This window comes from Miscanthus floridulus, chromosome 15 (genome assembly GCF_019320115.1).
Source record: "Miscanthus floridulus cultivar M001 chromosome 15, ASM1932011v1, whole genome shotgun sequence".
Lineage (NCBI taxonomy): Eukaryota > Viridiplantae > Streptophyta > Magnoliopsida > Poales > Poaceae > Miscanthus > Miscanthus floridulus.
The window spans coordinates 72,281,091-72,352,864 of record NC_089594.1 but is presented as its reverse complement, the minus strand read 5'-3'; the positions used below and the strand labels follow the sequence as shown (position 1 = coordinate 72,352,864).

The 71,774-nt window shown below is 45.6% G+C and overlaps 4 protein-coding genes across 11 annotated transcripts; 2 read left to right on the top strand and 2 right to left on the bottom strand.

Moving 5' to 3' along the window:
- The first annotated feature begins 13,789 nt into the window (after window positions 1-13,789).
- On the top strand, window positions 13,790-17,352 carry LOC136509675 (uncharacterized). Of its 5 annotated transcripts, none has more exons than XM_066504417.1 (5): window positions 13,790-14,070; window positions 14,135-14,195; window positions 14,527-14,560; window positions 14,804-14,875; window positions 17,259-17,352. In XM_066504417.1, the coding sequence occupies exons 1-5, from the start codon at window positions 13,971-13,973 to the stop codon at window positions 17,343-17,345; spliced, it is 354 nt and encodes a 117-aa protein (XP_066360514.1). In that variant the 5' UTR covers window positions 13,790-13,970; the 3' UTR covers window positions 17,346-17,352. The 5 variants fall into 5 exon arrangements, 2 of the variants coding, with proteins under 2 accessions (XP_066360514.1, XP_066360515.1); XM_066504418.1 differs by lacking the exon at window positions 17,259-17,352 and adding an exon at window positions 15,384-15,519; XR_010772426.1 differs by lacking the exon at window positions 14,527-14,560.
- A 4,670-nt stretch (window positions 17,353-22,022) lies between these two features.
- LOC136507644 (uncharacterized mitochondrial protein AtMg00810-like) lies at window positions 22,023-22,609 on the bottom strand. Its single transcript, XM_066502301.1, has 2 exons — window positions 22,451-22,609; window positions 22,023-22,304 (listed from the first exon to the last, which is right to left on the bottom strand). Exons 1-2 carry the CDS (start codon window positions 22,607-22,609, stop codon window positions 22,023-22,025), a joined length of 441 nt encoding a protein of 146 aa, XP_066358398.1.
- A 33,931-nt stretch (window positions 22,610-56,540) lies between these two features.
- On the top strand, window positions 56,541-60,263 carry LOC136509350 (uncharacterized). Of its 4 annotated transcripts, none has more exons than XM_066504170.1 (5): window positions 56,541-56,911; window positions 56,976-57,036; window positions 57,368-57,401; window positions 57,645-57,716; window positions 60,098-60,263. In XM_066504170.1, the coding sequence occupies exons 1-5, from the start codon at window positions 56,812-56,814 to the stop codon at window positions 60,161-60,163; spliced, it is 333 nt and encodes a 110-aa protein (XP_066360267.1). In that variant the 5' UTR covers window positions 56,541-56,811; the 3' UTR covers window positions 60,164-60,263. The 4 variants fall into 4 exon arrangements, 2 of the variants coding, with proteins under 2 accessions (XP_066360267.1, XP_066360268.1); XM_066504171.1 differs by lacking the exon at window positions 60,098-60,263 and adding an exon at window positions 58,225-58,941; XR_010772322.1 differs by lacking the exon at window positions 57,368-57,401.
- An 8,060-nt stretch (window positions 60,264-68,323) lies between these two features.
- Window positions 68,324-69,253, bottom strand: LOC136507643 (uncharacterized). Its single transcript, XM_066502300.1, has one exon. The coding sequence runs from the start codon at window positions 69,251-69,253 to the stop codon at window positions 68,324-68,326; it is 930 nt and encodes a 309-aa protein (XP_066358397.1).
- Between the last annotated feature and the right edge of the window lie 2,521 nt (window positions 69,254-71,774).

Sequence of the window (71,774 nt, the reverse complement as noted above, 5' to 3'; positions counted from 1 at the left end):
GTCCTGAGGGAATCCATGCTCCCACGAGACACTTCCTTTGCCTCTAGTTCGGCCACCATGTTCAATAGTCCCGATGGCGTATGTCAGCTCATCCTTCTCTCTGTTGGGCCTCAACGCACCACTAGCAGTAGCTCTTTGAGCATAAAACAATCTTTCTGCTGCTTCTTGTAGTCTTGCGCCATAAACGCACTTCCCTGTCTCCTAGGTCCTAGTGTTCCCCCATAAGCGAAAAACCAATTCTTTGCACGTTCTCCCCACTCGAGTGATTCTGGTGTGATACCCTTGGCAAGAAGGTCTGCTTCCATTTTGTTCCACTTCTTAATGGCAGTCGGGTAGCCACCTGATCCCAAGTTATGGTGGTATGTCTTCTAGTTGGGCATTACGTTGGTTCTTTATCACCCGACTCACACCCTCTTCCGAAGTCTTGTACTATACAAACTCATCCCAATAGGGCCTCTGCTTTGAGATCGGGCCTGGGACAGTAAAATCTGGTGCTATGTTCTTCTTGACATACGTCGTGTATAGGTGTTTCTTCCAAGTCTGAAACTGGGTGGCCATCTTCTTCATTGCCCAATCCCTAACTCGCTCCTTCAATTCATCACCATCTATTATATCATCATAATCATCTGTTTGGAGCGTGAAATGTACCAAGACATCATTCCAAATTAACGCCTTGTCACGATCGGAGACTAAAACTGATATGAGGAGCATTGGTCTTCTTCTTCCATTCACGGGTACTAATCGGGAGCCAGGTCCCGTACAAGGTAACCACAGTGGTGCACAAATTTCATTTTATTCGGCCCCCCCGGTTCTCCTGTATCCACATTGAACTCCGAGATGATGAAGCGACCCTCCAATGGCTTTTTGGGACCTCGAACATTTTTACTCTTCGTTGTAGTTGTTGATGTCGATCCAGAGGGCTACAAAACATAAACATTATTTTTAATGTCATGAGCACACATAAGACATATGATAATATATATATATAGCTAATAATAAAAAATATATACTTGGCCAATATGTTGTTGCTCATTTTGTTCAAGAGCTAAGTACTGACTCCCGTCATCTACATCCTCTTGCACGTTATTTTTAGCACCATCATCGCCGGCAACTTGAGTGCCAGTGTTGATCAAATTCATCATCAACTCCTCCTCATCCATATTTCTCGGGTCGGCCATCTAGCTTCAAAAAACAAAACCAATATATAGTACGTCAAATCTTTGCTTATTACATGCGTAAAATCTACAAACAATATGCATTATTAAATCTTGCCCCTCGATCACGGACGCAATTCGCCACACTAGGACGAACTACGTCGGTACTAGGGCGAATTAGGGCACGAGAAAGGGCGGTGTGACAAGAGTGGCGGTGCTCCACTCCGCCGTATATATGTCTGTACACATGGGTGAACGAGGGCGGTGGTGCTCCGCCGTATACATAGAAACGCATGGACGAAATGCATATGAATACAAATGACATATATATACGTGTCGGCGCGGTGGCCGGTGTGCTGACGACGATGACGTGAGGCGGGCCGGCGTGCTGACGACGACGACGACAGTGAGGCGGGCCGGGGCGGTGTCGGTGCGTGATGTTGTGATCCTATGTACCATGTGAACCATGTAGTCATTCATCATATGAGAAAATTCTATGTTAATAATGTAAGTATAAGTCATTATGAAATATAAGTATATGTGTCTTATTGCTCATATAACCATTACTATTTCTGAAATGATAAGAATTTATTTTCTTCTTCTACAGGCGATCTCTGATGCTATGATATAAAGTTTGAAGATAGTCTTCCCGGAAAAAAATATGTAATGCTCATATTACTTTAGCAACATTAATATATTATATCTGTATATTCAAAGTTCACAAATGAAGAAACATTGAAGTTTTCCTTCATTTGTCTGTAGCCATGCATGCAAGTCCAACAAAAACTGCTAACATCATCACATGTGATATTTTTGATAAACTAAAAAACGCTTAGTTTACAAACTGGGTATCAAAATTGAGTTCCTATTTGACCATTATATATCCTACAACAAATCCTTCAAAAAAAAGACCCTACATGAATATATTTGGATAAAATTTCGTTAACAAACATTGATCTATGAAGATAGAAAAAATTCTTCTATTGAAACTGCATCTTGAAATAATGGCATATCATATAGTGATGAATATATGGCGGTTGATGGGCTGGATCATTAGCGGATGGTTCGTAGCGTTGTTTCCAAATAATATATAGCGTGTTTATTATACAAGCCATGGATTTACATCGATCTAATTAATTTCTAAAGTAATTTCATTGGTGATCCTTAATTATACTTGTCATTTAGAGTTCCAAATATTCAAAACTTGCCTTAAGATATGTTTTTATTTAAAATCATTTAGAGTTCCAAATATTCATTTTTAGTTTCTAGATTTTGTGATTCAAAATTTGGAATTTTCAATCGACCTCGACCTTTGACATGGCTTACACCAAAGTTGTAGTTTTCGACGTGATCTATAACTCGGCAGTGGAGGGCTCGGACGAATGTACAAAGAGATCGACGAATATATCACCTCGATCAAGCTCGGCAGTGTACGTACTGGAGGGCCTCGGGCCGGCGCGGTGGGGCAACGCGCGGTGGAGGGCCTCGGGCGCGGAGGAGGGCGCGGTGGAGGGCCACGGGCAAGCGCGGAGGAGGGGCACGGGCGCGCGCGGTGGAGGCCGCACGAGGAAGAAGACGGCGGCGCCGGTGTCACGGAAGGCGAACGGACGCGGCGCGAGGAAGAAGAGGGCGGCGGTGTTCGACGAGGAAGAAGACGAGCGGATCGATCTGCCAGGCGCTGGAGGTTATATAGCAGAGGAGAATTACTCCCGGTGCCAGCCACCAACCGGGAGTAAAAACCCTTTACTCCCGGTGCGTATTACCAACCGGGAGTAAAGGTGCCTTTACTCCCGGTGCGTGTTACCAACCGGGAGTAAAGGTATACCTTTACTCCCGGTTGGTAACACGCACCGGGAGTAAAGGCTTTTTTTTGGCGGGCCACGAAACTGCAGCCCACCTTTACTCCCGGGTGGGCTTCCCACCCGGGAGTAAAGGTGGCCTGCAGTTTCGTTTCCCGCCTGTTTTAAGCAATAGTCTTGTTAAATACAATAGAAATGCAATAGTTTTTATTAAATACATAGTAAATTAAATAAAAGGCATAAAATTATTTTGTTAAAAATATGAATTTTATTTTTGTTTATTGCACATAGGAAAAATCGATAACCTAACTTTTTTTATTTTTTGTTAGAATTATAAAACATAATGTAACTAATATTTATTATTTCGTTAATGCAAAAATGTAGTGTTTAATTAAAATTATTAAAATTATTGGTTTTGGACAGGAAATTTGTTTTCACATCATTTTAACGTTAATATTTTAATTTTTCATCACTCAGTATCCTAATTTACCTTTTTGAGAGAGAAATCCCACCAAATCAAACATTGATTTAATTTGAAACATGACATAATAAACATCTGAATTCACAATTATTACATAATATCTCAAACACACACTATATTAAATCACTATATCATCAAGTGGGCACAGCAGTGAACTTCTTCTTTACGTATGTCCCTTGGTTATGATCGCTTCGTAACCATGGAGTGTCCTCATCATTTACCAAGATGCTAGGGTCTTTGTTCACTTTGAAGGGCGGAATTCGGTCATCCTTTTCATATTCTTCTGACATGTCCGACTTGTCCTCAATTCCCACGATGACTCTTTTCCCTGAAAGAACTATGTGGCGCTTTGGCTCTTTGGTTGAGTCATTATCGTTTTTCCCTCTTTTTGGTTTGGTAGACATATCATTGACATAGAACACCTGATTCACATCCTTGGCAAGGACGAATGGTTCGTCTTTGTACCCAATATTACTAAGGTCTACTGTTGTCATTCCATACTCGTTGTCTACTGTTACCCCGCCTCCGGTCACCTTGGCCCATTGGCACTTGAACAATGGGATCTTCAAAGTAGGTGCATATTCTAGTTCCCATATTTCATCTATGCGTCCATAATATGTCTGCTTATTCCCATTCGGGTCTGTGGCATCTATGCGGACACCACTGTTTTGGTTGGTACTCCTTTTATCTTGGGCTACTGTGTAGAATATGTTCCCATTTATCTCGTACCCTTTGTATGTGACGATATGCCATGATGGTTGCATAGCCAATAAATACAGTTGCTCATGGATGCTCTCATCACCTTGACATTTTTTTCGCAACCAACCGCCGAAAGTTTCCATGTGCTTATGCGTAATCCAAGCTTCAGTCTTCCCTGGAAACTCGGATCGTAAGAGATCCTTGTGTGTCTCAATATACGGATCTACCAAAGAGGAGTTCTGTAGAACTGTGTAGTGCGCTTTATTGAAATAATCATCATCCGTACCAATATATGTTTTCCTCCCTAGTGTCCCCTTTCCGCTTAGTCTCCCCTCATGTCTCGATTCAGGAACACCAATCGAGTCAAGGTCGGGAATAAAGTCAACACAGAACTCAATGACCTCTTCTATTCCATAGCCCTTGGCGATGCTTCCTTCTGGGCGAGCACGGTTGTGAACATATTTCTTCAGGACTCCCATGAATCTCTCTAAGGGGAACATGTTGTGTAGGAACACAGGACCGAGAGTGAAAATCTCCTTGACTAGGTGAACTAGGAGGTGTGTCATAATATCAAAGAAGGAAGGAGGGAACACTAACTCAAAGCTGACGAGACATTGAACCACATCATTCTGTAGTTTAGCTAGATCAGTTGGATTCAATTGCCTTCTGAGAAATTGCATTGAGGAATGCACATAGCTTTACGGTGGCTAGACGTACATTTGGAGGTAGAATTCCTCTTAATGCAACTGGAAGTAATTGCGTCATGAGAACGTGACAGTCATGGGACTTTAAGTTACAGAATTTCTTCTCTGGCACATTTATAATACCCTTTATATTCGAGGAGAATCCAGATGGTACCTTGATGTTGTTTAAGCATTCAAACATGATTTCCTTCTCCTCTTTGCTTAGAGTGTAGCTAGCAGGACGTAAGTAATGGCGTCCATCATCTGTCTTCTCTGGATGCAGGTTGTCTCTTTCTCTCAAACAACGCAGGTCCTGTCGTGCTTCAAATGTGTCCTTAGGCTTTCCATACACACCCATAAAGCCTAGCAGGTTCACACAAAGATTCTTCGTCAGGTGCATCACGTCGATCGAGCTACGGACCTCCAGGACTTGCCAATAGGGTAGGTCCCAAAATATGGACTTTTTCTTCCACATGGGTGCAGTGACCGTTAGCGTCTTTCGGAATAGGTTGGCTTCCATGTCCTTTTCCAAAGACGACTTTCACATCATTGACCATATCGAGTACATCCTCACCGGTTCGGTTGCGAGGCTTGGTCAGGTGGTCTGCCTTCCCTTTAAAATGCTTACCTTTCTTTCTTACGGGGTGATTTGCAGGAAGAAATCGACGATGGCCAAGGTACACGACCTTTCGACATTTTTTCAAGAATACACCTCTAATATCACCGAAGCAGTGTGTGCATGCATTATATCCCTTGTTTGACTGTCCTGAAAGATTACTTAGAGCAGGCCAATCATTGATTGTTACGAACAACAATGCTCGCAGATCAAAGTGTTCCTATTTGTACTCATCCCACACACGTACACCTTCTTTATTCCACAAAATGAGAAGTTCGTCAATAAGTGGTCTCAGGTACACATCGATGTCATTGCCAGGTTGCTTCGGGCCTTGGATGAGCACAGGCATCATAATGAACTTCCGCTTCATGCATAACCAAGGAGGAATGTTGTAGATACTTAGAGTAACAGGCCAAGTGCTATGACTACTGTTCTGCTCTCCAAAAGGATTGATACCATCTGTACTTAAAGCAAACCTTAAGTTTCTTGCGTCATTTGCAAACTCCGGGAATTCTCTGTCGATTGCTCTCCACTGGGACCCATCAGCAGGGTGTCTCAACATATTGTCTACCTTACGGTCTTCTTTGTGCCATCGTAACAATTTTGCATGTTCTTTGTTTCTGAACAGACGTTTCAAGCGTGGTATTATAGGAGCATACCACATAACCTTGGCAGGGATTTTCTTACGCGGACGTTCGCCCTCAACATCACCAGGGTCATCTCGCCTGATCTTATACCGCGACGCATGGCATACCGGGCATGCATCCAATTTCTCGTACTCTTTGCCACGGTATAGGATGCAGTCATTAGGACATGCATGTATCTTCTCTATTTCTAGCCCCATAGGACAGTCAACTTGTTTTGCTTCGTAGGTAGTGGCGGGCAATTCATTGTACTTCGGAAGCATCTTCTTTTGGATTTTTAGTAACTCTCCAAATCCCTTGTCAGATACACCATTCTTTGCCTTCCATTGCAGCAATTCTAGTGTGGTTCCCAACTTTTTCTGCCCTGCATCACAAGTTGGGTACAACAATTTCTTGTGATCTTCTAGCATCCGCTCGAACTTGATCTTCTCCTTTTCACTTTCACATTCTCTTTGTGCATCACGAATGACCTGACAAAGATCATCAGCCGGCTCATCTTCTGCGGCTACCTCTTCTTCAGCTTCTCCCATTGCAGTATCATTGAAGCACGCACCATCAGGAATAATATCATTGTCGTCCCATTGTTCTTCTTCATCTTCTTCCATTACAACACCGGTTTCTCCGTGCTTTGTCCAACAAATATAGTTTGGCATGAAACCCGACTTGAACAAGTGTGAATGAAGAGTCCTTGAGCAAGGATATTCCACCGTATTCTTACATATGGCACATGGGCAGCACATGAAACCGTCGCGTTTGTTTGCCTCGGCCGCACGTAACAAAGAATGCACGCCGTCAATGAACTCTTGTGAGCGGCGATCAGCATTATACATCCAATGACGGCTCATCTGCATTACATGACATAAATATCATATTAAAACCTAGATCATAATTAATTATTTATACAACATGCGTGCCACCACAAAAGATACAAATTTATGAAAGCATCGCTACAATGTAGACAATCCCAACTACCACTAAAAGAACTAAAGCTAAAATACATTTCAGGAGCACAAGGATTTCGCGACCAATCTCAACTAAAACAGACAGATCCCCCGATTATGCAACATCTTTAGGCTTCTTCGGCTGGATCACTGCCTCATTAGCCGCCGTATCTGCCTGTTGTGCAAGATATTTTTGCACGAGTTCAACATACTCTTCCTCCCAGTAGAAGCCTGAACATCGTCCACTGCCATCCCACTGAAATTAAAACAAAAAATTAGAACTTTAATCACAACCATCATGAAAATAGGTATAAACTAACCATAATCATTAAATACGATAAAATAACTCACATTGCGATCCGGACACTTGTAGAAGATACGATCCTTGTTGGGACCCTCCTTCTTCACTCGGTACTCCATCACAATCTTCGTCTCATCACGACACTTGCCGCATGGAATGAGAGGAAGGCCCGGCCTAAGTCGCTTTGGAAACCCATGAGAGGCCGAGGACCCGGAAGCAGTTGCCATCTACTCTCTATACTCATTTTTTAATACACTATAAATTTCTTCTTTTATAAACAAATAAAATTAATAAACTATAAAATTATCTAGATCTCTAAACAATGATATTTTTAATGGTCATTGTGTTCTCGTCTTTTACTGCGGCAGGTAAGTAATTCATATGATATTTCCGCAAATTAACAGAAGAATGGGAATGTACACACATAACAGACTACTACGACGATATCGGGACGTGTGAATAAATAACCATCCGTACTAGTTGACCTTGCTTACGTGATCATCTCGGCGAGCATTTCTCCACCGGACAGCACCGTACTTGGTCAAGGAAGAGCTCCGATTCTATGAGGAAGGGAACACGGTCTCCCACGACCGTTGTCGCTCTCCCTCGTAGAATCAAAGCTCCTCCTTGATGTCCGTTACCGCTCGACAGAGAACATGCTTGCCGAGCTGAACACGGTCCGCAAGTTCAACTAGTACGGATTTTCTATAATTTTCTAACTATTTTCTAAGTTTTTATTTATATATACTACGTTTAGGTACGGTGATTGACAGACTACTACGATGATATCGGGACATGTGAATAAATAACCATCCGTACTAGTTGACCTTGCTTACGTGATCAGCTCGGCGAGCATTTCTCCACCGGACGGCACCGTACTTGGTCAAGGAAGAGCTCCGATTCTACGAGGAAGGGAACACGGTCTTCCACGACCGTTATCGCTCTCCCTCGTAGAATCAAAGCTCCTCCTTGACGTCCGTTACCGCTCGGCAGAGAACATCCTCGCCGACCTGAACACGGTCCGCAAGTTCAACTAGTAAGGATTTGCTATAATTTTCTAACTATTTTCTAACTTTATATTTATATATACTTTAACCTTCTTTCATGTAAATATGCAAGCTTAAAGTGATTTTGAGCTCAACTTGCTTACAAATGAAAAAAACCACAATAAAGAACCATAAATATATATAGTGAATAAAATGGCATAAGAAAATGGTAAAAAAATGAGAGTATGAGATTGGTAACCTTTACAACTGAAGAATCGACGGAGGAATCGAAGAAATCGACGGAGGAATCGAAGAATGAATGGAGGAACAATGGAGGGAGGGAGGAAGCAAGAACACTACTGCAGTGAGCTTCAAAATGTGCTGAGCTCGGGCTCGGGGAGGAATAGGAGACGGCCGATTTATAAAGGGAGAACATTTAGTCCCGGTTGATAGATCCAACCGGGACTAAAGGTAACTTTCCAACCCCGGGCGCAGCCACGGCCCGGGAGTAGACCTTTACTCCCGGTTGGAGCCACCAACCGGGAGTAAAAGTATACCTTTAGTCCCGGTTGGTGGCTCCAACCGGGACTAAAGGTCCCTGCCACCTCTGTCTGGCGCAGTAGCCGTTAGGCAGGGACCTTTAGTCCCGGTTGGAGCCACCAACCGGGACTAAAGGTATTTCTAGTCCCGGGGGCAAAAAATTCCGGGACTAGAGCCCATTTTGGCCGAGGATCAAAGGTCTGTTCTCTACTAGTGAGGACCAGATCATTTATAATCGCAACCCTTTCCTTTACTCCTTAATTCTTTTTTTATAGTCACTGGGACGAGCGAATCCCACACCTGAATCTTCAGCCTAATGGAGTTCTTGCAAGCCGAAAACATTACAGGCAATGACAACACAGCAACCTTCTGCAATGGGAAGAGTTGCATCATACATCTATTGTTGCATGGTGGCCATCGAAGACAAGGTCAAATTCAGCAATATGAGTTGGGAACATCCATGTTACATCGGTAATTGACAGAACAAGACGAAGTCTATATGGACTATAAAGCCTAGATGGATATAACTAAAAGGCTATTACATGTTACATATTTCTACAGCTTAACTCACGGCCTAAGAACAAATCCGATTTTTAGGATCTTCACAGGAAAACCCAGCCCAACCACATGATCATCTCCCTAAGACTAACATATTTGCTTCTTTTTATGGACCAAAGATATGACTGTGCTGGCCGATGAGGTTGTTCAAATTATTATATATACTCCATGCAAGTATAGCAACATCTGCAGCTCCACTTCTCACGCTTCACCTACTGATCTAATGAGCTGCGCACATTCTGCTCCATAGAACGTTGGTTTAGATGTACAATTAAATGATCAGTTTGGTGAGACGTTTGAATATCTCAAAAAGTTTACAGCAATTAAATTGTCATCCTGTCATGAAGCACCTTATTAGCAGTTTAAGAAATTTATTTGGATCGTCCTTATTTGCAGTATGCCATACCAAGAACTGGAGGATATAATAATTAGTATTTTTTCCATTAAAAAAAGCTTCCCAGCTTAAAAGCTAAAAGGAAACTGGGCTGATATAGCAAGCGTAAAAGGTTACTCTGTAAGCACGCTAACAAGAAAGTACAATGGACTTCAGCGAAGTCACCAATCTTTCAACTACACTGTGAGTACACACTTTTCCAACGTCGTTCCCTACAGTGGCACATGTCTTATTCAATGATTTTACTTACTGATGCCTCAAACGGTTACATTAGAAGCAGTCCACCAAGCATACAAGGGGTGCACTGCACGTAGTACAACTTTTGGAACTTGGAACATGGTGATGAAATGAAAATGGACATTACCATGTGAACATCCTCCAGCTTGCTAAAAAATTCGTTGGTAGAGGAAGTAAGTAGTACATCAGTGCTTTACCAAATGGCAGGTGCATCAACAATTTGAGTGAACTGGAAACCTGGAGCAGTACAGCTTAACTAGTTCTAGGTACAAATCGTATGAAAAAACTGACGAAGCTCATTAACTTCCTCAATAATTAGTGGGTTCCTATTGTATTTATATTAGATGTTTCTACAAATCCAATATATAGTCCAAAAGAATATGTGACAACATCTCTACTGGTGTCTGGTGCACGAATACATTATGTTAACCGGATGCTTCATTGACATTCCTTTTCTTTATGTGCAGAAGCATGTTTTGATGTAGCAGATCTATTTGTCCCATAACCATATATATTGGGTTTCAGAATAACAGAACCCAACTTGGAGTTTTAACTAACTGCATATAAGCTTGTTATAATTAGCTTTTTTCTTGATAAATCTTGTGTTTTGCCCAGCGTATTGGATCATCAAGTGGGTCAGACACCAGTAAGACCTAGTACTTGCTTCGCTACACAAGGCCACCAATACATATGGCCCACCAAAAACAGCATAAGCTGGACCAATCTACAACCACCATGATTTGCACACACCAGCCTGAATGTCCACAGCTGTCCGTTGGAAGAATGCCAATCTACAGGAGGTCAGGAGCTAGCACTCCAAGGATGATCACGAAAATGTCGTGGACGACCGACGTGAAGGCGATGACTAGTTTAGGCTGGCTTGATTTTAATGGATGAAACTAACGAAGCAGCAAGTTCGTGGCTTCCTACCAGATGGAACACGACGCCATGCCCAAGCGGAGCAATGCTGCTGTGATTGCAGGAGATGTGTCGACATCTTGTTGCTAGAGGTCCCAATGTCTCCTAAGCCTACCGTAGCTAGCAAAACCTGTGCCGTGGACTTCATGAACCACTCCATCTCTCTCGGCCTAACATAATTCTTTTATGGACCAAAGAAGCTAGTGTGGGTGTCCAAGTTTTTATACTCCACGTAACTATAGCAGCATCGGCTGATCAGGAATTCATTGAGTGCACCTATCACTACATGAGCTTGCATGAATGAGCTGCTCGCATTCAGTATACATGGGTTTAAAACTAATAATGTACATACAAATAAGTGCCCAGTGAGGTGAAATGGCCGTACATCTACTCTCCAAGTTAGATCCTAGCTATTTAGATATCCTAGACTAACAACTACTAACTAAAAAAAATAGTCGTATATAGGCCATTCAAACATGCATGTTAGCAGGTAGACAGGAATCGAAATACTTGGGAAGCAAGAAGGTAACTATCACTACCGGATACAGAACATTTGCCGAGTGCCAGGGGCACTCGGCGAAGTCCCAAAAACACTCGGCAAATGGTTTGCCGAGTGTTACACTCGGTAAACGACACTCGGCGAATCTTTACCGGCAAACGCTAATTTGCCGAGTGTTTTCTGTCGGGCACTCGGCAAAGAAGTTGCCGAGTGCAAAAAAAAAAAAACACTCGACAAACTTTTTTTTTCAAAAAAATAAAAAAAGGGATGCCGACACCACTGCCGCACCACCAGCATCGCCACCACCATCCATGCCGCCGCCACCACGCCGAGGAAGAAGGCAGAGCATCCGCGCCGGATCCGCGCCGCCACGCCGCCGGGGAAGGAGAGGGCGCCGGATCCGCGCCGGGGGAGAGGAGGGCCGCGCCACGCCGGGGGAGAGGAGGGCCGCGCCGGATCCGCGCTGCCACGCCGCCGGGGAAGGAGAGGGCGCCGGATCCGCGCCGGGGGAGAGGAGGGCCACGCCGCGCCGCGCCGGGGGAGAGGAGGGCCACGCCGCGCCGGGGGAGAGGAGGGCCGCGCCGGGAGGGGGGAGGGCGCCGCCGTAGATTTGGAGAGAGGAGGCGCGCGCGGATTTCACGAGAGGGCGGGCGGCGGATTTGGAGAGAGGAGGCGCGGGGGGTGCGGCGGATTTATATTAAATTTTGTTTGCCGAGTGTTCTGGATCCAAGCACTTGGCAAACTTTTTTTTGTTCTTTTTTTCTAAAAAAATATATTTTATTCTTTTGCCGAGTGTCCTAGATCTGGACACTCGGCAAAGTTTTTTTCATTTTTTTTCTTCTCCTTCATTCACAGAAAAAGCGATTTTTTTCCTTTGCCGAGTGTCCTAGATTTGGGCACTCAGGCAAAGGTTTTTTTTTAATTTTTTTTCTGCTCCTTCTTTCCTAGGAAAAAAGATTTTATTTCTTTGCCGAGTGTCAAAAAAAACACTCGACAAACCCCCTCTTTGCCGAGTGTTTTTTTTGGACACTCGGCAAACCTATTCTTTACCGAGTGTTTTTTTTGCCGAGTGTTTTTAGGGAAAGCACTCGGCAAATCACTTGTTTGCCGAGTGCCCGATAGAATACACTCGGCAAACATAAAAACACTCGGCAAATTTGACGTTTCCGGTAGTGTATAGCGAGGAATGATTAAAATGTGCGGTAGAGTTTAACGATTACATTTTTCATAAGCCTTCTCCTCCACTCCTCCCTGGTACATATACTACTCTAGGAATGCCACATGGGCCTGAACACCTTGGAGCTAGGCCGAGCTTGCCTCTTGGGCCTCGGAGCTGGAACCGGGCTGATGGAGATGTTGCTTCATGTGTCTTCAGTGCTGGGCGAAGGAGTAGCACCAGGGGACTGCTAACATCCCCCCCCCCCCTCCCGTCTCCTTGAGTGCCGACGTGCCCCCACGCCGGTGATCTGGGAAACTGGCGACGAAGCTCCTCAACGGATTCCTAGGTAGAGAGGGAAGTAGGCATATGGGACCACTTGACGAGCACTTGATGGACCGACCGATCACCAGGTGTCCAACGCCACTGAAGTAGATGTTCAGGAACTTGGAATTCAGAGAGTTCAGAAGGAAGTGATGGACTCACAGCTTGGTGACTTGGGGAACGCTTGAGCAGCGACACATGAAAGACTGGGTGAATGGCAGCCGACGATGGAAGGTCTAGATGATAAGCCACTTTACCGACAGCGCTTCACAATGCGGAAGGGCCCAAAGAACTTGAAAGACAGTTTGTTGTTGGAGCGAGCTGCTACCAATGATTGGACATACGGTTGAAGTTTGTGGAACACCAAGTCACCCACATTGAAAGAGCGCTCCAAGTGCTTCTTGTCAGCTTGCTTCTTCTTATGCAGTTGAGCCCCACTACTGGAAACTAAGATTTCCCTATCGGTTTAACTTGCACCGATAGGAAAATTACTATTTTTTCTGTCGGTTTCTTACGACCGACAGAAAAATACCAGAACCGACAGGGTAAAATAGTATTTCTGTCGGTCTTTACTAGCCCGACAGAAAAAATAGATAATTTCCCTGTGTCGCCTGTCCTCACCGACAGAAAAATTCATTTCGGCAAGGTTAGGACCGAATCGTGCAGCCAAGGGCCTGGGCTACATTAGCCTTTCAACCGGCCCAAAAACGTGTGTTATTCCGCGGACGTATAAAACCAGCGCCCCCAAACCCTAGCCCCACATCCCACACTCTGTCGTTCGCGTTTCCCACACAACGCTACGGCGGCGAATCCTGGATCCCTCGTTCCGCGGCGGCGCTACCTTCAGCGGCGGCGCCCTCCCTCCCTCGGCCCCAAGCGGCGGCGGCGCGCGCTGCTAGGTGGGTGACGGCAGAGGATCCGCCTCTACCGCGACGGTGCGGCCGCAAGCGGCGGCGCGTGCGGCTAGGTTGGCGACGACGGCAGATCCGGCACGCGCGGCTCGTCTCCACCTCGTCCCGGGCCACTCCAACCCTGCTCGAATGCTAGGTGGCGTTCGCACGCGCGGGCAGCTCCTCTCCGGCGCCGGAGGCGTGGTGGCTTACGGCGAGCAGCTCCTCTCCAGCGCTGGCCTCTCATCCTGTAAGTTCTCCATCTCCCTCTCTCGATTTCATCTTTCCTGATCTCATGTGTCTGATTTTTGTAGTTCATACGGTCTCTGTACTGATGACTTCAGCAAGCAGATCTCCGAGCTCATCGTTGCCAAGGTGAAGCCCACTCAATCCTCGTCACTTTTTGTCTCCGTTACCATTTGCTTTATGAGCAGCAACGGAACATGCATCTAGTCCATTATTCACTAGTGAATCAAGTTACTAATTAGCCTGAAAGAATGAACGACTTAGCTGACTACTACATATCGTGGCACTTAAATAAGGCACAACGACAGCAGTACAAGTTGAATACATTCGATGCTAGATTTATTCTTGCAGATCTATAGGCTAGAGTGGTAAATATGAGCAAGAAAGAACAACTATAAGAAAATGATGAGATCAGTACTCTCAGTTTCTGAACAATTCTTAGATTTGGTTGTTGATGCAGTGTAAACAAAGCTTTATTGGAAGGCGCCCTAGAGGTTAGCATGCTCTATTCTACCTGCAAATCCTCATTAGTTTACTATGCACTAATTTCTCAGATAGCTACATATGAAGAGTGCGGTAGTACATTTACCTGTTCTCTATTTATCTAATTTTCTGAACATTTAATTTACAGCTTTCCTGATTTTCATACCACTTTATTATGATATACAGTGCCACAGGGATGGCATTGTATCCAATGAAATTAGTTTTAATCTTACATATTTCTAATTTATTTGTAGTCAACATCTGAAATACTAAAACACGGAGGAAAAGTTAGGCAACTCAAAGCTTCCAAGTTCTTGTGTCGGCTGGTATGAACTGCCTTCTACATATCTCAACACTTCTCAGAAATGAAAATGTTGAAGTTTTGTTATTTCAAGTGACTGATGCTGATGTATACTGCAACCATTATGTATGCATTTTACTGCTAGTTCCTTTATTAATGCACATAGTTCCTTAATATTATTTTGAAAAATGCAATATGCATTGCCTTTGTCATTGGACTTCCTTTATCTTCACGGTTTAACTTTTTTTCTGCCATAGACTCACAAGGTCTGTTGATTAGTGATTATCTTGCATAGAGAAAACTAGAATGAGTGTAGGTGCAGAACTGAGACATTACTTAGTTGTTTTTCCAGAAATCACTTTCAATTGAGCATTTACTTAGTACTTGAGAAGTTGTGAACACAAGGTTGATATATGCACATGTGGTTTGGATTTGTGATGAGTGATTGTCAGCGTGATTCACGTCCTAGGTTGAGTTTGTGAACTAACTGTGGTGTAAGTTGGTTTGTGCAACATGTCTCTTGGCGTGCGTAGGTGTGGAGCTCGGAGGCAGTGGTCGATGGCGAGGTGAAGGTCAAGTAGGGACGTGCCGTACCGATGGACCAGGAGCGGTGAACGACGGATTTGAGGCTTGAACCGAGGGACCAGAAGGCCGGGTGACCAGCTGTGGTGGCTGACATCTGGAAGACATCCATAAGCGCAAGTGTACATGGAGGAGAGATCGTGTTGACCGAGTCAAGACAGCGGACGTGCAAGTCGAGCGAGGCTTCTGGAAGACTTGGTGCCTGGGCGGTCAAGGACGGAGGTGACACGCGTCGAGTGGCGGGGGACACGTATGGAGTACGTTACTCGCGGTGGTTTGGTGGGTTGAGCCTCAAAACCACTGGGTAATGGTTTCGCGAGTTTGGCCTCAAAACCCGGACGAAGGTTCCGAGGAGGAACGGACGACACGTGGCGGCATCGAGGACTTCGCGTCGAGGCAAAGCTATCTCATGAAGGGAACGGTGGCCGTCGGATGAAGAATATCTCGGGATGGACCATAATGCCCTCGGGTTAAGTGGTTCGACTCAAAATATCTAGGGGTAGGTTTGGGATTGTGTAAAATAGCCCTCTTAAATAAGGATGAGGGCACCCCAATCTCCCTCACCTCTTGCCATTCCTCTCTTCCATCTCTCTTTAGGGTTTCTCCTCTCTCTAGGTTCTTCTCAAGAGGTCCATCGATGAACTAGTGTCCCGGTGTAATTGAACCTGTGATTTGGTTGGGAATAGAGGCCCTAACCTCCTTGTGTCCTTTGAGATTCGATTTGTGAGCTGTTTGTGTGAATCGCGTTTGTGTTCTTCGCGTTCTTGTTTTTTTTCGCTTCTCGTTCCTACCTTGTTTCTTCGATTTGAGGTCGTTTTGATTCGTTCCTTTTGCACTGAGATGAACTAGGATGTGAGTTGAGCCTTTGCACCGAAGGATTTCAACTAATTCCTCACGAGTTCATAGATCGGGGTGAATCGGATTTCAACTAATTCCTCACGAGTTCATAGATCGGGGGTGAATCGGATTTCAACTAATTCCTCACGAGTTCATAGATCGGGGTGAATCAAGCTCTAGGGTTGGGAAACCGTGTTCATCCAATTTCCTGTTGATTGGCTTCAAATTGGGTGATGATCTCTTAGTGGTAGTTCACCTATTGCCTTGTGACCATGTGGTTAAAATTTGGTGGCAATTGGTTTTGATTTGGCCGCACATCAAACGGATTTTGGTTGGAGGCGATTATCGGGCAATCTGTTTTTGGGCTGATTCGCAATTCTCGGACAGTCCGGAGCTCAATCCTCGGACAGTCCGCCTTTCGGGGCCAAGCACAGGCGAGTCTTGCACTCCGCTTCAGTCCCGGGTGTAGATAGTCCGCCCTTGGCTATTTCAGCTGCGTCCAAAATCTGTTTTCCAACTTCGGTTCTCGCTGTTTTGAACTGTGGACAGTCCTCCACCGACCCTCAGACTGTTCGGCGTTCATTTTCTACAGCGTACGGAATCACTTCCCAGCTATCCTATTTGCAAACTTTTGAACCGAGAACAGTCTGCAAGAAGACCCCGGACAGTCTGTGGATCCCCTGTCTTCACCAGTTCTTGATGTTTTGTTGTGGCTTATTTTGGTTTGTTCTTGATTGCTTGTTTGTGCCTCTAGGTCATCACCAGAGGTACCTAGCATCCTTGGGCTGGAGTTATCTCGTTCTTGCGTGTGTTTGCTTTTGGGGCTTGATTTTGGGACAACGACCTAATATTTCGAAAGAAATTTGGAGGCTCCCATTCACCCCTCTTTGGTTGCCGTTTCCGGTCCTTCAGAAGTGAAACATCTGTTCCACTGCAAGCTAGTCACATTTTTTTCCAGAAGTCTCTAATGGTGTAATGTTCCACTGCAGGCTTTCCTCAACGAGGATGAAGAACCCCGTCGATGCAAGTCTTCAAAGATGGGTACGGAAGATAGGCTAGATTGTTTGCTAGGCTAGTAGCAGATAACAGTGAAGCACTTGTATTGATGTCAAATATATAAAAAGTACATGTACAAATTCTGTATGTAATGTTGATGTTTGTGCCAACTATCATATATATGATATTCGAACTGATGGTCTCATTTATGCACTTGTGACCAATATGTGTTACATGAATAACACTACTCTATGATTAATTTAAATACACTACTGTATGAATTAATTTAAATTGAAAACCGAAATTGTTTGTAGATCCAATTTTTCTGACGGTGACCACACATTTCCTTGTCGGGTTACTACGACAGGGCTGAAAAATCTAACATGATGTGACGTACATTTCTTGTTAACAATCCTTTGACATTTTCCCGTCGATGTTGTACTGACAAGGAAATTGCTGTAAGCGACAGGAAACGACAGGAAAATTCAACAACCAATAGGCAAATTCTATTTACTGTCGCTTTGTTCCGTCGGTGTTTTCCTTTCGGTATACTGATAGAAAAAAATAATTTACTAATTTCCCTGTCGGTATTCTCTATTTTTTCTGTCGTTTTCACCTATAGGAAAAATTTTAGTTTCCAGCCCGTGCCCTTGCAAGGTTGATGAACCAATCGCTGCATGAGATCCCGATCAGACAGCCACTGATGAAGCTCAGGCACGGCGCAGCTGAGGAGATATTCAGACCCAAGTGCCTTGGTGGAATCCATACAAGACTTCGAAGGGGGAGCGGCCAAGCGCAGATGTGGACTGACGTGTTGTACTAGAATTCAGCGAGGACAACCATTGCGACCACTGATGAGGGCAAGCATATGTAACAACGTCTCTACTGGTGTCTGATACATGAATACTTTTATGTTAATCGGATGCTTCCTTGACACTCTTTTTCTTATGTGCAGAAAGCATGTTCTGATCTAGCATATCCATTTGTCCTCTAACCATATTGGGTTTCAGCCTATCAGAACCCAGCTTGGAGGTTTTAGCCAACTGCGTTAGCTTATTAATTATTAGCTTTGTCTGTTAACCTGAAGGTTTTTGTGTTTTGTGGGTTAAACACGTTAGCCCAACTAGTCTTATTGGGTCATCAAGTGGGTCATGCACCAGTATGACCTACTTGCTTTGCTACACAAGGCCACAAACACAGGCCCGCCATCACTTGCACACACCAGCCCGAATCTCCACAGCTATCTGTTGGAAGAATGCCAATCTACAGGAGGTCGGAGCTAGTACTCCATGGATGATCACAAACGTTGTGGCCGACTGACGTGGAGGCGATGACTTGTTGAGGCTGCCTTGATTTTGAAGGGTGAAACTACCGAAGCTGCGAGCGAGGCAGAGCAGCACATTCGTGGCTTCCTGCCGGACAAAATAAGACGCCATGCCTGAGCAGAGCAAGGCTACATAGTTGTAGGAGATGTGTCGACATGTTATTGTTGAAGGTCCCAATGTCTCCTATGCCTATTGTAGCTAGCAGAACCTAGTGGTGGCGTGGACTTCACGAACCACTCCATCTCTCTTGGCGTAACACATAATTCTTTATGGACCAAGAAGTATGGGAGTCCAGTTATACTCATGTAATAGCTATATATAGCACCATTGGCTGATCAGGAATTCATTGAGTGCACCTACCACTAGATGAGCTTGCATGTAATGAGCTGCTCACATTAAGCTACATGTGTTTAAAACTAATAATGTGCATACAAATAAGTACCAACTGAGGTGAAATGCTTGTACATTAACTCTCCATGTTAGGGCCTATTTAGATAACTAGGGCTAACAACTAGTACTAAAACGTTGTCATATGTCATTCAAACATGCATGCACCTAATGGATGAACCAAGTTTTTATGCAAGGGCTCAATAGTTGACCAATACTAGCTAACAAAGGTTAAAAGTTGAGAAGAGTGACAAATAAACTGTGTCGTCCTATCACATAGCATGATCTTTTTAGCCAACGTGCCTTAGCACGTTTAATAAGTGAAGTCTGATGTAGCACGTTATCGCCACTTAATAATGTATTGGGTCTGCCACAATTGCAGCACGCCGTTACCATAACTAGATGTTAAATTATAGCAGCCTTGTCCTATTATCACAAAACAGATCCACCAATAGCTAGCTATATATGAAAAAATGAAACTGGAGTAAGATATAAGGCGTAAAAAAGTGTGATATGGTTCAGGCATGAAGTTGCACCTCTTTTTCACTATGGCTATGCCATGACCTAGCTATGTTTTCCATCACTGCATACAGCTGGAATCTCAGGACTCAGAGTAGCCCAGCCTAGCTACTCCAGCCTTTCCCAGAGTTCAATGATGGCTAGAGGCATCGCAATGACTGTGCATACTACATATGTAACTTATGGGATAATGCTCAGGGAAATAAACGAGGCATGCAAATGGTTATGTTCCTGCGCGACTAGTGTCCAGCACTTTTCACCGACCGGATCCAACCACAGCGACTGTCCCTTTTGGATGACACTGGAGTACAAGAACTAATCATATCTCCATCACCAGATCTCCCTCAGACCCAAATGAAGCCGCACTGTTGTTGGCAGTTAGCTAGCGTTCATTTTTTCTCTTTAACTAAGGGACCAAAGAACATATAAGTACTGTTAAGATCCGCCGTCATATTGATTGCTTTGTAACAGCACTTTGCTTAACTCTCAGCTAACACTGCTTAGGACCTTCAAACAAATCCGCTTTGAATCCGGTTTCCAGCCCAATCCAAGACAAGAAAAACTGAGTGGTTTAAGGGCTGGGTGCGGATTTATCTGGACAGGTTAAACTGTTGTATCTTGCCTGCAGAATGGCGAAGCAGCTGGTGAGGGGAACACGATACCAATTATTTAATGGAAGCGATCACCCCCTAGGGTCGCTCATATTAATTATATACTCACCAGGATTTAAATACCATGCACTGGGGTTTATAAGTCCAAGACGACCATGCTACGGAGACCATGTTGTCATCACCACTAGAATAATTCTGTATCCGAGATACGAGGTTCATGTAGGAGTCCTAGTAGAATATTAGCCATACTCTGATAGCGGTGCTTCGGCGTAGCAGGACTCCTGTGATTGCCTGCACACGAAGAGATCCTAATGCTAAGGCTCCTGATGTCTCCTATGCCTATTGTATATAGCAAATAAGACCGTTTCCGCGTGCAGACTTCATGCACGACTTGATCATCTCTCTCAACAAAACATACTTGTTTTTATAGACCCTAGAAGCTATCACTGTGTACCATACGTGTGGTGTCCAAAAGCAGCGGCGATGCTGATCCAATTCATTGAGTGCACCTACCAGCTCCGCAATATATGAGTATAACGATGTCTTAGATGGACAAATGAAAGTAACTAGTTATATTATTAGGAGAACGTCTCAACACATCTCGCCAAAAGTTAGGCAGCAGAAAATTAAGGAACTCCCCCCACCATCAATTATTGATGTGGAATAAAACTAACATCCACTCTGTCACGTCGACCTAACTCTTCAACCCACACACAACATGTGATCTTTGGAGACATTCTACAGGACCCGAGTCCAACTCTTCACGTCACATAGAACTCGGGTATCCTTTTGGAGATTTTATGTGCTCCCCCAATACCATATGACCGCGAGATTTTCCAGTTTTTCCAACTATGGGCTCTAACACCACTCTTTATATGTGGGGATCTCCCCCACAGTCCTTTGCGTCAAAAAAACACCACTCTTTAGATTAACCCTCACAACGGCAAGCTACACGCTAATCTCCATGCACGAAAGTATGATCAGATCTCTAAGATGAACCTGTAAGATACAGATGATACAAGAGGCACGATATCTTTAGTGAGCTTCAGCCAAACCATATATCCCTAGGCATGACTACAATGCTCCTTCCTGATATCGCGGCCTAGTTGCTCAGGGATCATGGCAACATGTCGCCTTCCTCTCGCGAGCCTATAACATGTGTACAGTCATGTCAGTTTGAATGGTTTGCAACAATTGTCTCCTGATGCTTCAGAACATCTAAAAAAATTGCAGAGATGGGGAATGCAATATCTATGAATTCTGAAATTTTTTTACTTTCCTTGTTCGGACATGACTTATCAACTTGGGTTGGGTTTCATAGCCTTATTCACATCCAGTTTTCTAGAGGCTTGATGAAAACCCGCCAAAGTCGAAAAAAAAGGTTAGGCGGTTTGGGGTTTGGGCTGCAGGGATCACTGGATTCGAGAGGTGCCCTATATAGTGGCCAGCAAGGCGGCAAGGCAGAGCAAGACTGCTGCGAACATCGTAGTGCGCGAGTCCCAATGTCTCCTATTCCTATTGTATTAGCACGCGAAACTGTTTGCCAGTTGCCACGGACTTCATGAATCACTTGATCATCTCTCTCAGCCTAACATATACCCCTACATGTAGAGACACACCTCACACCCAATATGGGTGACCTTCATATATATAGCCAATATGGCTGGGTATACAAGGAATATAATCAAGTATACATAGTAGGTGCTAATTATAGCTAATCACACATAGACCTGCCTAATACCCGCCCACAGTCTAAGCGGGAGGATCTCGGACGCATAGATTGGACCTGAATTCAGTAAATAGCTATATAGGAAGGCCCTTGGTCATGATGTCTGCGAACTGGTGAGAGGACGGCACATGAAGAACCCGAACTTGTCCCAAGGCGACCTTCTCACGGACGAAGTGAATATCAATCTCAATGTGCTTCATGCGACGATTGAACGGGGTTGGTTGTCATGTAGACAGCGCTAACATTGTCGCAATAGACAACCGTCGCCGAAGCAATAGAGACGTGGAGCTCCTGCAGGAGCTGGGGCAGCCAGCAACACTCTGCCACCACATGAGCAATAGCACAGTACTCTGCTTCTACACTGGAGTGGGAGACCGTGGTCTGACGCTTGGAGGACCAAGAAATCAGATTGTCGCTGAGGTAGACACAATAGCCAGAGGTGGAGCGCCGAGAATCTGGGCAGGCAGCCTAGTCGGCATCAGAGTAGGCGACCAGTGACTGAACAGTGCCGACACCAATGTGGAGGCCAGAGGAGAGAGTGCCCTTCAAGTAGTGTAGAATCCGCTTGATCATCGAGAGTGCGGCTCGCGGGGATCATGCATGAAGATGCACACCTGTTGGACGGCGAATGCCAAGTCAGGACGAGTCAGCGTGTACTGGAGCGCGCCAGCAAGGCTCCGGTACGCGGACGGATCAGCAACAGGGGCACCGGCGGTGGCGGATAGCTTGGCATGAATGTCAACAGGTGTCGTCGTAGAGTGACACTCAGCCATGTCGACGCATTGAAGGAGCTCAACGGCATACTATCGCTGTGATAAGAACAAGCCGTCGGCGGAGCGAGTGACGGAGATGCCGAGGAAGTGATGGAGTGCGCCCAGGTCAGTCATGGCAAACTCAGAGTGGAGGCGCCCAATGATCTGCTGTAGAAATGACGTCGAGGACGCAGTAAGGACGATGTCGTCGACATATAGAAGCAGGTAGGCGATACTGGTCCCGTCTTTGTAGACAAAAGCGGGAGGTGTCGGAAGTCAAGGCGACGAAGCCGAGCTGGCGAATGTATGTCACAAAGCGCTGGTACTAGGCTCGGGGAGCCTGCTTCAGGCCATAGAGGGAGCGCTGCAATAGACACACATGATCAGGAAAAATAGGGTCAACGAAGCATGGGGGCTGCTGGTAGTAGACGGTCTCCTCTAGATGTCCATGGAGAAAAGCATTCTTGACATCGAGTTGATGAATAGGCCAGACGCGTGAGGCAGCAATGCTGAGGACAGCCCGGATGGTTGCTTTTGACCACCGGGCTGAATGTCTCGTTAGTAGTCGATGCCGTGGCGCTGGGAGAAGCCACGAACCACCCAGCGAGCCTTGTGGCGGGCGAGGGTACCGTCAGAGTGGTACTTGTGCTTGAATATCTACTTGCCTGTGACCACGTTGGCACCGGGTGGCTGGGGCACGAGGCGCCATGTCCCGTTGTCGATGAGCGCCTTGTACTCCTCATCCATGGCCGCATGCCAGTTTCGATCAGCCAAACCGCTACGGTAGTTGGCGGGAAGTGGAGACAGAGTGGTTGTCACAGAGAGCCCCACATACCGCATAACCAGTATGGCCCGGACTAGGTCCGCATGATGTGTCGTTCCTGCTGTACAGGAGGTGCTGGTGGAGCTACGGGCAAATATGGCTACTGTACAGGAGCAGTAGCCTGCTGCACAGGAGCAGCCTGCTGTACAGGGCAGGAGGCTGCTGAACAGGTGCAGGAGCCATTCCTATGCTGTAGAGGACCCGTCATGCACCTGGGGACGCCGGCTGTAGAGAAGCCGGATGTCCCGAGCTGGTGGCGCCGTGACAACGGTTGGAGCCAGGGCAGCCGCTGGAGGAGCAGCAGGTGGTGGATCGGCTGCTGGTGGAGTAGCAGGCAGTATAGGGCCATGAAACAAGATCGCGGGGTTTGTTAGTCCTCCTCATGAACCTTGTGTGACTGCCTAGCAGCAGAGGGCAAAGATGCAGGACGCACCGGCACTGTAGTGCCTGCAAGCAAAAATCCAGGTCGTTTGGCGAGGACCTAGAGGGGTAAAGCCCAAAGGGAAAACAAGTTTCATCAAGACCACATGGGGAGAGATGATGATGTGCTTAGTGGCCATGTCGAGGCAGCGGTACCCCTTATGGGAAGAGGGATAGCCAAGAAAAACACAAGCTGTGGAGTGAGGGAGAGTTTTGTGGCGAGCCGTGGTGGTCAATTCGGATAATAGAGACACCCAAAGACACGTAAGTGGGAGTACTCGGAGGTTTGTTGTGAAGGAGAGTATATGGAATGCTGTGGCGAACAGCAGCATGGACGCCTGTTCAGAAGGTATGTGGCTGTGGCGAGCGCCTCAGCCCAGTACTGAGCAGGCATGTGTGCATGTAGGAGCATCGTGCGGCTAATGTTTTTCATGTGCGAACAAGGCGTTCAACCTTGCCATTTTGTGGGGAGGTATATGGACACGAGAGGCGTAAATGAATACCACGGAAAGTAAAGAGAGTATGGAGGGTATTGTTTACACGAACTCAGGGCCGTTGTCGGCTTGGACAGCTTTGATGGCAAGGCTGAATTGAGTGTGGACATAATTGCAAAAATTTGCAATATGTGTGGAGACTTCAGATTTTGAAGTGAGGGAAGGTCCAACAGAAATGAGTGAAATCATCAAGTAAAATGAGATATATTGATACCCGGATACACTGGCAACTGGGGATGTCCATACATCACATTAACAAGTTCAAAGGCATGGAAGTATATGAACTGGAATCTGAAAAAGGCGCACATGTTTGCCAAGCTGACAAGAATGACATAGCAATTGCTCTACTTTATTACAGGTGATGGATGCATTACGACAAAGAATGTCAATGGTGACGGAGCTGGGATGACCAAGACGGTGATGCCAGAGGTTGGTGGAGATGGCAATGCTGGTGTGTGGAGTGGAAGACGCAGTAGGGAAGGTGTAAAGATAACCAGCACTATTGCAGCGAAGCAATCACACGTCGGGTCAGGATATCCTTGATAGAAAAACCAAGAGCGTCAAATTCTATAGAGCAGCTGTTGTCCCTAGTAATTGACGGACAAATGGTAGATGCAAACGAGATGGGACAACTAAGACATTATTTAGATGAAATTGGACTCTGGTGTATGAAGAACAGACTCGCCATGACATGAAATAGGAGAGTTTGACCATTGCCACTGTAATGGAAGAGTGAGGAGGAGGATGGCGAGAAAGGAGTATACCATCTGAGGACTCATGTGGGAGGTGCGCCAAAATCCAGGACCCAGGGATGCTGGCCCTAGAGATGCATCTGATTGAGTGCAGCGACAAGACCATCTTGGTTCCACATGGGAGCCTGTTGAGAGACGTGGAGCGCGAAAATGTCATCGGGGGCTGCAGAGGCGCGAAGGTCGTGTGAGCCTGAGGAGGAGGGCGCCAGCATGCCTGGGCGCCAGCCGCCCTACTGAGCCAAAGGAGGGCCCTGTGGCCCCCATGGATTGTAGCAAATCCAGGGGCCCATGGGTCGGTATTGGCCAATCTAGTCAACGTCGCTACCTGCTGCGCAGAGCCGCTGTTCCAGGCAAGCCGGCCCTTGCCCTTGCCCTTGCTGCCACTACTGTTGCCAGCGCCACTGCCCTTGTTGCTGCCATAGCCGGTCACATGTGGGTTATGTGACATCCAAAGTTGGCTATGGCAGCAAGAGCACGCACCCGCCCGTGGCTGGTGCAGCCAGACCCGGTGGTGGTGAGGAGGGCGTTGCTGGCGACCGTCTTTTTAATCGTTGGCGAACGGAGCTCCTTTAGTGCCAGCATGTCATGGGCTTTGGCAAATGTGGGAAGTACAGCGGAGTTGGTGATGTCATCGGTGGTGTTGGAGAAGCGAGAATTGAGGCCATGCAAAAGGGCGAGGACGAGCTGCGAGTCCTGAACAGGATGGCCAATGTCGCGAAGAGCGGCGGCCTTGATCTTCAGCCGCTGGTATACGCCGATATGGTGCTATCACCTTGCACCATGGAGTGAAATTCGTTGAGGAAGATGGCGCGCGGCTCCCGATTGGTGCGGAAGATCCCTTCAATGGCCCCCACAGATCATGAGCGGTTGGATCAGCACCATCCATGGCAAGGTCAAGGATGGAGTCATCGATGGAGCCAAGATCCAGCCCCAGATGCAGCACTCCGCAGCATCCCACTGAGGATCATCAGGTCGAGGGGGAGTAGAGCCATCGATGTGCGAGCGAAGGCCGACTTGCCGCACAGCAACTTGAGAAGAATGCCCACTTGAGTAGTTGGATTGAAGGTCTAGCATAAATGGGATGTGGGACTTGACATTGACTGTGGCGTAGTTGTGAGCCACGATTGGGGGCAGCAGCCAGCGCTCATGGCAGGCATGGTGGGAGTGTCTGTTGCGGGCAGGGTGCCGGCACTGGTGGCCGAGGAGGAGGGGCCAAGGTGTCCATGGGAGAGGAGAGAGGGAGGACGGGCGAGAGGCACTACTACAAAAGCATTTCTAGGCGGCTGGTAACCCTTTGTAGGGCGGTTTGCCCAGCCGCCCCTACGCAAGGGTCTCTACAAATCATGCACCCCCCTACAAATCGATTTGTAGGGGCGGCTCGTATTACCCAGCCGCCCCTACAATAGATTTGTAGGGCGGCTAGAAACACCAGCCGCCCCTACAAATAGGTATTTATGGGGTGGTTCAATCTATAACCGCCCCTAACAGTACATTTTCCCGCAAAAAAATTTCAAATTTATAATTCAAAATCGCATTGCCGAACGTCCCACGACCAACATTCCAAACCACGTTCGCGTTGCCGAATGCCCCGCGACCAGCGTTCGCATTGCCGAACGCCCCGCGAATGCGACTACAGCACAAGTATATTCTTTAAACTACAATTACAAGTCCATTCACAAGAATATATATAATCCATCTTAATATACAATTCCAGACACCCTTGTTATCAACGTCCTAGAGCTAGCCTTTTAGTCTCACGAGGTGTTGGTACTGAGGATTTGTACCTAACTCAGACTCTCGGTCATGGTAGGCGCCTCTGACGTGTACATCTAGTCCAATATAAGTTGCAAAGGTCGCCAACGAGCTCTAAGAGGTGGTCATCCTTGTATGTGTCTCTTTTCATTCCTTTCTCTTCTCTCCACTACAAGAGAACAGTTTCGGTTTAGTATTTCATACCATTTACGAAGTTTTTATACTGCGGTGAAGAGGTTCAAACTTACCCTTAGGGTGTCTCCTGTAGGCAACCGGTGTATTCATCATAGAACATATATAGTATCCACAATGTATACTCCCAGGCTTCTGCTTGGGGCACTGTGTGTTTTGCATATGAAAATGTTAAGTAATGCTTTTGACATCACCGAGTACTGAAGAAGTAAGTTACACTTGCTGGATCATGCCTTCATGATGATTAGTGAATAGAACCTAATGCCCTGCTCGAATTATTTTAGCAAATACAACTTGTTAGTATCCAAAAGTGAACGTTACAAGTATGTATATAAACATATAAGCTAATGATATTGTCGATATGTATACGTCTTGAGAATCGATGTGAGTCTTTGTAGTCACCGTGTCCTTACTAATGAATCAAAGACCCATGCCATGCTTCTCCCGACATTGACAGTTATCAAATCCAGTGGTTGCGCATGGATTAATCATAGAACTAGATAAGCTCTTTGCATCGAATAAAAATATATCAAACAAAGCTTTAAGTATAGAGTTGAGCTACTCGAAGTTGTATGGTAGCCATATAGTAGAGTGTTGTTGGAGACTTTTGAAAGCCAGGCAATGTATGCCGCACCTTAAGGGCCTCTTCCCTTAGTTTTGCCGTACGGATGTGCTCTTTCGACCGAAGAGTCTTTGCAGCAGCTCGCTCTTTGGCATCTATGTGTTCATACACTGCTCAACTCTCAAAACGAACCATCACAGGAGTCAGAGAGTGCACGTGCGCCCATGATTGCCATCGAGTTTCATCCTGTCAAGGATCTGATCCAGTTACTGTTGTTCAGCATGCGCGAGGAAGCGCTCAGGTGTGGAACCAGACTTGGCACCAGCCAGCAGATGATTACCTTACAGACCAAAATGCGAGGCAGTAGCAAAGCTAGAGCCAAATATAGGGGGGGTGCGAATAGAGTTTAAATTTTTTACAAAATTCTAGTTAGAATTCATAAATTTTGGCAGTTTCATGATTTTTTTAAAAAATATCATTTTTTTTATAAATGTTACAATATCCTTCCTATAACACGAGTTTCTACATATCTTGGTGAAAAGTGTCTAACCATTTTTTGCGAGACCCAGAATAGAAGCGTACCCTCATATACACGAGCGCACACTAATCTCTATAAATGCAGGAACACGCACTGCTGGGGGAGCCCATACGGAGTATGGGCCAACTCCCCCTCGAAGAGGCCTGATGAAGGAATAATGGCGGAGGCTGTGGAGGACTAGTACAAGGATGACGATGAGTTTCTCCCTGGGACGGCGGAGGCTCTCCCCGGGACAGCGGATGCCTAGTGCAGTGATCACGGCGAAGGTGTTCCCTGAGGCGTCGGAGGCCCACCAAGGTGCGGGACGATCAAGTCAGCAAGGCATACATGAGGACAGTTGATGGGCCTCCAGTGGGCGTCGGCTTAGGCCCAAGGTGAAGACATCGCGAGACGGTGTGATGAGAACACCCCTGAGGTTAGATACTAGGGCTAGAATATTCCTGGAATGTACCGTAGCAGTTGAGGGGCACTGTTGTAAACTCTGTAAAGTGGTAGTTGAGCCCTATAAATAGGAAACACTTGTAACTGTACAGGGGGGCTGGTGAATGAATTAATGAACCCCTAGTTCTTGTGAGTCTGTATTTGATCCTCATTCTCTCTTTCAGGCAGTGCCTCTGCCGAAGCTAGAGACCGGAGCCTCGGCCAAGGTCGAAGGCCTCCGCCCCTTTCCTACTCCCACTTTGCCACAGCCTACTGAATCCCTTGTTTAGCGACCTTCTACCCGGAGCCTCTGACGGATGATCTTGTCCGATAGGAGTGCGCCGCGTTCCGGGACCTCCGCCCATCTTAGGCGGAGACCCCAACCTAAGACGAAGACCTCCGCCCACTTCTCACTCGTGTTAGAAACCGATGTTTCAACAGTGGCGCCCACCATGCTGGGCACGAAATTTGTTAGAAACCGATGAAGTTGGAGCCTTCGTCGGCAGACCATGTCCTGTGAGAATCCCCGAGAAAAGGTAAAATCCTCAAGGCAAAGGTACGATCTAAACCATAGCAGATAGCGAAGGTTATAGCTTCGTATAAAACTTTTTCGTAAATCTTCATGGCTAGATGACAGAGATGACAACTGCCATAAAACCTCATCAACTTTTTGAAACAGGTCAAATAAGCCTTCGGTGATATTAACTTTTTCAAAAAAAAAAGAGGAGGGGTCAAAAAAGCCTTCGGCAATAGTACTAAAAAAACAAAGGACAAACAAGCCTTCGCCAATGTCACATGTTTTTAAGAAAGATAAGAAAAAAAACTGAGTTAGGTTGTATAATCTTTGTCAAGAAATGCACCAAAGCTTCCAGTGCCTCCGTCTGTTAAAAAAAATGTATAAAAAATGTGTGTCATCTTCACATGCCCTCGACACCGATATATATACACACAACTTTTACTTAATTTTGCTATTGCAAATCTGTATCATCTAACCATGAGCAGCTGAACGTCCATGCAAAGCCTTCACCAACTAAACCCTGGTGGAAAGCCTTCGACGTCTTCATCAAAGACAAGCCTTTGGTCTCTAATGGTCCAGCGCCACAGCTTTATCTCCGCCCAGGCGCCTCAAGCCTGCGCCTGTTTGCAGAGGCCTGCAACGGAACCGAGCCAGACCAGCACCTTCGCCAGACTCGACGACCAGCTCACGTCTCTGTCAGCCACCAACGGCTGAGGACCTCCGCTCGGCCTCCACTAAGTCCACGACGCACGGCCGCACCCTCAACGTGTGCGCAGGGCCATGGACGCCACCACGGCTGGCACGGGACAACACGGCCACCACGTTTTCGTGCAGAAGTTCATCGGCCTCGCCTACTCGATAAAGATAAGCATAAAAAATCACCTACTCAAATACTATTCTAACAATACAACATGCTGCGTACTTTTCCATGTTTCAAACAGGCTATAGCAGACCTCCGGGCCTACGGCACACACTCGATATGAGTTCGATGGTGCGGAGCTTGGACCTTCGTCTATTTTGTGTTTTCCGGACGAAACGAGCACCTCAGACAAAAATACACGATGAGTATCCCATCCTCTCTCCTTTCTATTGAGATATATGCATATAAAAAGCCTCGCAGGATGCGAACCTGCACCCTTCGGGCATTCATGACTAGCTAAACTGCTGCAACACCAAAAAATTATGATAAACATTACCTAGGCTCTCTCAAGCTTTCGACTCCCTTTAAAAATAATAATAAAAAAACACAACAACCTTTTGCTTTTGTTGGCACAGCCACCGCTGAACAAAATATACTTAGGATTTTCCTTCGGAAGGCTAACTGGCAAGCCAAGCTAGTGTTTGCGCTTCTTTTGTGCAGGTCGTCATTTACTTGATAAGTCCGGGGCCTTCGATCACATTTATCTGGAAGATAGAAATACGTGAGGTCACACCGGAAGTTGAAACTCAATTCCCTTTGGGGCTTTCACAAAAACCACGGACCTTTGGGATTTTCTGGTTTTTTCGATTTCTCAAGACACAAGAATAAAGCCCATCCAAGCCTCCGGCAATGCTCCAAATGAAAACAGCATCCTTCGTCCATGAAGTCAGGAATTCAATTATTTCTTTTCAAATTAGTAGCCTTCGCCAACAACCTCCGCTAAGAATCCGGCCTTCGTCAGCAGAGTAAAGATACTCATCTCAATATGTGAAGACTAGCCAAGAGCACATTCGAAGGTCAGTGAAGCGTTCGGTGCTACCGTGCTAGTAGCTGATGTATATGCCGCGTCTTCGATATATCTCCAGCTAGAACTCATGAACCGTACTGGGATAATCTCCGGCTAGTATTTGGTTTTGGCCAACATCTTCGGCTGGCTCCACTTATGCGAGCCAACACTCAGCGCTACCACATACCAGATAAGTACACAGTTGAACCTGCTACCTTCATGCATATTTGAGTTATAAACACATCGAAGTACATTAATCTCTACTGAGACAAAGCACTTTGTTATAATATTTGGACTTGATGATCCTTACCTTCGCTTTTGGGTTACCAACATTATTGTTTCAATTATGTATACTTACATACATTACTAACTTTTATTGATGTTGAAAGCACCTCCCCGCAGGAACCAAATCAAAATGTGAGAATTTCTTACTAATTTATAAATTCTCACCATCTCACAATGCCTTATAACTTGTCCTCTTATGATTTACTTCATCATAATTATGATCTAACCTTCGTCTCACTTAGGCAAATCTCCAAATCTAACCTTCGCTTACAACTTGTCACCAATGTGACTAAAAAAGTTGTTGTAGCCTTCGTCACATCAAAAGCATGGCCTGAGTGGCTATACATGCTTGGCCCAGGCCCGGCTAAAATTAAAATAATTTTTAACTTTTGTCGAATCTCTTTTTTACTAACATGCAGGTCACCAGCACTGTAAGTATCTCTTACCATCCCAACCTAACCCCTCACATAGAGCACATTTGTCTTATTGTATGAACGTTTCCACCATCTCATAATACATTAGGGTACATTAGTTAGTAGTCCCCATAAAACTCAGCCTTTGATCAGTGCAGCCTCCATCATCAGTCAGTGGGCAGCCTTCGATCAGTCAGCAGCCTCCGTCATCAGTCAGTGGGCAGCCTTCGATCTGTCAACAGCCTCCGTCATCAGTCAGTGGGCAGCCTTCGATCAGTCAACAGCCTCCATCATCAGTCAGTGGGCAGCCTTCGTCAAATCAACAGCCTCCGTCATCAGTCAGTGGCTTTCATCAATCAAGGTTCTCTACAACTTTCAGCAGGGCATGTGTCAGTAAGAACCTTCGCCGATTATTCATCTGTCAACGGTCTTCGCCAGTCAGTGCCTTTGACACGTATTGGCCTTCACCAGTCAATAACCTTTGTCAGTCTTTGGCCTTCGTCTTTTTGAGCCTTCATCAGTCATGGTCTTCGTTCATCAATCAGTGGACTTCATCTATCATTGGTTTTCAGCAGCCTTCGTCACTTATTGGTCTTCGTCACTCATTGAACTTCATCAGTTGGTAGCCTTCGTCACTCTACAGCCTTCGTCTGTTAACAGCCTTCTAGTCGGAGACCTCCATCAAAAATTGACTTTCGACATCCAACCAACCTTCGAACCCACAAACACTAACATGTTTTCCTCTTTTTTGCAGGCTATACTGACTAAATTCTTTGAAGATCTTCGTAATATCTATATCAATCAAATATTTGAGCTAACCTTCATAGGGAACTAATCCTTACTATAGTCACTGCTATGAATCTTATCTGTGCTCATGCAGGCTATCAAGTGGCAGCCTTCGCTAGCCATCTAAAACTATAACCCTCTCATATAATGCAGAGCTTATCTTTTATTCAAACTTTACCATCATTTTTGTAGGATGCATAATAACTTTACACCTTTTAAATATTTTTGCGCAAATGCTATCATTCTCATCATCACATACATATATTGCGTAAGTACATTGCAATGCATGGCCCGGGCCAACCAGAAGAAGTCCTGAGAATACACATGCACCATGACTCTATGCATCAAAATCCTGGAAGAAGTCCCGAAACAACACGGGCACTAGGTCACGAAGCTAAGGCTGTCGTGCCGAGAATACACGGGCGCCATGACTCTATGCTTCAAAATCCTGGAAGAAGTCCCAAAACAACACGGGCACCAGGTCACGAAGCTAAGGCTATCGTGCCGAGAATGCACGGGGGCCGTGACTCTATGCATCAAATCCTGGAAGAAGTCCTGAACCAACACAGGCACCAAGTCACGAAGCTAAGGCTCTCGTGCTACCTTCACATATCATATAAATGACTAACCATCTTTTGCAGCTAGTGGGAAAGCCAGTGCCTTTCCGGGTGTCAAAAGACTTGCAAAGCAAGCCGATATTCGACGAAGCTATAATGCCCAACCTAAGTCCCTAAAAATGCAGGAGATCAACTCAGTTGCATTTTTATGACTTCTCCGGCCTTCGACACGCAGCGTCGACGTCTATGTCGGCAGCGCCTTCACCAAGCTCTTCGGCATGAGGGGCTCTGCTACCATCTTTGGTAACTTCACCAACATTGCCTCCGCCAAGACACCTTTTTCTTAGGAGGGCCTTCGCCAAGCAGCTTTGCAGGAGGACCTTCAGCAAAACCATGATAACTAGCCTCCGCCAACGCGACGGCATGAGGGGCTTCATCGACACCTTCATCGTGTACAACAACATCGCCTCTGTCAAACAACTTTTGCAATATGGCTCAAGAACCTCCGTCGACACCTTCGACACCAAGTTCTACAACACCTTCATCGACGTCTACATCGGCAAACTTGCTTCTGAACACCTAATTCCACTACTACAACTGCGTCGCCTACACCAAGCGTCACTAAGGACCTGGTCACGAGCACTAGCCAAGAGGGGCTAGGGAAGCACGCAGAGGACCAGCTTCTCCGGGGCATCAAGTCTTTTTGCCTGGTGCTCGTGAGCAACGGTTTGAAGGTCTCACAACAACCTTCTACCTTGACTACTACGACTACGTCGACTACACTAATCGTGGCTAAAAACTCGGCCACAAATGCCAGCCAAGAGGGGCTAGGGGAGTGCACCAGAGGACCAACCACTCAGGAGCGTGAGGTCTTTTGTCTGGCGCTCGTGAGTGAAGATTTATTTGAAGTCCTCCACCCAAAGAAGGATCAGAGACGAAGACCTCCGCCTGAAGAAAAGACGAAGACCTCCACCCAAAGAAAGATCGAAGATGAAGACCTCCGCCTAAAGAAAAGACGAAGACCTCCACCCAAAGAAGGATCGGAGATGAAGACCTCCGCCTGAAGAAAAGATGAAGACCTCCACCCAAAGAAGGATCAGAGATGAAGACCTCTGCCCGAAGAAAAGACAAAGACCTCCGCCCAAAGAAGGACCAGAGATGAAGACCTCCGCCTGAAGAAAAGTCGAAGGCCTACGGAGGCCAGCACGCCAAGACGATACCAGACTCGGAGGTGAAGACCTCGGAGATGAACACCTGCGAAGGCCTTGGAAGCAAAGACCTGCACATCATGAAGGCACTAGAGGCGAAGACCCTAGAGATGAAGACCTGGGAAGGCCTCGGAGGCGGAGACCCACACGTCGAGGTGACACCAGAGGCGGAAGACCCAAAGGCGATTGAAGATCCCTGCACCAAGAAGACATGGAGACGAAGGCCCATACATCAGGCCTTGGAGACACACCTGCGCGCCAAAAAGACATCAGAAGCAAAGGCCTCAAGGATACAGACCTACGCATTGTGAAGGTCTCAGAAATGAAGACCAGAGCACTGAGCGAAACCGATGAACCATGCTATAGAAGCAGCAGAAGGAGCCGAAGGCCATATATGAAGAAATCTGGAATTAGTGCATGTATAGGTTAGAGTCATGCGCGTGCTCTTTTCTCCATGCCCTTTTTTCCCACAGGGTTTTTGGGATGGAGTTTTTAGCGAGGCGTGCATGAATGGGTTGCGGAGGGCAATCCTCGCAACCAAGATCTAGGTTGTATAGTGCCTCTTCTTGTATGAACATCTACTAGGACTTGTAGTACCGTCCATAACCTAGTAGCTGAGGGGCTACTGTTGGGGGAGCCCATATGGAGTATGGGCCAACTCCCCCTCGAAGAGGACTGATGAAGGAATAATGGCGGAGGCTGTCCCTAAAACGGCGGAGGCCTAGCGCAAGGATAATGGCGGAGGTTCTCCCCGAGATGGCAGAGGCTCTCCCCAAGACGGCGGAGGCTCTATCCAAAACGGCGGAGGCTCTCCCCAAGACGGTGGAGGCCTAGCGCAAGGATAATGGCGGAGGTTCTCCCCGAGATGGTACAGGCTCTCCCCAAGACGGCGGAGGCTCTATCCAAAATGGCGGAGGCTCTCCCCAAGACGGCGGAGACCTAGCGCAAGGATAATGGCGGAGGTTCTCCCCGAGATGGCAGAGGCTCTCCCCAAGATGGCGGAGGACTAGTACAAGGATGACGATGAGTTTCTCCCTAGGACGGTGGAGGCTCTCCCCGGGACAGCGGATGCCTAGTGCAGTGATCATGGCGAAGGTGTTCCCTGAGGCGTCGGAGGCCCACCAAGGTGCGGGACGATCAAGTCAGCAAGGCATACGTGAGGATAGTTCACGGGCCTCCAGTGGGCGTCGGCTTAGGCCCAAGGTGAAGACATCGCGAGACGGTGTGATGAGAACACCCCTGAGGTTAGATACTAGGGCTGGAATATTCCTGGAATGTACCGTAGCAGTTGAGGGGCACTGCTGTAAACTCTGTAAAGTGGTAGTTGAGCCCTATAAATAGGAAACACTTGTAACTGTACAGGGGGGCTGGTGAATGAATTAATGAAACCCTAGTTCTTGTGAGTCTGTATTTGATCCTCATTCTCTCTTTCAGGCAGTGCCTCTGCCGAAGCTAGAGACCGGAGCCTCGGCCAAGGTCGAAGGCCTCCGCCCCTTTCCTACTCCCACTTTGCCACAGCCTACTGAATCCCTTGTTTAGCGACCTTCTACCCGGAGCCTCTGATGGATGATCTTGTCCGACAGGAGTGCGCCGCGTTCCGGGACCTCCGCCCGTCTTAGGCGGAGGCCGGCCTCTGCCCATCTTAGGCGGAGACCCCAACCTAAGACGAAGACCTCCGCCCACTTCTCACTCGTGTTAGAAACCGATGTTTCAACACGCACCTTATCCCCATGAGCACCGAAGAAATTCTGAGTTAGACCGGCAAATCACGAAGTCACCACAGACGTCTCGCTATCGACGGGCACATCTTTTACCACTAAAGAAGTGGGGAGGGCATGTCCACATGCCTCATTTATCATGGCTCCAACTCCTTGCTATAGTGCACAAAGGCGCCAGAACCGGTGAAACAAAAAATAGTAGTTCTACTGGCTGCCCTAGATCATTTTAATAAGATAGATAGAAATGGCTTTCTACTATATATAGTACACTGAGGAACTAGAGCCTGAGTTTGCACCAGTTAAACCTCTACCAAACAGGGACTTAGACAAAAATAGAGACGGGGTGCACAACTTTATTTCGGTATATGATTTTGCACTAAAGCTAAAGTACAAAGATGTGAGAAAAGCTAAAGTACAAACATCTACTTCAATTAGGACTTTGGCTTGTTTAATCAACCGAGCTAGGGATATACTAGATAATTTGCTTGCTAGCTGGCATGGGATTAAAACTCTTCTTTTGCCGCTCAACCTTAGTTTGCTGGATCTGTGTGGGTGTATTATTTTTTGGCGAGGAAGTGCAGATGCGGTAAAAAATGATAGTTAGCACTAAGTTTTAATTTTGGCGTGGGTGCATCTGCACCCACTGTCACGTACACAGCTTCGCCCCTGTTCGAAGGCAGGTTATAATAAGAAAAGCAACTACTCATCTCCCCTATAAATATGATGGCATTCTAATCGATTTTACATCTGAGAATGAAACCAACCCTATTGTCAGTTTTTTTTTTTTGCGGAACCCCTATTGTCAGGTTTTAACAATATGTCAAACCGAACTAATGAAACCGACCACTTACACATGCATACTACGAAAGTACCCAGCCAGGGAACCTCATTGCTCTTTGTTCTTTGTTCAAACATAGTCATGTCTTATATATCATAAACTGAATGTCAATTGTTCTTTGTTCAAATACATTAATCTTTGGCCTTGTTGGTAAAGCTACAAATAGCTCTGGTAATCTGACAATATTGAACAACGCTCACAACTAACTCTCAATTCATTTGTAGAAAATAGTGGAAAAGAGACCTTATAAATAGTGCCATGAACAATGCTGCTGAGGGAGAGCAGGGGCTGCTTGAAGGCTTGCCAAAGGGTATCTTATTATACAAAGCTACAGTATTTTGGTACAAAAGAGATCATGTCGAATTACCTGTAAGGACAATAATAAAAGCTCTTTGTCATGATTGATTCAGCAGCCAGGGTAGAGTTGCATTTCTGCAGTAACACATGGTATGAGGATATGAATTACCTATAGAAGGATAATTGTAAAATCTGCAATAAGTACAGTGCCAGACCTCTTGGTCATGATTGATTCAGCAAGGAGGGTAGAGTTTCATTTCCACAGTAACACATGGTTTTGAGCACACTACAATGCTGATGTTGTTTAGGCTTACTTGCAATATGAACGACTAAACACATAGCACACATTTCCGTGATTAATTCAATTGACTGGCCAGTGATGCTCTGCAGAGGCTTCTGAAAATAGAAGGCAAAACAAGTGCTTATAATTTTTTATGTTTTGCAGCATGCATCTCATGCTTGTTACTGATCATGACATGGAGTTGTTGAAATAGAGTGGGGCACTGCACAACGCATACTCTGTTTCTCCTTAACTTGTCTGTAACCATTGCATATGTAATTTTGTTATACATTGTATGGATCTGAGTCCACCAAGATCCGTAACTCATATGCTTGGGGATTGGTTAGATGGTATAGGGAAGAATGAAAGACAATTGATTTTGTGTGGGTCACAACTTCTTTAGTCGTTTGGTGTACCCGAAATGATATTATTTTCAAAATATACCTCGCTTTTGCAAGCTACTTTTAGGCAAACAAACTAGGGCCTTATTTAGTTGGCGAAATTTTTTGGGAAATGGTATTGTAGCACTTTCGTTGTTATTTGGCAATTAGTGTCCAATCATAGTCTAATTAGGCTTAAAAGATTCGTCTCGTGAATTTCGTCTAAACTGTGTAATTAGTTTTATTTTTTATTTATATTTAATGCTTCATGCATGCGTCCAAAGATTCGATGTGACGGGGAATCTTGAAAAATTTTGCAAAATTTTGGGAACTAAACAGGCACTGGTTGTTGTTCTGGATATTGCATTGGAAATCCCTGCCTTGGGCAATTTCTCAAAGATATAATCATTTTTGAGAATTGGTCTTGTCCTTACCCATTTTCTTTGAACAACTGATTTGCTTAAAACCTTGTAAGAACCTGGTTGTGAGCAGTTGCGAAGGCCTATATACACAATTTGTTTGTTTAAAAAGTATGCACGTGTATGTGTCATAAGGCGTGCGGTAATAACCTTGGTACTTAGGTTAAAATGTTTGACTTGATATAATTTCATCTTGTCCTGGTTCACAAAGAGCGTAGATACCTTAATGTTTGTGATTATTTCCTAGACCAAATTATAATAACCATCTTGACCTGAATATCTAGAATGATTTTCAGAGTAATCTTCTTGGTTTATTATGGTTTTCCATGGCTCTCAGTAATTAAGAAAGCCACAGAAAAAGCAGCTAGACTCATTACATTGCATTCATCATTCGTCCCCCACACATCCATGGACATGGACCATAGAGGTAGGTGCACAATTTAGCAGCATACATCGTCAGCCTGTCAGCCATCACTGTCACATCTTCCATTCAGTCCATAAAAAGAGAAGGTGCAAGGAAAGGATCCTTGTTCCGCAAGTTGTATGTTGGAGTTAGATATGGATAGACTAACACTCTACCGCATCATCATAGTTGTAAGCATGTTAGGCACCGGGAAGTCTTGTATTACCACAATGTCCTGAGGTATATAGTAGCTATTGTCCCAGTCATGTTGCCTTTTGAGAGTTTGATAAAATTAGAGATCAAATTAAACTTGATGGATGTGCAACCATAACTACTGTGCCTTGTTGCAGGGACATATGAGAACTGGGCTTGATGCTGGACATGGACTCCATGGACAAGGTGTCCAAAGCATGAGATAGCTAAAGGGAGGTCACCTTTGGTCCTGATTGAATTTTGTGGCTGCGTCAGCTTCTCTATAAACAGTGGTGTCATCCATGAGATGAGGATGCCTTGGATCAACATTATAATTGGACATCGCTAACTTGAAGGCCAGTACATTACATCTATCATAGGATGAACGCGATTCACTGAGGTCAAGGTGCACCAGATCATGTGCCAGTTCATCTATGACATAGAGTGACCCATCTTTTTTCTACTAGTACAAGATTAATATGCTTGACTAAATATATATGGCACAGGCATAATAAACAACTTACGCGATCATTAGTATATTTCATCCTGATCAGTTGAAGATATACTAATAAGCTTGATTATTTTGTTTGTGTTTGCTTATAGTTGATCCAATTAAGGTAAAAACAATTAGGTTTCTTTTGTGTTCATAGAAAAATAATAAATGAATAATTCATAAAGGAAAAAAGGGATGCCATACGGCTTTCTGGACCAAAGATAAACGAAAACACCAACCACATTAGTTTTCGTAATGCACAAATCCTAATCATTCAGCGCGAAACCTGCACAAACAACGTACAGTGGCCGTACTTCAAATGTGCTGTCACCATATATATGGATAGGGAGCAAAGTATGCCATTGAAGCATTAAATCTTAATAGCATCATTGTTGCACGGGAACAAGAAAATCCGTTTCTTTGTATTACAAGGTTAATATTCTTTCTTGTCCAGGTTAATCGTAGGCACTGGTAGAGAATCGAGCTTTACTCCCGGTGGGGAACCCCCTCTAGTCCCGGTTCCCCACCCGGGAGCAAGCATCCGGGACTAAAGGGGGGGTCCTTTAGTCCCGGGTCAGGAACCGGGACTAAAGGAGGACCTTTAGTCCCGGTGGGTAACACCAACCGGGACTAAAGGTGCCTCCTGACATGCCACGATGGCCGGCACCTTTAGTCCCGGTTGATAATACGAACCGGGACTAAAGGATTTTTTCTTTTTTCTATTCTTTTCATTTTTTTGTTTTCTTTTCAAAATAGGTTTTCGAAGTCGTATTGTACGATGCTAATTATACATTTATACGCGCATATAGTATGTTTCGGTTCAAGCACAATGAACATATTAAATCACACAATTCAAGCATAGAAATATTTATATATATATATATGCATGCATGCATCATATATATATTTACATGCATGCATGCATATGTGTATTTTACATTATAATATTTCATATGAATATAATACAAAAGATTGCATTATAGTTGTTGTGACAAAACAAGTTTCCTCTCATCCTCTAGCTTGGCTTCAATGGCAGTGTTGGGTCGAAGTAGAACTCGCCCTTGGAATCGATGACCTGCTCATTAAAAAATCTGGCTATAGACTCTTGAATTGCTTTGATTTGGTCTTGCCGTATGACCTTTTCCTCCAACCATCGAGTCTACAGGTTTGAATTAAAGGAAAATAAATTAATATATGTACATATATATATAAAGACATAGTAACACAATCAATAATAATAATTAAATGAATATATAGTGTATTTTTAACGTACTTTGAGTCTCTCTGTAGGAGTTTTTTGGGAGAGCACCTTGATAAACTTGTAAACATAGTAACCACAGTAGTTGTTCCCCTGTTCCTGCCTCAGACACCACTTTACGAAAAAAAGATTTGTCATCCAATCTGGTGATCCGGTGAAAGCTATATGTTTAATTAATAAAGATGATGCGATTCAGGGGACTTACTTTCAAAGGGATTACATTCAGTGGCGCTTTGCATTTTTCCATGTGTTGCTTCTCAATAAAGGTTTTCCAAACACTGCCCAATAAAAAATTTGCCACGTCATCAGATATAGTTAATCATCATGTTTGTGTGTATATATAGTTGCCAGAGATCCCGAAATTACCTCTGGATAATATCTATCATATCTTGGTAGTCTTGTTGTGGTTTTCTCATCGAGTCATAGATTATCAAGTGACTTTTCACCAGATCGATGTCCATCAATATCCAGTGATTGCTGCATGTGTTTATAGGATATAACGCATAACACTCATTAATTAACTACATTCAACATATGAACCATTAAGGCTATGATCGACATGATTAACACTCACTTGAAGTTATAGGGAAAGAGTATATCCTTCTTGTGGCGTTGGTTCACTAAGAAGTTCATGATGTTACTCTCTGACTCAGACTTCCAATTAGTCATTGGAGTAATTGGGTCTTTGAATACTATATGGGGATCAACAAAACCAATTTCATTGTAGCCTTCCTTTCTGAGCTCTGTCATTGTAAATCTGCATATATATAGTACTTGTTAGGATAATTTATATGCATATACACACATATGATGAGTTTAATAATAGATCGAAAGAATTATTACTTACAGGCAATAGCAGCTAATGATAACTTTGTCCAGAGAGGTCAGGTGGCATAGTTGATGAAATTCTGCAAAGTCAACATACATAACATCATCGCCACGGAACCAATGTTCGTCTCTAATTCTGACACCAACGCAGAAGTCTCCACTGGTAGACGCCTGCATATACCACTTGTTTAGCAGGTACATTTGCGTCCCCAGATCAGATAAGGCTTGAGGGTTGTATAGACTCTAGCCTAGTACAAATTTTTTCTTCCAAATATCAACCTCCGCCGCACTCTCAATGTTTCCATCACCAAACATCTGGTAAAGGTCGAGACCAGTCTCATCAAGAAATTCACCAAGGTGATCCAAATCGACATCCGGAGGTATGTTTGCCTGATGCATTAATCCTAAATTCGAACCATATTCATTACCAACAACTAGCGGGGGGATTGATTGGTGCGCTTGTTGTCCGAGTTGGGCAACTCCTTTCCCTGCCCGCTTCTTTTTCTGTGCCGCCTCAATTGACTTGGTGAGAGTGCGGTCATAGTCTGATAACGTTGATTTGGACGGCTTACGAGATTCCCGCTGTTGTTGCTGGTAAGAAGTCACCTTTTTTCTTAAAATATCCGGAGCTACGAAGAAGTACGGTTTCTCTGGGTTTCTCCTTGCTTCTTGATTCATTTTAAGTTTGTCATAGAATCTAGACATGTCTTTTTTATATGCATCAGTTCCTTCTTCCTTCTCTTCAGATATTATTTTGGGAATAGCCCTTGGTTTCACGGTGGCTTTCTTTGCAGGCGGGGACTGGTTCTTCGTTTGAGAGGCTGGCCTCTTGCTAGGCTTCTTGGTAGGCGGGGGCGAGGGAGGCGTTGGAGACCTCCTTGGAGGTGTTGGCAGCGGCGTTGGAGACCTCCTTGGAGGTGGCGGCTGCGGCGTTGGAGACCTCCTTGGAGAGGGTGTGGATGCAGCCTCGTCTTCCAACACAATGTCATCGTACAGAGCACTATGATGATCTGGCGATTGAACAATTGGATTTAGGTTGGGGGAGGATCTGCTACAAAAAAAGGAATGACATATTATTATGAGCAGATTGTTAATTATTTAAGCCAATACAAATTAATGATGTTGTGTTTTCATCCGCACGTACCTATGGTGAGGTAGTTCAGGAGGAGGTGGAGCCGACATCCCTGGAATGATGATGTAGCGCTTGCGCCATAGAATGAATGTCTTCTCCACTTCTCCTAGAGTCTTCTCGCCATCACCTCCAGGAATGTCAAAAGACAAATCACTAAAACCTTTTTCAGCTTTATCTACCGAGATGGTAGCATATCCTTCTTGGATTATATTCCCATGAATCCTTGGTGTCTTGGTTCGGTCGATAGGATTAACAAGACCGATAGCCACCTTGATTGTGGAATTCTCCTTCGGAATGTGTAGCTCACACGTTGTACAAGGTTCAGTGACGTCATCCACAGGGAAGCGCAGTCCTGTGTCCCCTTGATTTGATATCTCCGTGGAAGCGCAGCTGCTTTTCAACTGAACAGATTGGCTAATGTTGATTCCTGGCTCTGATGCCTGCTTGCTTGCACTCACTGCTATTTGCACTTGCCTTTTGATTTCCTCCTGCATTCTCGCTTCAAGGTTTTTTTCCCGCTCCTGTGCTTCACGCACCGCTTCCTCCAACCTCTGGAGCCGGTGTGCCTCTTCTTCCTTCTTTCTCTGGCGACTTCTGTAGGAAGGTCTGTCCTGAGGGAATCCATGCTCCCACGAGACACTTCCTTTGCCTCTAGTTCGGCCACCATGTTCAATAGTCCCGATGGCGTATGTCAGCTCATCCTTCTCTCTGTTGGGCCTCAAGCACCACTAGCAGTAGCTCTTTGAGCATAAAACAATCTTTCTGCTGCTTCTTGTAGTCTTGCGCCATAAACGCACTTCCCTGTCTCCTAGTCCAGTGTTCCCCCATAAGCGAAAAACCAATTCTTTGCACGTTCTCCCCACTCGAGTGATTCTGGTGTGATACCCTTGGCAAGAAGGTCTGCTTCCATTTTGTTCCACTTCTTAATGGCAGTCGGGTAGCCACCTGATCCCAAGTTATGGTGGTATGTCTTCTATTGGGCATTACGTTGGTTCTTTATCACCCGACTCGCACCCTCTTCCGAAGTCTTGTACTATACAAACTCATCCCAATAGGGCCTCTGCTTTGAGATCGGGCCTGGGACAGTAAAATCTGGTGCTATGTTCTTCTTGACATACGTCGTGTATAGGTGTTTCTTCCAAGTCTGAAACTAGGTGGCCATCTTCTTCATTGCCCAATCCCTAACTCGCTCCTTCAATTCATCACCATCTATTATATCATCATAATCATCTGTTTGGAGCGTGAAATGTACCAAGACATCATTCCAAATTAACGCCTTGTCACGATCAGAGATAAAACTGATATGAGGAGCATTGGTCTTCTTCTTCCATTCACGGGTACTAATCGGGAGCCAGTCCCGTACAAGGTAACCACAGTGGTGCACAAATTTCATTTTATTCGGCCCCCCGGTTCTCCTGTATCCACATTGAACTCCGAGATGATGAAGCGACCCTCCAATGGCTTTTTGGGACCTCGAACATTTTTACTCTTCGTTGTAGTTGTTGATGTCGATCCAGAGGGCTACAAAACATAAACATTATTTTTAATGTCATGAGCACACATAAGACATGATAATATATATATATAGCTAATAATAAAAAATATATACTTGGCCAATATGTTGTTGCTCATTTTGTTCAAGAGCTAAGTACTGACTCCCGTCATCTACATCCTCTTGCACGTTATTTTTAGCACCATCATCGCCGGCAACTTGAGTGCCGGTGTTGATCAAATTCATCATCAACTCCTCCTCATCCATATTTCTCGGGTCGGCCATCTAGCTTCAAAAAACAAAACCAATATATAGTACGTCAAATCTTTGCTTATTACATGCGTAAAATCTACAAACAATATGCATTATTAAATCTTGCCCCTCGATCACGGACGCAATTCGCCACACTAGGACGAACTACGTCGGTACTAGGGCGAATTAGGGCACGAGAAAGGGCGGTGTGACAAGAGTGGCGGTGCTCCACTCCGCCGTATATATGTCTGTACACATGGGTGAACGAGGGCGGTGGTGCTCCGCCGTATACATAGAAACGCATGGACGAAATGCATATGAATACAAATGACATATATATACGTGTCGGCGCGGTGGCCGGTGTGCTGACAACGATGACGTGAGGCGGGCCGGCGTGCTGACGACGACGACGACATGAGGCGGGCCGGGGCGGTGTCGGTGCGTGATGTTGTGATCCTATGTACCATGTGAACCATGTAGTCATTCATCATATGAGAAAATTCTATGTTAATAATGTAAGTATAAGTCATTATGAAATATAAGTATATGTGTCTTATTGCTCATATAACCATTACTATTTCTGAAATGATAAGAATTTATTTTCTTCTTCTACAGGCGATCTCTGATGCTATGATATAAAGTTTGAAGATAGTCTTCCCGAAAAAAAATATGTAATGCTCATATTACTTTAGCAACATTAATATATTATATCTGTATATTCAAAGTTCACAAATGAAGAAACATTGAAGTTTTCCTTCATTTGTCTGTAGCCATGCATGCAAGTCCAACAAAAACTGCTAACATCATCACATGTGATATTTTTGATAAACTAAACAACGCTTAGTTTACAAACTGGGTATCAAAATTGAGTTCCTATTTGACCATTATATATCCTACAACAAATCCTTCAAAAAAAAGACCCTACATGAATATATTTGGATAAAATTTCGTTAACAAGCATTGATCTATGAAGATAGAAAAAATTCTTCTATTGAAACTGCATCTTGAAATAATGGCATATCATATAGTGATGAATATATGGCGGTTGATGGGCTGGATCATTAGCGGATGGTTCGTAGCGTTGTTTCCAAATAATATATAGCGTGTTTATTATACAAGCCATGGATTTACATCGATCTAATTAATTTCTAAAGTAATTTCATTGGTGATCCTTAATTATACTTGTCATTTAGAGTTCCAAATATTCAAAACTTGCCTTAAGATATGTTTTTATTTAAAATCATTTAGAGTTCCAAATATTCATTTTTAGTTTCTAGATTTTGTGATTCAAAATTTGGAATTTTCAATCGACCTCGACCTTTGACATGGCTTACACCAAAGTTGTAGTTTTCGACGTGATCTATAACTCGGCAGTGGAGGGCTCGGACGAATGTACAGAGAGATCGACGAATATATCACCTCGATCAAGCTCGGCAGTGTACGTACTGGAGGGCCTCGGGCCGGCGCGGTGGGGCAACGCGCGGTGGAGGGCCTCGGGCGCGGAGGAGGGCGCGGTGGAGGGCCACGGGCAAGCGCGGAGGAGGGGCACGGGCGCGCGCGGTGGAGGCCGCACGAGGAAGAAGACGGCGGCACCGGTGTCACGGAAGGCGAACGGACGCGGCGCGAGGAAGAAGAGGGCGGCGGTGTTCGACGAGGAAGAAGACGAGCGGATCGATCTGCCAGGCGCTGGAGGTTATATAGCAGAGGAGAATTACTCCCGGTGCCAGCCACCAACCGGGAGTAAAAACCCTTTACTCCCGGTGCGTATTACCAACCGGGAGTAAAGGTGCCTTTACTCCCGGTGCGTGTTACCAACCGGGAGTAAAGGTATACCTTTACTCCCGGTTGGTAACACGCACCGGGAGTAAAGGATTTTTTTTGGCGGGCCACGAAACTGCAGCCCACCTTTACTCCCGGGTGGGCTTCCCACCCGGGAGTAAAGGTGGCCTGCAGTTTCGTTTCCCGCCTGTTTTAAGCAATAGTCTTGTTAAATACAATAGAAATGCAATAGTTTTTATTAAATACATAGTAAATTAAATAAAAGGCATAAAATTATTTTGTTAAAAATATGAATTTTATTTTTGTTTATTGCACATAGGAAAAATCGATAACCTAACTTTTTTTATTTTTTGTTAGAATTATAAAACATAATGTAACTAATATTTATTATTTCGTTAATGCAAAAATGTAGTGTTTAATTAAAATTATTAAAATTATTGGTTTTGGACAGGAAATTTGTTTTCACATCATTTTAACGTTAATATTTTAATTTTTCATCACTCAGTATCCTAATTTACCTTTTTGAGAGAGAAATCCCACCAAATCAAACATTGATTTAATTTGAAACATGACATAATAAACATCTGAATTCACAATTATTACATAATATCTCAAACACACACTAGATTAAATCACTATATCATCAAGTGGGCACAGCAGTGAACTTCTTCTTTACGTATGTCCCTTGGTTATGATCGCTTCGTAACCATGGAGTGTCCTCATCATTTACCAAGATGCTAGGGTCTTTGTTCACTTTGAAGGGCGGAATTCGGTCATCCTTTTCATATTCTTCTGACATGTCCGACTTGTCCTCAATTCCCACGATGACTCTTTTCCCTGAAAGAACTATGTGGCGCTTTGGCTCTTTGGTTGAGTCATTATCGTTTTTCCCTCTTTTTGGTTTGGTAGACATATCATTGACATAGAACACCTGATTCACATCCTTGGCAAGGACGAATGGTTCGTCTTTGTACCCAATATTACTAAGGTCTACTGTTGTCATTCCATACTCGTTGTCTACTGTTACCCCGCCTCCGGTCACCTTGGCCCATTGGCACTTGAATAATGGGATCTTCAAAGTAGGTGCATATTCTAGTTCCCATATTTCATCTATGCGTCCATAATATGTCTGCTTATTCCCATTCGGGTCTGTGGCATCTATGCGGACACCACTGTTTTGGTTGGTACTCCTTTTATCTTGGGCTACTGTGTAGAATATGTTCCCATTTATCTCGTACCCTTTGTATGTGACGATATGCCATGATGGTTGCATAGCCAATAAATACAGTTGCTCATGGATGCTCTCATCACCTTGACATTTTTTTCGCAACCAACCGCCGAAAGTTTCCATGTGCTTATGCGTAATCCAAGCTTCAGTCTTCCCTGGAAACTCGGATCGTAAGAGATCCTTGTGTGTCTCAATATACGGATCTACCAAAGAGGAGTTCTGTAGAACTGTGTAGTGCGCTTTATTGAAATAATCATCATCCGTACCAATATATGTTTTCCTCCCTAGTGTCCCCTTTCCGCTTAGTCTCCCCTCATGTCTCGATTCAGGAACACCAATCGAGTCAAGGTCGGGAATAAAGTCAACATAGAACTCAATGACCTCTTCTATTCCATAGCCCTTGGCGATGCTTCCTTCTGGGCGAGCACGGTTGTGAACATATTTCTTCAGGACTCCCATGAATCTCTCTAAGGGGAACATGTTGTGTAGGAACACAGGACCGAGAGTGAAAATCTCCTTGACTAGGTGAACTAGGAGGTGTGTCATAATATCAAAGAAGGAAGGAGGGAACACTAACTCAAAGCTGACGAGACATTGAACCACATCATTCTGTAGTTTAGCTAGATCAGTTGGATTAATTGCCTTCTGAGAAATTGCATTGAGGAATGCACATAGCTTTACGGTGGCTAGACGTACATTTGGAGGTAGAATTCCTCTTAATGCAACTGGAAGTAATTGCGTCATGAGAACGTGACAGTCATGGGACTTTAAGTTACAGAATTTCTTCTCTGGCACATTTATAATACCCTTTATATTCGAGGAGAATCCAGATGGTACCTTGATGTTGTTTAAGCATTCAAACATGATTTCCTTCTCCTCTTTGCTTAGAGTGTAGCTAGCAGGACGTAAGTAATGGCGTCCATCATCTGTCTTCTCTGGATGCAGGTTGTCTCTTTCTCTCAAACAACGCAGGTCCTGTCGTGCTTCAAATGTGTCCTTAGGCTTTCCATACACACCCATAAAGCCTAGCAGGTTCACACAAAGATTCTTCGTCAGGTGCATCACGTCGATCGAGCTACGGACCTCCAGGACTTGCCAATAGGGTAGGTCCCAAAATATGGACTTTTTCTTCCACATGGGTGCATGACCGTTAGCGTCTTTCGGAATAGGTTGGCTTCCATGTCCTTTTCCAAAGACGACTTTCACATCATTGACCATATCGAGTACATCCTCACCGGTTCGGTTGCGAGGCTTGGTCAGGTGGTCTGCCTTCCCTTTAAAATGCTTACCTTTCTTTCTTACGGGGTGATTTGCAGGAAGAAATCGACGATGGCCAAGGTACACGACCTTTCGACATTTTTTCAAGAATACACCTCTAATATCACCGAAGCAGTGTGTGCATGCATTATATCCCTTGTTTGACTGTCCTGAAAGATTACTTAGAGCAGGCCAATCATTGATTGTTACGAACAACAATGCTCGCAGATCAAAGTGTTCCTATTTGTACTCATCCCACACACGTACACCTTCTTTATTCCACAAAATGAGAAGTTCGTCAATAAGTGGTCTCAGGTACACATCGATGTCATTGCCAGGTTGCTTCGGGCCTTGGATGAGCACAGACATCATAATGAACTTCCGCTTCATGCATAACCAAGGAGGAATGTTGTAGATACTTAGAGTAACAGGCCAAGTGCTATGACTACTGTTCTGCTCTCCAAAAGGATTGATACCATCTGTACTTAAAGCAAACCTTAAGTTTCTTGCATCATTTGCAAACTCCGGGAATTCTCTGTCGATTGCTCTCCACTGGGACCCATCAGCAGGGTGTCTCAACATATTGTCTACCTTACGGTCTTCTTTGTGCCATCGTAACAATTTTGCATGTTCTTTGTTTCTGAACAGACGTTTCAAGCGTGGTATTATAGGAGCATACCACATAACCTTGGCAGGGATTTTCTTACGCGGACGTTCGCCCTCAACATCACCAGGGTCATCTCGTCTGATCTTATACCGCGACGCATGGCATACCGGGCATGCATCCAATTTCTCGTACTCTTTGCCACGGTATAGGATGCAGTCATTAGGACATGCATGTATCTTCTCTATTTCTAGCCCCATAGGACAGTCAACTTGTTTTGCTTCGTAGGTAGTGGCGGGCAATTCATTGTACTTCGGAAGCATCTTCTTTTGGATTTTTAGTAACTCTCCAAATCCCTTGTCAGATACACCATTCTTTGCCTTCCATTGCAGCAATTCTAGTGTGGTTCCCAACTTTTTCTGCCCTGCATCACAAGTTGGGTACAACAATTTCTTGTGATCTTCTAGCATCCGCTCGAACTTGATCTTCTCCTTTTCACTTTCACATTCTCTTTGTGCATCACGAATGACCTGACAAAGATCATCAGCCGGCTCATCTTCTGCGGCTACCTCTTCTTCAACTTCTCCCATTGCAGTATCATTGAAGCACGCACCATCAGGAATAATATCATTGTCGTCCCATTGTTCTTCTTCATCTTCTTCCATTACAACACCGGTTTCTCCGTGCTTTGTCCAACAAATATAGTTTGGCATGAAACCCGACTTGAACAAGTGTGAATGAAGAGTCCTTGAGCAAGGATATTCCACCGTATTCTTACATATGGCACATGGGCAGCACATGAAACCGTCGCGTTTGTTTGCCTCGGCCGCACGTAACAAAGAATGCACGCCGTCAATGAACTCTTGTGAGCGGCGATCAGCATTATACATCCAATGACGGCTCATCTGCATTACATGACATAAATATCATATTAAAACCTAGATCATAATTAATTATTTATACAACATGCGTGCCACCACAAAAGATACAAATTTATGAAAGCATCGCTACAATGTAGACAATCCCAACTACCACTAAAAGAACTAAAGCTAAAATACATTTCAGGAGCACAAGGATTTCGCGACCAATCTCAACTAAAACAGACAGATCCCCCGATTATGCAACATCTTTAGGCTTCTTCGGCTGGATCACTGCCTCATTAGCCGCCGTATCTGCCTGTTGTGCAAGATATTTTTGCACGAGTTCAACATACTCTTCCTCCCAGTAGAAGCCTGAACATCGTCCACTGCCATCCCACTGAAATTAAAACAAAAAATTAGAACTTTAATCACAACCATCATGAAAATAGGTATAAACTAACCATAATCATTAAATACGATAAAATAACTCACATTGCGATCCGGACACTTGTAGAAGATACGATCCTTGTTGGGACCCTCCTTCTTCACTCGGTACTCCATCACAATCTTCGTCTCATCACGACACTTGCCGCATGGAATGAGAGGAAGGCCCGGCCTAAGTCGCTTTGGAAACCCATGAGAGGCCGAGGACCCGGAAGCAGTTGCCATCTACTCTCTATACTCATTTTTTAATACACTATAAATTTCTTCTTTTATAAACAAATAAAATTAATAAACTATAAAATTATCTAGATCTCTAAACAATGATATTTTTAATGGTCATTGTGTTCTCGTCTTTTACTGCGGCAGGTAAGTAATTCATATGATATTTCCGCAAATTAACAGAAGAATGGGAATGTACACACATAACAGACTACTACGACGATATCGGGACGTGTGAATAAATAACCATCCGTACTAGTTGACCTTGCTTACGTGATCATCTCGGCGAGCATTTCTCCACCGGACAGCACCGTACTTGGTCAAGGAAGAGCTCCGATTCTATGAGGAAGGGAACACGGTCTCCCACGACCGTTGTCGCTCTCCCTCGTAGAATCAAAGCTCCTCCTTGATGTCCGTTACCGCTCGACAGAGAACATGCTTGCCGAGCTGAACACGGTCCGCAAGTTCAACTAGTACGGATTTTCTATAATTTTCTAACTATTTTCTAAGTTTTTATTTATATATACTACGTTTAGGTACGGTGATTGACAGACTACTACGATGATATCGGGACATGTGAATAAATAACCATCCGTACTAGTTGACCTTGCTTACGTGATCAGCTCGGCGAGCATTTCTCCACCGGACGGCACCGTACTTGGTCAAGGAAGAGCTCCGATTCTACGAGGAAGGGAACACGGTCTTCCACGACCGTTATCGCTCTCCCTCGTAGAATCAAAGCTCCTCCTTGACGTCCGTTACCGCTCGGCAGAGAACATCCTCGCCGACCTGAACACGGTCCGCAAGTTCAACTAGTAAGGATTTGCTATAATTTTCTAACTATTTTCTAACTTTATATTTATATATACTTTAACCTTCTTTCATGTAAATATGCAAGCTTAAAGTGATTTTGAGCTCAACTTGCTTACAAATGAAAAAAACCACAATAAAGAACCATAAATATATATAGTGAATAAAATGGCATAAGAAAATGGTAAAAAATGAGAGTATGAGATTGGTAACCTTTACAACTGAAGAATCGACGGAGGAATCGAAGAAATCGACGGAGGAATCGAAGAATGAATGGAGGAACAATGGAGGGAGGGAGGAAGCAAGAACACTACTGCAGTGAGCTTCAAAATGTGCTGAGCTCGGGCTCGGGGAGGAATAGGAGACGGCCGATTTATAAAGGGAGAACATTTAGTCCCGGTTGATAGATCCAACCGGGACTAAAGGTAACTTTCCAACCCCGGGCGCAGCCACGGCCCGGGAGTAGACCTTTACTCCCGGTTGGAGCCACCAACCGGGAGTAAAAGTATACCTTTAGTCCCGGTTGGTGGCTCCAACCGGGACTAAAGGTCCCTGCCACCTCTGTCTGGCGCAGTAGCCGTTAGGCAGGGACCTTTAGTCCCGGTTGGAGCCACCAACCGGGACTAAAGGTATTTCTAGTCCCGGGGGCAAAAAATTCCGGGACTAGAGCCCATTTTGGCCGAGGATCAAAGGTCTGTTCTCTACTAGTGAGGACCAGATCATTTATAATCGCAACCCTTTCCTTTACTCCTTAATTCTTTTTTTATAGTCACTGGGACGAGCGAATCCCACACCTGAATCTTCAGCCTAATGGAGTTCTTGCAAGCCGAAAACATTACAGGCAATGACAACACAGCAACCTTCTGCAATGGGAAGAGTTGCATCATACATCTATTGTTGCATGGTGGCCATCGAAGACAAGGTCAAATTCAGCAATATGAGTTGGGAACATCCATGTTACATCGGTAATTGACAGAACAAGACGAAGTCTATATGGACTATAAAGCCTAGATGGATATAACTAAAAGGCTATTACATGTTACATATTTCTACAGCTTAACTCACGGCCTAAGAACAAATCCGATTTTTAGGATCTTCACAGGAAAACCCAGCCCAACCACATGATCATCTCCCTAAGACTAACATATTTGCTTCTTTTTATGGACCAAAGATATGACTGTGCTGGCCGATGAGGTTGTTCAAATTATTATATATACTCCATGCAAGTATAGCAACATCTGCAGCTCCACTTCTCACGCTTCACCTACTGATCTAATGAGCTGCGCACATTCTGCTCCATAGAACGTTGGTTTAGATGTACAATTAAATGATCAGTTTGGTGAGACGTTTGAATATCTCAAAAAGTTTACAGCAATTAAATTGTCATCCTGTCATGAAGCACCTTATTAGCAGTTTAAGAAATTTATTTGGATCGTCCTTATTTGCAGTATGCCATACCAAGAACTGGAGGATATAATAATTAGTATTTTTTCCATTAAAAAAAGCTTCCCAGCTTAAAAGCTAAAAGGAAACTGGGCTGATATAGCAAGCGTAAAAGGTTACTCTGTAAGCACGCTAACAAGAAAGTACAATGGACTTCAGCGAAGTCACCAATCTTTCAACTACACTGTGAGTACACACTTTTCCAACGTCGTTCCCTACAGTGGCACATGTCTTATTCAATGATTTTACTTACTGATGCCTCAAACGGTTACATTAGAAGCAGTCCACCAAGCATACAAGGGGTGCACTGCACGTAGTACAACTTTTGGAACTTGGAACATGGTGATGAAATGAAAATGGACATTACCATGTGAACATCCTCCAGCTTGCTAAAAAATTCGTTGGTAGAGGAAGTAAGTAGTACATCAGTGCTTTACCAAATGGCAGGTGCATCAACAATTTGAGTGAACTGGAAACCTGGAGCAGTACAGCTTAACTAGTTCTAGGTACAAATCGTATGAAAAACTGACGAAGCTCATTAACTTCCTCAATAATTAGTGGGTTCCTATTGTATTTATATTAGATGTTTCTACAAATCCAATATATAGTCCAAAAGAATATGTGACAACATCTCTACTGGTGTCTGGTGCACGAATACATTATGTTAACCGGATGCTTCATTGACATTCCTTTTCTTTATGTGCAGAAGCATGTTTTGATGTAGCAGATCTATTTGTCCCATAACCATATATATTGGGTTTCAGAATAACAGAACCCAACTTGGAGTTTTAACTAACTGCATATAAGCTTGTTATAATTAGCTTTTTCTTGATAAATCTTGTGTTTTGCCCAGCGTATTGGATCATCAAGTGGGTCAGACACCAGTAAGACCTAGTACTTGCTTCGCTACACAAGGCCACCAATACATATGGCCCACCAAAAACAGCATAAGCTGGACCAATCTACAACCACCATGATTTGCACACACCAGCCTGAATGTCCACAGCTGTCCGTTGGAAGAATGCCAATCTACAGGAGGTCAGGAGCTAGCACTCCAAGGATGATCACGAAAATGTCGTGGACGACCGACGTGAAGGCGATGACTAGTTTAGGCTGGCTTGATTTTAATGGATGAAACTAACGAAGCAGCAAGTTCGTGGCTTCCTACCAGATGGAACACGACGCCATGCCCAAGCGGAGCAATGCTGCTGTGATTGCAGGAGATGTGTCGACATCTTGTTGCTAGAGGTCCCAATGTCTCCTAAGCCTACCGTAGCTAGCAAAACCTGTGCCGTGGACTTCATGAACCACTCCATCTCTCTCGGCCTAACATAATTCTTTTATGGACCAAAGAAGCTAGTGTGGGTGTCCAAGTTTTTATACTCCACGTAACTATAGCAGCATCGGCTGATCAGGAATTCATTGAGTGCACCTATCACTACATGAGCTTGCATGAATGAGCTGCTCGCATTCAGTATACATGGGTTTAAAACTAATAATGTACATACAAATAAGTGCCCAGTGAGGTGAAATGGCCGTACATCTACTCTCCAAGTTAGATCCTAGCTATTTAGATATCCTAGACTAACAACTACTAACTAAAAAAAAATAGTCGTATATAGGCCATTCAAACATGCATGTTAGCAGGTAGACAGGAATCGAAATACTTGGGAAGCAAGAAGGTAACTATCACTACCGGATACAGAACATTTGCCGAGTGCCAGGGGCACTCGGCGAAGTCCCAAAAACACTCGGCAAATGGTTTGCCGAGTGTTACACTCGGTAAACGACACTCGGCGAATCTTTACCGGCAAACGCTAATTTGCCGAGTGTTTTCTGTCGGGCACTCGGCAAAGAAGTTGCCGAGTGCAAAAAAAAAAAAACACTCGACAAACTTTTTTTTTCAAAAAAATAAAAAAAGGGATGCCGACACCACTGCCGCACCACCAGCATCGCCACCACCATCCATGCCGCCGCCACCACGCCGAGGAAGAAGGCAGAGCATCCGCGCCGGATCCGCGCCGCCACGCCGCCGGGGAAGGAGAGGGCGCCGGATCCGCGCCGGGGGAGAGGAGGGCCGCGCCACGCCGGGGGAGAGGAGGGCCGCGCCGGATCCGCGCTGCCACGCCGCCGGGGAAGGAGAGGGCGCCGGATCCGCGCCGGGGGAGAGGAGGGCCACGCCGCGCCGCGCCGGGGGAGAGGAGGGCCACGCCGCGCCGGGGGAGAGGAGGGCCGCGCCGGGAGGGGGGAGGGCGCCGCCGTAGATTTGGAGAGAGGAGGCGCGCGCGGATTTCACGAGAGGGCGGGCGGCGGATTTGGAGAGAGGAGGCGCGGGGGGTGCGGCGGATTTATATTAAATTTTGTTTGCCGAGTGTTCTGGATCCAAGCACTTGGCAAACTTTTTTTTGTTCTTTTTTTCTAAAAAAATATATTTTATTCTTTTGCCGAGTGTCCTAGATCTGGACACTCGGCAAAGTTTTTTTCATTTTTTTTCTTCTCCTTCATTCACAGAAAAAGCGATTTTTTTTCCTTTGCCGAGTGTCCTAGATTTGGTCACTCGGCAAAGGTTTTTTTTTAATTTTTTTCTGCTCCTTCTTTCCTAGGAAAAAGATTTTATTTCTTTGCCGAGTGTCAAAAAAAACACTCGACAAACCGCCTCTTTGCCGAGTGTTTTTTTTTGACACTCGGCAAACCTATTCTTTACCGAGTGTTTTTTTTGCCGAGTGTTTTTAGGGAAACACTCGGCAAATCACTTGTTTGCCGAGTGCCCGATAGAATACACTCGGCAAACATAAAAACACTCGGCAAATTTGACGTTTCCGGTAGTGTATAGCGAGGAATGATTAAAATGTGCGGTAGAGTTTAACGATTACATTTTTCATAAGCCTTCTCCTCCACTCCTCCCTTGTACATATACTACTCTAGGAATGCCACATGGGCCTGAACACCTTGCAGCTGGGCCGAGCTTGCCTCTTGGGCCTCGGAGCTGGAACCGGGCTGATGGAGATGTTGCTTCATGTGTCTTCAGTGCTGGGCGAAGGAGTAGCACCAGGGGAGCTGCTAACATCCCCCCCCCCTCCCGTCTCCTTGAGTGCCGACGTGCCCCCACGCCGGTGATCTGGGAAACTGGCGACGAAGCTCCTCAACGGATTCCTAGGTAGAGAGGGAAGTAGGCATATGGGACCACTTGACGAGCACTTGATGGACCGACCGATCACCAGGTGTCCAACGCCACTGAAGTAGATGTTCAGGAACTTGGAATTCAGAGAGTTCAGAAGGAAGTGATGGACTCACAGCTTGGTGACTTGGGGAACGCTTGAGCAGCGACACATGAAAGACTGGGTGAATGGCAGCCGACGATGGAAGGTCTAGATGATAAGCCACTTTACCGACGCGCTTCACAATGCGGAAGGGCCCAAAGAACTTGAAAGACAGTTTGTTGTTGGAGCGAGCTGCTACCAATGATTGGACATACGGTTGAAGTTTGTGGAACACCAAGTCACCCACATTGAAAGAGCGCTCCAAGTGCTTCTTGTCAGCTTGCTTCTTCTTATGCAGTTGAGCCCCACTACTGGAAACTAAGATTTCCCTATCGGTTTAACTTGCACCGATAGGAAAATTACTATTTTTTCTGTCGGTTTCTTACGACCGACAGAAAAATACCAGAACCGACAGGGTAAAATAGTATTTCTGTCGGTCTTTACTAGCCCGACAGAAAAAAAAAGATAATTTCCCTGTGTCGCCTGTCCTCACCGACAGAAAAATTCATTTCGGCAAGGTTAGGACCGAATCGTGCAGCCAAGGGCCTGGGCTACATTAGCCTTTCAACCGGCCCAAAAACGTGTGTTATTCCGCGGACGTATAAAACCAGCGCCCCCAAACCCTAGCCCCACATCCCACACTCTGTCGTTCGCGTTTCCCACACAACGCTACGGCGGCGAATCCGGATCCCTCGTTCCGCGGCGGCGCTACCTTCAAGCGGCGGCGCCCTCCCTCCCTCGGCCCCAAGCGGCGGCGGCGCGCGCTGCTAGGTGGGTGACGGCAGAGGATCCGCCTCTACCGCGACGGTGCGGCCGCAAGCGGCGGCGCGTGCGGCTAGGTTGGCGACGACGGCAGATCCGGCACGCGCGGCTCGTCTCCACCTCGTCCCGGGCCACTCCAACCCTGCTCGAATGCTAGGTGGCGTTCGCACGCGCGGGCAGCTCCTCTCCGGCGCCGGAGGCGTGGTGGCTTACGGCGAGCAGCTCCTCTCCAGCGCTGGCCTCTCATCCTGTAAGTTCTCCATCTCCCTCTCTCGATTTCATCTTTCCTGATCTCATGTGTCTGATTTTTGTAGTTCATACGGTCTCTGTACTGATGACTTCAGCAAGCAGATCTCCGAGCTCATCGTTGCCAAGGTGAAGCCCACTCAATCCTCGTCACTTTTTGTCTCCGTTACCATTTGCTTTATGAGCAGCAACGGAACATGCATCTAGTCCATTATTCACTAGTGAATCAAGTTACTAATTAGCCTGAAAGAATGAACGACTTAGCTGACTACTACATATCGTGGCACTTAAATAAGGCACAACGACAGCAGTACAAGTTGAATACATTCGATGCTAGATTTATTCTTGCAGATCTATAGGCTAGAGTGGTAAATATGAGCAAGAAAGAACAACTATAAGAAAATGATGAGATCAGTACTCTCAGTTTCTGAACAATTCTTAGATTTGGTTGTTGATGCAGTGTAAACAAAGCTTTATTGGAAGGCGCCCTAGAGGTTAGCATGCTCTATTCTACCTGCAAATCCTCATTAGTTTACTATGCACTAATTTCTCAGATAGCTACATATGAAGAGTGCGGTAGTACATTTACCTGTTCTCTATTTATCTAATTTTCTGAACATTTAATTTACAGCTTTCCTGATTTTCATACCACTTTATTATGATATACAGTGCCACAGGGATGGCATTGTATCCAATGAAATTAGTTTTAATCTTACATATTTCTAATTTATTTGTAGTCAACATCTGAAATACTAAAACACGGAGGAAAAGTTAGGCAACTCAAAGCTTCCAAGTTCTTGTGTCGGCTGGTATGAACTGCCTTCTACATATCTCAACACTTCTCAGAAATGAAAATGTTGAAGTTTTGTTATTTCAAGTGACTGATGCTGATGTATACTGCAACCATTATGTATGCATTTTACTGCTAGTTCCTTTATTAATGCACATAGTTCCTTAATATTATTTTGAAAAATGCAATATGCATTGCCTTTGTCATTGGACTTCCTTTATCTTCACGGTTTAACTTTTTTTCTGCCATAGACTCACAAGGTCTGTTGATTAGTGATTATCTTGCATAGAGAAAACTAGAATGAGTGTAGGTGCAGAACTGAGACATTACTTAGTTGTTTTTCCAGAAATCACTTTCAATTGAGCATTTACTTAGTACTTGAGAAGTTGTGAACACAAGGTTGATATATGCACATGTGGTTTGGATTTGTGATGAGTGATTGTCAGCGTGATTCACGTCCTAGGTTGAGTTTGTGAACTAACTGTGGTGTAAGTTGGTTTGTGCAACATGTCTCTTGGCGTGCGTAGGTGTGGAGCTCGGAGGCAGTGGTCGATGGCGAGGTGAAGGTCAAGTAGGGACGTGCCGTACCGATGGACCAGGAGCGGTGAACGACGGATTTGAGGCTTGAACCGAGGGACCAGAAGGCCGGGTGACCAGCTGTGGTGGCTGACATCTGGAGACATCCATAAGCGCAAGTGTACATGGAGGAGAGATCGTGTTGACCGAGTCAAGACAGCGGACGTGCAAGTCGAGCGAGGCTCTGGAAGACTTGGTGCCTGGGCGGTCAAGGACGGAGGTGACACGCGTCGAGTGGCGGGGGACACGTATGGAGTACGTTACTCGCGGTGGTTTGGTGGGTTGAGCCTCAAAACCACTGGGTAATGGTTTCGCGAGTTTGGCCTCAAAACCCGGACGAAGGTTCCGAGGAGGAACGGACGACACGTGGCGGCATCGAGGACTTCGCGTCGAGGCAAAGCTATCTCATGAAGGGAACGGTGGCCGTCGGATGAAGAATATCTCGGGATGGACCATAATGCCCTCGGGTTAAGTGGTTCGACTCAAAATATCTAGGGGTAGGTTTGGGATTGTGTAAAATAGCCCTCTTAAATAAGGATGAGGGCACCCCAATCTCCCTCACCTCTTGCCATTCCTCTCTTCCATCTCTCTTTAGGGTTTCTCCTCTCTCTAGGTTCTTCTCAAGAGGTCCATCGATGAACTAGTGTCCCGGTGTAATTGAACCTGTGATTTTGGTTGGGAATAGAGGCCCTAACCTCCTTGTGTCCTTTGAGATTCGATTTGTGAGCTGTTTGTGTGAATCGCGTTTGTGTTCTTCGCGTTCTTGTTTTTTTTCGCTTCTCGTTCCTACCTTGTTTCTTCGATTTGAGGTCGTTTTGATTCGTTCCTTTTGCACTGAGATGAACTAGGATGTGAGTTGAGCCTTTGCACCGAAGGATTTCAACTAATTCCTCACGAGTTCATAGATCGGGGTGAATCGGATTTCAACTAATTCCTCACGAGTTCATAGATCGGGGTGAATCGGATTTCAACTAATTCCTCACGAGTTCATAGATCGGGGTGAATCAAGCTCTAGGGTTGGGAAACCGTGTTCATCCAATTTCCTGTTGATTGGCTTCAAATTGGGTGATGATCTCTTAGTGGTAGTTCACCTATTGCCTTGTGACCATGTGGTTAAAATTTGGTGGCAATTGGTTTTGATTTGGCCGCACATCAAACGGATTTTGGTTGGAGGCGATTATCGGGCAATCTGTTTTTGGGCTGATTCGCAATTCTCGGACAGTCCGGAGCTCATCCTCGGACAGTCCGCCTTTCGGGGCCAAGCACAGGCGAGTCTTGCACTCCGCTTCAGTCCCGGGTGTAGATAGTCCGCCCTTGGCTATTTCAGCTGCGTCCAAAATCTGTTTTCCAACTTCGGTTCTCGCTGTTTTGAACTGTGGACAGTCCTCCACCGACCCTCAGACTGTTCGGCGTTCATTTTTCTACAGCGTACGGAATCACTTCCCAGCTATCCTATTTGCAACTTTTGAACCGAGAACAGTCTGCAAGAAGACCCCGGACAGTCTGTGGATCCCCTGTCTTCACCAGTTCTTGATGTTTTGTTGTGGGCTTATTTTGGTTTGTTCTTGATTGCTTGTTTGTGCCTCTAGGTCATCACCAGAGGTACCTAGCCATCCTTGGGCTGGAGTTATCTCGTTCTTGCGTGTGTTTGCTTTTGGGGCTTGATTTTGGGACAACGACCTAATATTTCGAAAGAAATTTGAGGCTCCCATTCACCCCTCTTTGGTTGCCGTTTCCGGTCCTTCAGAAGTGAAACATCTGTTCCACTGCAAGCTAGTCACATTTTTTTCCAGAAGTCTCTAATGGTGTAATGTTCCACTGCAGGCTTTCCTCAACGAGGATGAAGAACCCCGTCGATGCAAGTCTTCAAAGATGGGTACCGGAAGATAGGCTAGATTGTTTGCTAGGCTAGTAGCAGATAACAGTGAAGCACTTGTATTGATGTCAAATATATAAAAAGTACATGTACAAATTCTGTATGTAATGTTGATGTTTGTGCCAACTATCATATATATGATATTCGAACTGATGGTCTCATTTATGCACTTGTGACCAATAATGTGTTACATGAATAACACTACTCTATGATTAATTTAAATAACACTACTGTATGATTAATTTAAATTGAAACCGAAATTGTTTGTAGATCCAATTTTTCTGACGGTGACCACACATTTCCTTGTCGGGTTACTACGACAGGGCTGAAAATCTAACATGATGTGACTACATTTTCTTGTTAACATCCTTTGAATTTTCCCGTCGATGTTGTACTGACAAGGAAATTGCTGTAACGACAGGAAACGACAGGAAAATTCAACAACCAATAGGCAAATTCTATTTTACTGTCGCTTTTGTTCCGTCGGTGTTTTCCTTTCGGTATACTGATAGAAAAAAATAATTTACTAATTTCCCTGTCGGTATTCTCTATTTTTCTGTCGTTTTCACCTATAGGAAAATTTTAGTTTCCAGCCGTGCCTCTTGCAAGTGTTGATGAACCAATCGCTGCATGAGATCCCGATCAGACAGCCACTGATGAAGCTCAGGCACCGGCGCAGCTGAGGAGATATTCAGACCCAAGTGCCTTGGTGGAAATCCATACAAGACTTCGAAGGGGGAGCGGCCAAGCGCAGAGTGGACTGACGTGTTGTACTAGAATTCAGCGAGGGACAACCATTGCGACCACTGATGAGGGCAAGCATATGTAACAACGTCTCTACTGGTGTCTGATACATGAATACTTTTATGTTAATCGGATGCTTCCTTGACACTCTTTTTCTTTATGTGCAGAAGCATGTTCTGATCTAGCATATCCATTTGTCCTCTAACCATATTGGGTTTCAGCCTATCAGAACCCAGCTTGGAGGTTTTAGCCAACTGCGTTAGCTTATTAATTATTAGCTTTGTCTGTTAACCTGAAGGTTTTTGTGTTTTTGTGGGTTAAACACGTTAGCCCAACTAGTCTTATTGGGTCATCAAGTGGGTCATGCACCAGTATGACCTACTTGCTTTGCTACACAAGGCCACAAACACAGGCCCGCCATCACTTGCACACACCAGCCCGAATCTCCACAGCTATCTGTTGGAAGAATGCCAATCTACAGGAGGTCGGAGCTAGTACTCCATGGATGATCACAAAACGTTGTGGCCGACTGACGTGGAGGCGATGACTTGTTGAGGCTGCCTTGATTTTGAAGGGTGAAACTACCGAAGCTGCGAGCGAGGCAGAGCAGCACATTCGTGGCTTCCTGCCGGACAAAATAAGACGCCATGCCTGAGCAGAGCAAGGCTACTATAGTTGTAGGAGATGTGTCGACATGTTATTGTTGAAGGTCCCAATGTCTCCTATGCCTATTGTAGCTAGCAGAACCAGTGGTGGCGTGGACTTCACGAACCACTCCATCTCTCTTGGCGTAACACATAATTCTTTTATGGACCAAAGAAGTATGGGAGTCCAAGTTATACTCCATGTAATAGCTATATATAGCACCATTGGCTGATCAGGAATTCATTGAGTGCACCTACCACTAGATGAGCTTGCATGTAATGAGCTGCTCACATTAAGCTACATGTGTTTAAAACTAATAATGTGCATACAAATAAGTACCAACTGAGGTGAAATGCTTGTACATTAACTCTCCATGTTAGGGCCTATTTAGATAACTAGGGCTAACAACTAGTACTAAAACGTTGTCATATGTCATTCAAACATGCATGCCACCTAATGGATGAACCAATTTTTATGCAAGGGCTCAATAGTTGACCAATACTAGCTAACAAAGGTTAAAAGTTGAGAAGAGTGACAAATAAAATGTGTCGTCCTATCACATAGCATGATCTTTTTAGCCAACGTGCCTTAGCACGTTTAATAAGTGGAAGTCTGATGTAGCACGTTATCGCCACTTAATAAATGTATTAGGGTCTGCCACAATTGCAGCACGCCGTATACCAATAACTAGATGTTAAAATTATAGCAGCCTTGTCCTATTATCAACAAAACAGATCCACCAATAGCTAGCTATATATGAAAAAATGAAACTGGAGTAAGATATAAGGCGTAAAAAAGTGTGATATGGTTCAGGCATGAAGTTGCACCTCTTTTTCACTATGGCTATGCCATGACCTAGCTATGTTTTCCATCACTGCATACAGCTGGAAATCTCAGAGACTCAGAGTAGCCCAGCCTAGCTACTCCAGGCCTTTCCCAGAGTTCAATGATGGCTAGAGGCATTCGCAATGGACTGTGCATACTACATATGTAACTTATGGGATAATGCTCAAGGGAAAGAAACGAGGCATGCAAATGGTTATGTTCCTGCGCGACTAGTGTCCAGCACTTTTCACCGACCGGATCCAACCACAGCGACTGTCCCTTTTGGATGACACATGGAGTACAAGAACTAATCATATCTCCATCAACCAGATCTCCCTCAGCCCGCAGAATGAAGCCGCACTGTTGTTGGCAGTTAGCTAGCGTTCATTTTTTCTCTTTAACTAAGGGACCAAAGAACATATAAGTACTGTTAAGATCCGCCGTCATATTGATTGCTTTGTAACAGCACTTTGCTTAACTCTCAGCTAACACTGCTTAGGACCTTCAAACAAATCCGCTTTGAATCCGGTTTCCAGCCCAATCCAATGACAAGAAAAAACTGAGTGGTTTAAGGGTCTGGGTGCGGATTTATCTGGACAGGTTAAACTGTTGTATCTTGCCTGCAGAATGGCGAAGCAGCTGGTGAGGGGAACACGATACCAATTATTTAATGGAAGCGATCACCCTCCTAGGGTCGCTCATATTAATTATATACTCACACAGGATTTAAAATACCATGCACTGGAGGTTTATAAGTCCAAGACGACCATGCTACGGAGACCATGTTGGTCATCACCACTAGAATAATTCTGTATCCGAGATACGAGGTTCATGTAGGAGTCCTAGTAGAATATTAGCCATACTCTGATAGCGGTGCTTCGGCGTAGCAGGACTCCTGTGATTGCCTGCACACGAAGAGATCCTAATGCTAAGGCTCCTGATGTCTCCTATGCCTATTGTATATAGCAATAAGAACCGTTGCCGCGTGCAGACTTCATGCACGACTTGATCATCTCTCTCAACAAAAACATACTTGTTTTTATAGACCCTAGAAGCTATCACTGTGTACCATACGTGTGGGTGTCCAAAAGCAGCGGCGATGCTGATCCAATTCATTGAGTGCACCTACCAGCTACCGCAATATATGAGTATAACGATGTCTTAGATGGACAAATGAAAGTAACTAGTTATATTATTAGGAGAACGTCTCAACACATCTCGCCAAAAGTTAGGCAGCAGAAAATTAAGGAACTCCCCCACCATCAATTATTGATGTGGAATAAAACTAACAATCCACTCTGTCACGTCGGACCTAACTCTTCAACACCACACACACAACATGTGATCTTTGGAGACATTCTACAGGACCCGAGTCCAACTCTTCACGTCACATAGAACTCGGGTATCCTTTTGGAGATGTTAATGTGCTCCCCCAATAACCATATGACCGCGAGATTTTCCAGGTTTTCCAACTATGGGCTCTAACACCACTCTTTATATGTGGGGATCTCCCCCACAGTCCTTTGCGTCAAAAAAACACCACTCTTTATAGATTAACCCTCACAACGGCAAGCTACACGCTAATCTCCATGCACGAAAGTATTGATCAGATCTACTAAGATGAACCTGTAAGATTACAGATGATACAAGAGGCACGATATTCTTTAGTGAGCTTCAGCCAAACCATATATCCCCTAGGCATGACTACAAATGCTCCTTCCTGATATCGCGGCCCTAGTTGCTCAGGGATCATGGCAACATGTCGCCTTCCTCTCGCGAGCCTATAACATGTGTACGAGTCATGTCAGTTTGAATGGTTTGCAACAATTGTCTCCTGATGCTTCAGAACATCTAAAAAAATTGCAGAGATGGGGAATGCAATATGCTAGAATTCTGAAATTTTTTACTTCCTTGTTAACAGGACATGACTTACAACTTGGGTTGGGTTTTCATAGCCTTATTCACATCCAGTTTCTAGAGGCTTGATGAAAACCCAGCCAAAGTCGAAGAAAAAAAGGTTGAGGCGGTTTGGGGTTTGGGCCTGCAGGATCACATGGATTTCGAGAGGTGCCATATATAGGTGGCCAGCAAGGCGGCAAGGCAGAGCAAGACTGCTGCGAACATCGTAGTGCTCGAGGTCCCAATGTCTCCTATTCCTATTGTATGTAGCAAGCGAAACTGTTGCCAGTTGCCACGGACTTCATGAATCACTTGATCATCTCTCTCAGCCTAACATATACCCCTACATGTAGAGACACACCTCACACCCAATATGGGTGACCTTCATATATATAGCCAATATGGCTGGGTATACAAGGAATATAATCAAGTATACATAGTAGGTGCTAATTATAGCTAATCACACATAGACCTGCCTAATACCCGCCCACAGTCTAAGCGGGAGGATCTCGGACGCATAGATTGGACCTGAATTCAGTAAATAGCTATATAGGAAGGCCCTTGGTCATGATGTCTGCGAACTGGTGAGAGGACGGCACATGAAGAACCCGAACTTGTCCCAAGGCGACCTTCTCACGGACGAAGTGAATATCAATCTCAATGTGCTTCATGCGACGATGATGAACGGGGTTGGTTGTCATGTAGACAGCGCTAACATTGTCGCAATAGACAACCGTCGCCGAAGCAATAGAGACGTGGAGCTCCTGCAGGAGCTGGGGCAGCCAGCAACACTCTGCCACCACATGAGCAATAGCACAGTACTCTGCTTCTACACTGGAGTGGGAGACCGTGGTCTGACGCTTGGAGGACCAAGAAATCAGATTGTCGCTGAGGTAGACACAATAGCCAGAGGTGGAGCGCCGAGAATCTGGGCAGGCAGCCTAGTCGGCATCAGAGTAGGCGACCAGTGACTGAACAGTGCCGACACCAATGTGGAGGCCAGAGGAGAGAGTGCCCTTCAAGTAGTGTAGAATCCGCTTGATCATCGAGAGGTGCGGCTCGCGGGGATCATGCATGAAGATGCACACCTGTTGGACGGCGAATGCCAAGTCAGGACGAGTCAGCGTGAGGTACTGGAGCGCGCCAGCAAGGCTCCGGTACGCGGACGGATCAGCAACAGGGGCACCGGCGGTGGCGGATAGCTTGGCATGAATGTCAACAGGTGTCGTCGTAGAGTGACACTCAGCCATGTCGACGCATTGAAGGAGCTCAACGGCATACTATCGCTGTGATAAGAACAAGCCGTCGGCGGAGCGAGTGACGGAGATGCCGAGGAAGTGATGGAGTGCGCCCAGGTCAGTCATGGCAAACTCAGAGTGGAGGCGCCCAATGATCTGCTGTAGAAATGACGTCGAGGACGCAGTAAGGACGATGTCGTCGACATATAGAAGCAGGTAGGCGATACTGGTCCCGTCTTTGTAGACAAAAGCGGGAGGTGTCGGAAGTCAAGGCGACGAAGCCGAGCTGGCGAATGTATGTCACAAAGCGCTGGTACTAGGCTCGGGGAGCCTGCTTCAGGCCATAGAGGGAGCGCTGCAATAGACACACATGATCAGGAAAAATAGGGTCAACGAAGCATGGGGGCTGCTGGTAGTAGACGGTCTCCTCTAGATGTCCATGGAGAAAAGCATTCTTGACATCGAGTTGATGAATAGGCCAGACGCGTGAGGCAGCAATGCTGAGGACAGCCCGGATGGTTGCTGGTTTGACCACCGGGCTGAATGTCTCGTTAGTAGTCGATGCCGTGGCGCTGGGAGAAGCCACGAACCACCCAGCGAGCCTTGTGGCGGGCGAGGGTACCGTCAGAGTGGTACTTGTGCTTGAATATCTACTTGCCTGTGACCACGTTGGCACCGGGTGGCTGGGGCACGAGGCGCCATGTCCCGTTGTCGATGAGCGCCTTGTACTCCTCATCCATGGCCGCATGCCAGTTTCGATCAGCCAAACCGCTACGGTAGTTGGCGGGAAGTGGAGACAGAGTGGTTGTCACAGAGAGCCCCACATACCGCATAACCAGTATGGCCCGGACTAGGTCCGCATGATGTGTCGTTCCTGCTGTACAGGAGGTGCTGGTGGAGCTACGGGCAAATATGGCTACTGTACAGGAGCAGTAGCCTGCTGCACAGGAGCAGTAGCCTGCTGTACAGGGGCAGGAGGCTGCTGAACAGGTGCAGGAGCCATTCCTAGTGCTGTAGAGGACCCGTCATGCACCTGGGGACGCCGGCTGTAGAGAAGCCGGATGTCCCGAGCTGGTGGAGCGCCGTGAACAACGGTTGGAGCCAGGGCAGCCGCTGGAGGAGCAGCAGGTGGTGGATCGGCTGCTGGTGGAGTAGCAGGCAGTATAGGGCCATGAAACAAGATCGCGGGGTTGTTAGTCAGCTCCTCAATGAAACCTTGGTGTGACTGCCTAGCAGCAGAGGGCAAAGATGCAGGACGCACCGGCACTGTAGTGCCTGCAAGCAAAAAATCCAGGTCGTTTGGCGAGGACCTAGAGGGGTAAAGCCCAAAGGGAAAACAAGTTTCATCAAAGACCACATGGGGAGAGATGATGATGTGCTTAGTGGCCATGTCGAGGCAGCGGTACCCCTTATGGGAAGAGGGATAGCCAAGAAAAACACAAGCTGTGGAGTGAGGGGAGAGTTTGTGGCGAGCCGTGGTGGTCAAGTTCGGATAATAGAGACACCCAAAGACACGTAAGTGGGAGTACTCAGGAGGTTTGTTGTGAAGGAGAGTATATGGAATGCTGTGGCGAACAGCAGAGCATGGACGCCTGTTCAGAAGGTATGTGGCTGTGGCGAGCGCCTCAGCCCAGTACTGAGCAGGCATGTGTGCATGTAGGAGCATCGTGCGGCTAATGTTTTTCAATGTGCGAACAAGGCGTTCAACCTTGCCATTTTGTGGGGAGGTATATGGACACGAGAGGCGTAAATGAATACCACGGAAAGTAAAGAGAGTATGGAGGGTATTGTTTACGAACTCAGGGCCGTTGTCGGCTTGGACAGCTTTGATGGCAAGGCTGAATTGAGTGTGGACATAATTGCAAAAATTTGCAATATGTGTGGAGACTTCAGATTTTGAAGTGAGGGGAAAGGTCCAACAGAAATGAGTGAAATCATCAAGTAAAATGAGATAATATTGATACCCGGATACACTGGCAACTGGGGATGTCCATACATCACAGTTAACAAGTTCAAAAGGCATGGAAGTATATGAACTGGAATCTGAAAAAGGCGCACATGTTTGCCAAGCTGACAAGAATGACATAGCAATTGCTCTACTTTATTACAGGTGATGGATGCATTACGACAAAGAATGTCAATGGTGACGGAGCTGGGATGACCAAGACGGTGATGCCAGAGGTTGGTGGAGATGGCAATGCTGGTGTGTGGAGTGGAAGACGCAGTAGGGAAGGTGTAAAGATAACCAGCACTATTGCAGCGAAGCATCACACGTCGGGTCAGGATATCCTTGATAGAAAAACCAAGAGCGTCAAATTCTATAGAGCAGCTGTTGTCCCTAGTAAATTGACGGACAAATGGTAGATTGCAAACTAGAGATGGGACAACTAAGACATTATTTAGATGAAAATTGGACTCTGGTGTATGAAGAACAGACTCGCCATGACATGAAATAGGAAGAGTTTGACCATTGCCAACTGTAATGGAAGAGTGAGGAGGAGGATGGCGAGAAAGGAGTATACCATCTGAGGAGCTCATGTGGGAGGTGGCGCCAAAATCCAGGACCCAGGGATGCTGGCCCTAGAGATGCATCTGATTGAGTGCAGCGACAAGACCATCTTGGTTCCACATGGGAGCCTGTTGAGAGACGTGGAGCGGCGAAAATGTCATCGGGGGCTGCAGAGGCGCGAAGGTCGTGTGAGCCTGAGGAGGAGGGGCGCCAAGCATGCCTGGGCGCCAGCCGCCCTACTGAGCCAAAGGAGGGCCCTGTGGCCCCCATGGATTGTAGCAAATCCAGGGGCCCATGGGTCGGTATTGGCCAATCTAGTCAACGTCGCTACACTGCTGCGCAGAGCCGCTGTTCCAGGCAAGCCGGCCCTTGCCCTTGCCCTTGCTGCCACTACTGTTGCCAGCGCCACTGCCCTTGTTGCTGCCATAGCCGGTCACATGTGGGTTATGTGGACATCCAAAGTTGGCTATGGCAGCAAGAGCACGGCACCCGCCCGGGCTGGTGCAGCCAGACCCGGTGGTGGTGAGGAGGGCGGTGCTGGCGACCGTCTTTTTATCGTTGGCGAGACGGAGCTCCTTTAGTGCCAGCATGTCATGGGCTTTGGCAAATGTGGGAAGTACAGCGGAGTTGGTGATGTCATCGGTGGTGTTGGAGAAGCGAGAATTGAGGCCATGCAAAAGGGCGAGGACGAGCTGCGAGTCCTGAACAGGATGGCCAATGTCGCGAAGAGCGGCGGCCTTGATCTTCAGCCGCTGGTAGTACGCCGATATGGTGCTATCACCTTGCACCATGGAGTGAAATTCGTTGAGGAGGAAGATGGCGCGCGGCTCCCGATTGGTGCGGAAGATCCCTTCAATGGCCACCCACAGATCATGAGCGGTTGGATCAGCACCATCCATGGCAAGGTCAAGGATGGAGTCATCGATGGAGCCAGAGATCCAGCCCCAGATGCAGCACTCCGCAGCATCCCACTGAGGATCATCAGGTCGAGGGGGAGTAGAGCCATCGATGTGCGAGCGAAGGCCGAACTTGCCGCACAGCAACTTGAAGAAGAATGCCCACTTGGAGTAGTTGGATTGAAGGTCTAGCATAAATGGGATGTGGGACTTGACATTGACTGTGGCGTAGTTGTGAGCCACGATTGGGGCAGCAGTGCCAGCGCTCATGGCAGGCATGGTGGGAGTGTCTGTTGCGGGCAGGGTGCCGGCACTGGTGGCCGAGGAGGAGGAGGCCAAGGTGTCCATGGGAGAGGAGAGAGGGAGGACGGGCGAGAGGCACTACTACAAAAAGCATTTCTAGGGGCGGCTGGTAACCCTTTGTAGGGGCGGTTTGCCCAGCCGCCCCTACGCAAGGGTCTCTACAAATCATGCACCGCCCCTACAAATCGATTTGTAGGGGCGGCTCGTATTACCAGCCGCCCCTACAAATAGATTTGTAGGGGCGGCTAGAAACACCAGCCGCCCCTACAAATAGGTATTTATGGGGGTGGTTCAATCTATAACCGCCCCTACAGTACATTTTCCCGCAAAAAAAATTTCAAATTTATAATTCAAAATCGCATTGCCGAACGTCCCACGACCAACATTCCAAACCACGTTCGCGTTGCCGAATGCCCCGCGACCAGCGTTCGCATTGCCGAACGCCCCGCGAATGCGACTACAAGCACAAGAGTATTCTTTAAACTACAATTACAAGTCCAATTCACAAGAATATATATAATCCATCATTAAATATACAAATTCCAGACACATTGTTATCAACGTCCTAGAGCTAGCCTTTTAGTCTCACGAAGGTGTTGGTACTGAGGATTTGTACCTAACTCAGACTCTCGGTCATGGTAGGCGCCTCTGACGTGTACAATCTAGTCCAATATGAAGTTGCAAAGGTCGCCAACGAGCTCTAAGAGGTGGTCATCCTTGTATGGGTCTCTTTTCATTCCTTTCTCTTCTCTCCACTACAAGAGAACAAGTTTCGGTTTAGTATTTCATACCATTTACGAAGTTTTTATACTGCGGGTGAAGAGGTTCAAACTTACCCTTAAGGGGTGTCTCCTGTAGGCACCGGTGTTATTCATCATAGAACATATATAGTATCCACAATGTATACTCCCAGGCTTCTGCTTGGGGCACTGTGTGTTTTGCATATGAAAATGTTAAGTAATGCTTTTGACATCACCGGAGTACTGAAGAAGTAAGTTACACTTGCTGGATCATGCCTTCCATGATGATTAGTGACATAGAACCTAAATGCCCTGCTCGAATTATTTTAGCAAATACAACTTGTTAGTATCCAAAAGTGAACGTTACAAGTATGTATATAAACATATAAGCTAATGAGTATTGTCGATATGTATACGTCTTGAGAATCGATGTGAAGTCTTTGTATGTCACCGTGTCCTTATCTAATGAATCAAAGACCCATGCCATGCTTCTCCCGACATTGACAGTTATACAAATCCAGTGGTTGCTGCATGGATTTAATCATAGAACTAGATAAGCTCTTTTGCATCGAATAAAATATATCAAACAAAGCTTTAAGTATAGAGTTGAGCTTACTCGAAGTTGTATGGTAGCCATATAGTAGAGTGTTGTTGGAGACTTTTGAAAGCCAGGGCAATGTATGCCGCAACCTTAAGGGACTCTTCCCTTAGTTTTGCCGTACGGATGTGCTCTTTCTACCGAAGAGTCTTTGCAGCAGCTCGCTCTTTGGCATCTAGTGTCCACCGTTTAGGGTAATTGAAATTTGTTTGGGCTATAGCTTGAGGGTCCACATACCCGGCTTTCACACTTGGCATTTGTTTGACAATGTGCACTTGTATTCTACAAATCACGGCGTGGGTTAGTTACAATAAAATTCAAAGATTACATTCATATCATATCGGGAGGACAAGGACTTACAGGCACCACGTGCGAATTAGATTCATCTCCATTTCTCCCAGGTGAAAGCATGTCTACATGTCATTGAAGTCAAAGACAATTTTCCTGGCTGGGCTTCCAAATGTGCCAGTGGGGAAGCATGCTTGTATGATATCTATGCTCATTGGGAGAACACACAAGTACCAATCATGGAACCTTCTCATTCCAAGTGGTAGGCGCTAGATGTCCCAGTTTGGTAGGAAGGGCTTGCCTCTTTCATATGTTTTCGGGCAATCCTTTGACCATTTGATGGCATCAACATTTGGATACTGCTTTACAATTTGGTGGAGTTTGCTAGTGACAGCCTCCTCAGAACCTCATGATGGGACTTTTTTTAACTTGGTTCTTAGGCTTGAACTGGTCATGGGAATACCACTTGGACACCGATGAGACGTCTTTGATCGGAACATGAACTGGCCTTATGATGATTGGATGCTTCTTTCGAAGTTCCCATTCAGGCACGTCCTCATCTTCTTGTGTTGCAGCTTCTTCAGGAGGCACTCATTGTTCATGTATCGGCTATGCTTGTTGAGAAGACTGTGGTATCTCATGATGCACTTGCTCGATACGAGCTGGAGAAGGTTGTGGCATCTCATCAGGCACATGCTCGCTAGGAGGCGGGGAAGAATGTGGCATCTCAGGAATGTGGAGGTCACGAGATGGTGAAAATATCTCCCCGACCTTAACAACTCGCTCCAAATTTGGGAGAGGGGGAGGCGGCGAAGAAGCAGTCAATATAATGTCCTATTTGTGCCAGAGGATGAACTGCCCAATAACGTCTCCGAGTAACACTAGCCCCTCAGGAGTTGCGTAGTCTATCCTCCACTACATAAACTCGGGCTTCACTGTA

Coding starts and splice junctions, on each gene's coding strand:
- LOC136509675 (XM_066504417.1), top strand. CDS start 13,971: ATGCTAGGTGGCGTTCGCACGCGCGGGCAGCTCCTCTCCGGCGCCGGA. Junction 14,196..14,526: donor CCGAGCTCATCGTTGCCAAG/GTGAAGCCCACT, acceptor TTGTTGATGCAG/TGTAAACAAAGCTTTATTGG. Junction 14,876..17,258: donor CCAAGTTCTTGTGTCGGCTG/GTATGAACTGCC, acceptor GTTCCACTGCAG/GCTTTCCTCAACGAGGATGA.
- LOC136507644 (XM_066502301.1), bottom strand. CDS start 22,609: ATGGCTGAGTGTCACTCTACGACGACACCTGTTGACATTCATGCCAAG. Junction 22,305..22,450: donor TGGCATTCGCCGTCCAACAG/GTGTGCATCTTC, acceptor GATGCCGACTAG/GCTGCCTGCCCAGATTCTCG.
- LOC136509350 (XM_066504170.1), top strand. CDS start 56,812: ATGCTAGGTGGCGTTCGCACGCGCGGGCAGCTCCTCTCCGGCGCCGGA. Junction 57,402..57,644: donor TATTGGAAGGCGCCCTAGAG/GTTAGCATGCTC, acceptor ATTTATTTGTAG/TCAACATCTGAAATACTAAA. Junction 57,717..60,097: donor CCAAGTTCTTGTGTCGGCTG/GTATGAACTGCC, acceptor GTTCCACTGCAG/GCTTTCCTCAACGAGGATGA.
- LOC136507643 (XM_066502300.1), bottom strand. CDS start 69,253: ATGGACACCTTGGCCTCCTCCTCCTCGGCCACCAGTGCCGGCACCCTG.